Source organism: Cibotium barometz, chromosome 6 (genome assembly GCF_041138505.1).
Source record: "Cibotium barometz isolate CiBa-2024 chromosome 6, ASM4113850v1, whole genome shotgun sequence".
NCBI lineage: Eukaryota > Viridiplantae > Streptophyta > Polypodiopsida > Cyatheales > Cibotiaceae > Cibotium > Cibotium barometz.
In genome coordinates this window covers 16,274,143-16,346,231 of record NC_141051.1, presented here as the reverse complement: position 1 = coordinate 16,346,231, position 72,089 = coordinate 16,274,143, and the positions used below count along the sequence as shown (strand labels likewise).

The following is a 72,089-nucleotide window of genomic DNA, read 5'->3' as shown; positions in this document are numbered from 1 at the left end:
CAAGGGTTGTGGTAAATAATGGGGGAGGCATGGCCGATGTCGAGGGGGTTAGTCTATTATGGATTTGGGTAGGCCTAAGTGGTAGGTGAGGGAGGAGTGGGTGATGCAGGCAGAGTTGGGAGGTGAGTGGGTGCAGAGGACTGTGAGGGGAAGAGAGGGAGTGTGGTGGTGCTGGGTGGGGGTGATTGGGTGCTTGTGTTGAGGTGAGAGGAGCTAGGAGGAGGAGGTTGACGAGGGGGGGGGATAGATGAAGGTGGGGGTTGTTGATGGGGGTGGGTGCCCGGGGCTCCTCCATCACTATTGTCGTTGTCGTTGTCGTTGTTGGCTTCATCACGAGATATAAGATAAAGATCAACTTTGCTTTAGACAATACCAGTTTTGAAACAATATGATATTAATGTTAAACCAATAAGATACCGATTGGTGAACCAACTGCATACACCTAGGAACCTATAACTACAAACCAGTTTCAAACCAAATGTTTAACTTGCTATGATGGTTTTGTATTGCTGGTTGAACTATATTTGTTGCTTAAGGAGATGCATCCACAGGCACCAGTTCATCAACAAGCTTTTGAGAAATTAAAGCCATACTTTGTGCGCAAGCTCAAGGATAGATACACTTGTTCTGCTGCATAACACATGTTTAGATGTCATTCTTAAAAGATGCGTTGAACCAGATTAGAGGATCTACTTTTGGGTTGCATGGCAAGGCATGTCAATGTGATTGTGTCATTTGTAATGTGGGTTCTCAGCAGCCAGGTGGGTGTAAGGCTAAAGAGAAGTCCTACAAGAGCATCACAAGCGCATGGGAGTCCATCCTATGTTCCAAAGTTGAACGTACTATTTTCCATGCTTTGAAGTGTCTGATGGGGAGTTGCACTATCTATGGTCCTCGAAACATAGTAGTTTGTCCAGCTAAATCTGCATATGTTGGTCGACTTGTCATCGTGAAAATCTTTCAGGACATAGATTGTGGAACCACTGATGATGGCAAGACAAAGAAGAGGAAAGAGTTAATACACAAGGAAATGTTATGTAAGGCACTGAATCAAATGTTCAATGACCATCTCGAAAAGTTTATCAAACATAATTTTGTGTACAAGTGGCAAGCTGAGCAATACAAAGATTGCCTGTCCAATTTTCTCGAAGATGTAATATCTGTTGTAGACTTTGCTGAGAATTACTCTTTTAAGGAGCACAATGAGATATAGTCAATGCACTGGTATTCAAGCCAAGTGTCCATATTTGTGCATATTACATACTTTTGTATTGCAGGTGACATCCACAAAATGATTCACTTTTATATCTCTGATGATAAGAAGCATGATACCCATTTTGTGCAACATTGTTTCATGCTACATTATAATTGGCTATTACCCTATGGTATTCCCCTACAACGTTATTGGGTTTGGTCTGATGGTGCTTTGTCTCAATTCAAAGCAAAAAGGCCTTTCTACTTTGTTTCCAGGTACACTGCCATCACAGGTTTGCAAATGACTTGGAATTTCTTTGGCTTTGGTCATGGGGAAAGGGAGAGCACGACGGTGCAGGGGCTGTGGTGGTGAAGAGAGCACTAACTCATGAACAACTCAAGACTAATGGTGCTAAGCTCCAATGTGCAGTTGATGGCGTAAAGTTTTTGCAAGAAACACTCACCACTGGAGCCAAGTCCACATATGAATCGCAAGCTCGGTACACTAGTAGAGTCTTTTGGGAGATAAAGTTGGGTGATATTGATAGAGATGAGGCATGGAATGTCAAGGATGTAACAAACACAAGATTCCTACATTCAGTCTTTGCATACTCTCAGCACAATCCAACATCATTGAGGGTACGTTAGTTATTACATGTTATTGTAGTAATTGTGTGGAAATCTTATGGCATAGGTGCAATAATCCATCTCATATTCATAGCTGGGACTACATTTCCCTTGAACCATTGGTAGCTGGCACTGAAGAAGACAATGTTGGCATTGATGTTAACATTGCAAACATTGATGAGGAGGCCACCTACGAAGGGCACCATGATACCCTTAGTGATGTCCTTCTTGTAGGAGACAATTTTGCGGTAATAGCTGAAAAAAGAAATCTAGAGAATGCGGACTTTTACATTCTAAAATGCACAAAGGAGAAAGATCTTTGCAAAGAGATCTACAAAGGAAGGATGGGAGAATGCCATTGAACGAGGTTGTTTACTGTGAAAGGGTTCTTCTATGCACCTAAAGACAAGCAAACCTACGAGTTGTGGGATTACAAGTCGGAGGCCTTGATAGCGATGCATCTTGAACGAGCAATCAAACTTCCAATTGACCCACACTCATTTAACAAAAAGCTGTTTGTCTTATCCTGAGGTACATTGAAGCTGTGTACAATAGTATGCCATTCAATTTTTAACATACTTGTTAGATAGAAAGCTGTGTAAAATAGTATGCCATCCAATTATGTGCATACTTGACATGTTTCTATCTGTTCTCATGAAATTTAGTGCTTGGGGACTATGTATTATGTAGCTTCGATGATTCAATTCTCATGAATATTTGATTGGATGCATGTAAACCTTGTCAGAATGAAGATTTTGATGATTTGAGGTAGTTATGTATAGAAGCTTTAATGATTCATCTGCCAAAAAGAATTTCGCGCACGTGGGGGTTTGTTTAAAAAAACGTCCTTATTGATCGTGCTAACTCCCTTTTCAACTCGATATTGTTAAAAAATGCAGAAAACACTTGCTTTGCAAATGAGAAAATTAATCCTAAATTGGGGATTCCAATTAATATAACATCAAAACATGGAGACACTCAAGTAGTCAATAACGGTAGTAGAAATAACGCACAAAGAAGAAGAAGAGGAAGAAGACTTAAAAGAATCTCAATACTTCGAGTCTAATTTATACATACATCCGATTTTGTTCTGTTTATGATTGCAGCATATATTGGGTAATCATACACCATACTTTACAGTTGATTTGCATTGGGAGGAAGTGGACTTGATGAGGAGGTGGGCTTCATCTTCTTCAGTGGTCTTCCTTCTCCTTCCTCTTCTTCTTGAACGTCATCTACTGGGAGATATATTCTTGGTAGTTGCACCTTTGGAGGCAACAGTTCTGGAGGAACACACCGGCTCTTTCTTATCCTCATTAAATATCTTTTGCCATAAGGAGGCAATGCGTCTGGTTCATTTATTCCCGCCGCAAGATCTTGGGCTGTGATGACAGGTAGTAGGGGCATCTTAGCGCTTGACACCCATGCCCCTAACCAAACACCCGCAAAAGAAACTATTTCTCCACTAGCACCACGTTCTCAGCATTCAATGGCACACCATATCCACCACAAAACCTGGAAAGGAAATTTCACATTGTCTTTTGAGAATTCTTTATGAAATATAATGATCTGCACATTAAAATTGTAAGAATCATGATTCAAGTCAACTTACTATCAATTATAAGCAAGTGTCATAAAATGTACACATCAACTTACTATCAATTATAAGCAAGTGTCATAAAATGTACGCACCTTTTGATGATTCAAATGTCTTATATATTTAGCGAGACTAGAATCCTTTTGATGACTTGTTGATTTTGAACTCCTAGCACCGGATGATCTTGAGCCTCCTCCTCTCTTCAGGAAACCATCATCATATACAAAAACCTGCAAGTAATGTAATACGTTTAATCGACAAAATACACGTAAAACAAATACTAATAGCTTAAGAAGTTTTTGGTGTTGTTACCTGTTGATTTTCATCACCTTCAAGAATTTTGCTAGTCCACAAAGGGATCGTAGATTTACTGTCTTCATGTACGGTAGCTGCTATATATTTGCCCATATCTACCAAACCAAGACGGTTTGCAATTACTGTAGCCTTCTCCTTGAAAGGCAATTGGCTTTCATATGCCCTAGCTTCATTGAACATGTCCCTTAATGTATCCTTGCCGGGAAGATACTCGGAGTCCTAGACTACAGAATCAACTAGGAGGTGTTTGTCAACTCCTTGCTCTACCCACCCCATGTCTACTTCACTATAATTTGCTAAAACAGCCAAGAAATAGTCTTCGCGAATATTAAAATGATGCATAATGTCTATCAGTAATACATAATCACACTAGTCTACCATAGTAAAGCTAGGAAGCAAAGGATGAAGTGACAAGTCCCCTTGTTCGTTCTCATTAGGTGGACTAGCTTCCAATGGGATTATGCTCATGGGTGCTTCTGCATCGACACTAACAAGGGATGTACTAGTGGGAAAAGTTTCCTTTTCGGCCTCTGTCCTCTCCTTTGTTGGATCAATAGCGTCCTCTTCTTCAACTACATCATCCTTGCTTGGCACTTGACTTCTTGGTTATCTAGGGCTCAGAGTCTTCAATAAGGAGATGCAAAAAATAAAGAAATCCATAACTGTATTGGAGAAGGCAACACTTCTTTAAGTGTAATGGGTATTTCTCCTCTACTCTACTGTCGCAGCTAGGGATCTTTTCAAGACAGCGGTTGAGCCTTCTTTTCATGACTTTGTCAGTTGTAAAATCAAATGGATGAACATGTCGTTCACCATCGGATGTCACGATGTTGCCAGAAACTATCTGTTCATATTATTGCTCCTGGTTACCGAGAACAATCCTAGAAATCTTGATAATGTTCTCAAAAAAAGAAAATTTTGCATTGAACATTATAGACAATTCAAGAGCATGGTGGTGGACATGTGCATTGTATAGGAACATATCCAACTTTTCTGCAGCGCAAGACTCTTTCGCCTTGTCACCAGATTCCAAGAGAATGTCCAACTCAGGAGCCGACATGCCTAAAGAAACATTTCAGTCGATTAGGAAGAGCATGCTTAATATACAAGGGGTCAGTACCAAACGATAAGAGGCGTAAGTGATGCATGAGAGCACCTTGTCGCTTGGTACTGACCATAAATCAAAAGGATACAAAAGGGGTCAGTATCAAGCGATTAGGGGCTGCTACTATGCATGCGAGCTCCCTAGTGCATGGTACTGACCCCTTCTATATAAAAGGATAGACATGGGGGTAAACATGAGGCCATATGGATTATGGGGTCAATACCAAGCGATAGGGGGATTACACGATGTCCGCGAGCCCCTTACCACTGCGTATGGACCTAGATAACAAAATGGAAGATCCCAAAAGAAAACAAAAGAGGGTTAGTATGAAGCAATTAGGGGCTTATGCGGCGATGCCTGCTGCGAGTTCCCTACCGCTTGGTACTTAACCCTTTTGTATAAAAGGATAGACATGGGGGTAAACACGAGGCCATATGGATCATGGAGTTAGTACCAAAGCAATAGGGGGATTGTGCAATGTCAGCAAGCCCCTTACCACTTCGTACTGACCCAAATAACAAAATGGAAGATCCCAAAAGAAAAAAAAACAAAAGAGGATTAGTATCAAGCGATTAAGGGCTTACGTGATGCCTACGAGTTCTCTACCACTTGGTACCGACCCCTTCTGTACAAAAGGTTAAACATGGGGGCAAACACGAGGACATATGGATCATGGGGTCACCAAGCGGTAGGAGGATTACGCGATGTCCACAAGCCCCTTACGCTTCGTGCTGACCCAGATAACAAAATGGAAGATCCCAAAGGAAAAAAACAAAAGAGGGTCAGTATCAAGCGATTAGGGGCTTACGCGATGCCTACGAGTTCCCTATCGCTTGGTACTAACCCCTTCTGTACAAAAGGATAGACATGGAGAGGCAAACACAAGGCCATATGGATCATGGGGTCAATACCAGGCGGTAGGGGGATTACACGATGTCCACGAGCCCTCGCTTCGTGTAATGACCCAGATAACAAAATTAAAGTAAAGGGGGTCAATAAGAACAAGCTATAAGGCACTACAAGGATACCTTCTTTGGTGATGGTGGCGACGAGACGATTGCGGTAGGGGAGCTTGACACCACGGCAATGGCAAGGAATAGGTTAGACAATGGCGATGGTGATGCAGAGGGACGACACGAAGGGCAGAGAGCTCGACACCAAGGGTTTAGAAAGAGTTTAGGATGGGCAGAAAGCTCGATGTCCCCAAGGAGATTCACGCTGTTTTAGACCCACGTGGTGGTCTTAGCACCACGCGTGTGGTGTGTCCTATTCATAAGTGGCATTATAAGGTCTCAAACATTTATAAGCCATTTCACCCTTCATATATAAGGCCACTGAAAAATTTAAGGGTGAATTTTTCAATATCCCCTTATAATGCCTAGGGGAAAAACGGCATAAGAGACCGAGCAGAGTTTTTTCATTTCTGTATGTTGTGTGTGTGTGTGTGTGTGTGTGTGTGTGTGTAGTTGAGGACACCCGTGCTGGTCATGACAGGGACACCCACTCTCGAACTTGGAGAAGAGCAGAAGCATAAGACCAACCACAACAAGATGCCGCACAACCAGAACCTCATGCACAACTAGAACCGGAGGCACAACCATAAGCACAACTGAATGTTGCTGCCGCACAGTCACAACCGTTCGGTTCTGCCACCAGTGATGGTGATATTTTTCATGATGATCAAAAGCAGATGATGATGCATGGCAAGAATCCAACAGGATTCGTATAGAAATCGTCATTGAAGAAGAAAATACTAGACAATTAAGGGAGTTGGAGAATATTGCTCCCGTGAATATAGCATTTACAATTCGGGGAAGTAGGCTTGTTACTAGCTTAGATGCAGCTGACTTACGTGTTTTGCGATGTGGCGAGATACTAGAAATCACAAACATAGTCGTGTATATATCACTATGGTGTGTTGGCATGATTGTGCTGTATTCTATTTTCTAAATCTATTTTTTGCAAATCCTATTTCTATTTTCTCACAAATCCTAATTATATTTTCTATTCATTGTTTCTTGCAGGTATTATCTCTCTCTTCTACCTAAAGAGATACAAAATATTACATATGTTATAGACCCTCTCATATTAGGGAAATTGCAAAATGAGGGGACATCATTTTTGGACCTAATGGCTTGGTTTCAGGGGGTACAAATTATTGTCATGGCTTATAATTGAAAGATCACTATCCCCCTCCTTGATCAGGTGTGCGAATTATTGTCATGGCTTAACTGAAAGATCACTATCCCCCTCCTTGATCAGGTGCGAATTATTGTCATGGCTTATAACTGAAAGATCACTATCCCCCTCCGCGCAACGAATTCAGGGATGCTAGCAGCAGCGGAAGTAGCACTTCTTGCATGCGGCAAGGTCCCTCACTCGGGGCCTCGCCCACGGATATCCGGACAAGAGACTAATCCCTCAGTTCTTCAAAAACCGAACCCGAAAAAACTTCCCTCGCTCGAAAAGCACGGGTGATTCCTCCAGGATATTTTTACTCTAACGTAGTCAAGAGCCTTAACTAACTGAACTGATCTGACCGAACCCGTAAGTATCATAGTTAGATCAAGGAAAAAACGCACTTGGATCATAGAGACCAACACTTTTTTCCTCATTGAGAGGCACACCTGTTGATTCTTTTCCATAGAACATTTTTATCCAGGATTTACTTCATCTATCGTACTATAACAGAATTGAGTCTCATTTTAGGGATCCATCAGGGCAGCCTAACCCCATCTAGTCCCGTGGGTTAGCCAACCGTCCAACCACTGTAGTGATGGAATCCATTTAAGAATTTGGTTCAGTTTTGTCCCGCGTACCAGGGAAAAGAGTTCCCAGGCCCCCTAGCCGGATATTCATGCAAACTTAAAACTAGTCACACCACTTACACACCCAATATGCAATTGCCTTTTTCACAGATTCAACTGTCTTTAAAACAATCATTTAATGAGACTATAGTATCACTGATCATAATCCTCCAAACTTAATCCGGTTGAATTCTAATTTCTAATTTTTCCTTCATCGGTGTACTTATGGCATCATTGGCAAACGAGAACGCTCACCCCTTGTCCACTCAGGGGCCTTTTCAATAGTTCCTAGCTCATAGTACCCACCCGGAAATATATTCACTTATAAAAATAAAAATGGAATCTCCGTGGAAGATCAGCAAGATCAACCACCAACAGATCCATATAAAAGAGCCATGGATTCATCCGTTGAGGACCAACAAGGTCAATCAACCAGATCCATGCCCAAATTCAGAAAACAACTCTTACTCCTTGTTCCAATATCTTCCACGACATACGTGTAGGTATCTTCGGCGTCTCAGAGCCCGAGCACCGTATGGTCAGCACCCTCTAGGATCCTTCGCACGTCACCTAGCGCTTCACTCATAGGCTGCTTCCTTAGTCCCTCATCCACCATACCGGAAGCTCACCATTTAAATCAAACCGAGGTTGGTCAAGACCTCGGCCGACCTTGCTATGCGAGACGTCCTCCGTTGACTCTCCGTCAGCTGTTGCAACTTTATCAGACCTCGGCTGACCTTGCTACGCGAGACGTCCTCCGTTGACTCTCCGTCAGATAGGTCTCCACGACCTCATTCACAAGACGGTCAAAATGCTTCCCCAGCATTTTTGACATAAAACAGTCATTTAAAAATAGGTCATAAATACAGTTTCTATAACGAACTCTCGTCTTTCCACATTGTTTCACATCAATCCTCATTTATTTCATATGTATTCTCATTCTCATCACATCATTTTCCATCTCATCACATCTTTTCTCATTTATCGGCATTAGATATCATCCACTCACATCTACCCATATCCACATCTCATCACAGTCTCCTGGGAGCCCCCTCTGCCCATTTTTTTCACATTCATGAAAGTGTTGCTGCCCAAAACATTGCAAGAGCATGGTCATCTCAAAAGTCCCAATAAAATAGGCAGAGGGGGCTTGTAGGAGGCCGTGATATCGCGGCCTCCTTGGAGCCCCCTCTGCCTTTTTTTTTGCCTTCTTCAAAGCATTTCTAGTGTCATAAGTTGCCTTTACCTTGCCCTTTCATGGGCCAAAAAAATGGGCAGAGAGGGCTCCCAAAAGGTTGCGATATCGCGGCCTCCAAGGAGCCCTCTCTGCCTATTTTTTTGGCCCATTGCAATGTAGAAAAAAAGGTTAGAGAAGACTAATCGGGAAGGGAAGTTGTGCGACCTGCGCCTATGCTGTTGGAGGATGTTGTGCAACCCACGACCCGCTTTGCTCTTGGGCGACCTTGCATTGTCTTCCGAGCTACGACCCCCGAGCGGCGACCCTCGAGCTGCAACCTTCGAGTGGCATTCTAATCTCTGCGTCTTGATCTTCCTGCTACGTAAGGGAGGAGATGGGGAGGAGGAGTAAGGGGAGTGGAGGAGTAAACTAAACGACTAAAGACTAAAGACTAAGGGGAGGGAGGAGTAAGGACTAACTAATAAACTACTAACTAAAGACTAAAGAGTAACTAAACTACTAACCTAGACTACTAAACTAGACTAAAGACTACTACTAAGCTACTAGACTAAAGACTAACTACTAACTACTAACCTAGACTACTAAATACTAAAGACTAGACTAGCTAAACTAAACTAAAGACAGGACTAACTACTAAACTAAAACTAAATACTAACTACTAAACTACTAACCTAGACTACTAAACTAGACTAAAGACTAACTACTAAACTAGAACTACTAACTTCTAACTACTAAAGACTAACTACTAAACTAGAACTACTAACTACTAACTACTAACCTAGACTACTAGAACTACTAACTTCTAACTTCTAACTTCTAACTACTAACTACTAACCTAGACTACTAAACTAGACTAAAGACTAACTACCAAACTAGAACTATTAGCTGAATACTTCCTACTTAACTAGAACTAATTTATAGTAGTAGCTAACTATTTACCATTAGACTAAGCCTTCCCACTTACAACAACTTACTAACTAAGAAGTAACTAGTTAACCAAGACTAACTACTTATGACAGACTAACTACACCAGACTAACTATATATGATAAACTAAGCTAGAAGAGACTAACTGGAAGAGACTAACTAGAAACGGCTAAAATCTAACAAGTAGTAAACTTATGTGATGTATGGTACAACATTATTCACAAAGATCCGATGTGATCTATATTGGGTTAGTGGCAATTAAAGGGCCATAAATGGCAAAGCCGTTCTACAGTCCACATTAATCCATTTAGTATAGCTGCCCCTTGGACATTAAATTATGATCTCTTGGTATCCCTTGTTGAGGGGTTGAGGAAACCCATTCTCATCCACTAAAATATTCCATGACTTGCAGGATCAAAAAACATTATGGAGCACAATCTCCTCACAACCTTCGGTGCATTAGGTGGCGCATACTAAAACATAATTATTTATGCCTGCAAATTCTATGTGAACCAGATAGCTGCCACTTCTTGATTGAGCATTCAATTCAAAATATGGCATTTCTTGTCATTATTTGGCCACCATATCCGTTTGTGACATTCAAGTTGGACTATGCCGTATCAACACTTCTGGATACCACCTCTCTTTCTTCGTTGCTCTTCATTGTGTTTCTTTCTCCTAGCCATCCTCGCCTTAGAACCGAGAGGATTCAAAAGTTTGAATGCTAAAGTAGTGCAAGAGAAGATAATAAGTCCAAATGAAATGCATCTTTTCCATGTGCATACATAAAGTTCTATTACAAAGGTCTGACATACACAGTGACAATATCAAAGTTTCCACACTGCTCCTACAAGGACTTCATGCAACCAGATGCAAAGAAAGGGATGTATATTCCATGCAAGCACATCTACTTTATCTTCATCGGTGTTTTGGGATTGAGTGATAAAGTGGACAAGTTTATGCACCAATCAACTCTTACAAAGGTGGAATTGCTCCAACAAGCACTAGCTTCTCGTAGAAACCAGCCAAGTATTGGTCGGCCACTTGGTTGAATTTTGAGACTGCATAGGATCATTTTGGACCAGCATTATGTATTTGGAATAGGTATGAGGATGCATTAGCTTATTTTGGGAGAAGAATTTGAGAAACGCTTATATATATGTTCTTGATTTACAAAGAAACTTACTTTCTGTTGCATGGCTTGTGGATCTTGGTCTATTTGTTGGATTTGATAATACAAAGTGTCGCATATCGAAAAGGATGGCACCACTATTGCGGTTGCTCCTCGACATGGTAATCTCTTTGAACTTTCATTGAATGAGGATGTTGCAAATGTTGTTATAGCTCTAGGAGATCTGGATTGTAAGCTATGGAATCATCAGTTTGCTCACTCAAATTTCTCAAAGCTTCTTGATATTCATCCTCGTCATGATCTTGTGAGAGGTATGGACCTCAAATCTCACCCGCATATGGGGATATGTGAATATTGTACTCTAGGCAAACATCATCGTAAGCCATTTCCAATGTCTACAAATATTCATTCAAATAATCTTTTGGATCTCATTCATACTGATATTTGTGGACCCTTTCCTCCATCCAAGTCTTACTACTGTTACTTCATTACTTTTATGTATTCATGGTATACAAATGTCTTTTTGCTACGACATAAATTAGAAGCATTGGACACATTTAAGAGGTACCAAATATCTGTGGAGAATCACACTGGTCAAAGAGTCAAAATTCTTCGAAGTGATAATAATGGTGGTGAATATATTTCCAGCTTATTTCATGATCATTGCATCAACCACGGCATCCACCCATGAGTATACCATTCCATATTCTCCCCAACAGAATGGAGTTGCAAAAATCGAGAGCATCTTCTCTAATCTCGTTGTTGCGCGCTCCTCGCGAGGTAATATTCTGACGTTTTTGGGAAGGGGCCATCTTGGACGTCGTCTTGTAGGGCTTGCTGTCGAATTTTTAGACTTCTGAGTCGCTTTTTTCCTAGAAATAGAATTAGAGCACCCTTATCAGTGATGGATCGTGTATATCATAGCATGTATCCATCGCAGTATCGCCTTTTTATGCGTATGCGATTGAGGCAATGACTTTTGGAGCCAAGATGCTCTATGTATATATCAAAAACTTTTGATAATAAATGTCGTTTTACAAAAGATTCTAAATTATTTTCGTGGTTGTGAATTTTGGTTAGTAAAATTATCAGAGTGAATCTTGTTTTTGAGAATTATGATGGAATAATTATTGTTTAAGAAATAAATCTCAAAAATTAAATAATCATAAATCTGATGCCAAAGCTAAGTTGACAAAAATCTCGTTTTATTAGAATCATGAGGCGCGCGGCCCATGCTAGGCAACCGGATCCTCTTACCGATGAGATGAAGAGTTAGATCCGGACATTCGTAAAGCCGTGCACCGATCGTAACCTGGTCCATTTAGGGGGAAAGGGAAACAATTAGGAGAAACAGTGTATCATGTAATTTTGGGAATGTATAGAAGCGTCAAAGCTACCCTTAGCTACCCTTGATGTAATTTTGCTATTTTGATGTTGGGTAACGGTCTAAGAAACCTTGCTTCTAAATGTGTATGGCTTTCTTTGTCTTCAATAAAATCATGTGGACTTTTGAATTTTACATTAATAAATGGGAAACACCTATATTTGGAACATAAATGACTTGAGGATAATGAATTGATTTGTACATATTTACAATGATATAGATGCTCAAGTGGTTTTGGTTTTTCAATCTTTAAGAGACTACTGTTGTTTGAATAAAGGAAAAGTAATCGCTAAAATTTTAATCCTTGAAGTTCTTGACATTAAAAATAACGCGGGCGCAAAACATCAACCATAAATAAAGCAGAGGGCTATATTTAGAGATTTTCAATAAATAAATTTTAACTAGGGATATATCTACAATGTAATTTTTTAGAACATATAGGTGCAATTAGAGCTAACCACAAATTATAGTTTTGATATTGGATATATGTTCTAAAGACCGTTGCTCTCATATTTTTATGGATTTTTCATATAAAAAAAAACTCATGTACATAAGCTCTTTTCCAAAAATGAATGAGAGATACCTCTATTTGGAACATAAATGACTTGCACTTTGTTGTGAAAAAAAATCAACAACACCGCCACCTCGCTTGAACACAATCGCTCGAATTCTAGTAATCCTCACACAAGTGTACGCTTCCAGGAAGACATAGGTGTGGCTATAGGAAGGAACAAACGTGCACTTGTGGAAAATGAAGGAATGGACGTATGCTCTAGATGGTACGGGCGTACACTTACAGAAATGGAAGACGCGACCATGGCAAAGAAAAGGAACAAGCGTGGCAAAGAAGACACGAGCATACGCTTTTCAACAAGGGAATGGAACAGACATGGCTTCAGGGAAGGAATAGATATACACACTAGATGGTACGGGCATACGCTTTTAATGGTACGGCCATACGCTTTTAGTTTAGAGAGATCTTTAATGGTGCAGGTGCTGACAGCTACCCATTGAAATTCCCTAACATTACAGTTATACCCCTTTTTAAATGCTCTTTATGCTTAATTAATGTAATTTATTCCTTTTTAGATGCCCTCTACCCAATTTAATGTAAGAGATACTGGAAGATATGCTCTGGGGAATGGAATGGGTGTGGCAAAGTTGACACGGCCATGGCACTGAGAAAGGTACAGCCATATGCTTCTTAAAAACTAGACAAAAGTGAAACTTTTGCCTCTTCTCCTGAGATTTTTGATGATTCAAGTACTTCCTAGATGTTTTTTTGAGTTTTTCTTTTTGTAGGAGGCTAGAGCTAGTCTCTAGCTACCCAATGATGCCTAGAATGCCTAAGAAAACCTAATTACCTGAGATTAATTAGAGGATTAAGCTAATTATGAAAAACTTAACAAATGTTTAACAAAACAAAAAATTGCATGAATCTCAAGAGCAAAGTTCAAGCACCTACTTGTGTCTCCTGTATCCGATGAAGACTTCAACACTGATGCTCCATTAATCTCCATTGTAAGAGTAAACAAAATCAAGCAAGCAAACAAACACATCCAACATGCAACCACCGATGGATTTGCACTCCAACTGGGCAATGTGATGGCTCTAGCAAGTAAAATGTATGGAGGACCGACCCTACGCTAAATGCTCATCCCCGGCAGTGGCACCAAAGATGTTAACCAAAACATACTACCTTGCACAAGAGGGAGAGAAGAAGAGAATGATGTCATGCAAGGGTCAATTCGGAGACTTGCATTTAGCCAACCCTAATGATGGTTAACTCCCCTATGTGAGGTTGCTAGGGGCTCACTCCACCTCCACTTGTGTACTCAAATCGAGATCCACAAGCTAGGTAACAAGCAAGGAAGAAGGGAGCTATGGAAAGCTCTACCTCCACTTGATGCTAATGTGCAGCAAGAAGGATCTTGAGAGGAAGACAAGAGAAGGGAGAAGAGAAGAGAAGCTAGACTAGCACCATCCACTCCATGCATACACCACAATCAAGCAAGCAAGCATTCACAAACACGAGAGAGAGAGAGAGAGAGAGAGAGAGAGAGAGAGAGAGCAAGACTCAATTGTGATAAATGGGATTGTCCCTTTTCATATTCCATAAAATAATTTATATACATGAGCTCACTTTTTACAATGGCCGGCCACCCATTTACAATTGGGGGCCCAAAATTGGCTTCTTAGCTCTATGTACATGTTAGATATCCGTAACACCACTACGGGCGTTACCACGAGAGGGGACGGCCTCTGGCTCACCACCCAGCCATAGAGGAAGAATGAGGATTGCCCCTCATTCCCCAGGCTATATAGTGTGTGGCCTGCCGTCCACACTAGCCTGGCCGCCCATGACTCCGCATGGGCGTCCTCTCCCACTGAACCCCGGATATGGCCATCCGGTCTGCCGTCGGTCACACAGGCATTACAGCCTACGTGACATTACCCCCCCCTTAAGAAGAGTTTTCGTCCTCGAAAACAAACTAGGGAAACCTTTTGGAAATTGCACTACGGCGTTCCCAGGTTGCTACCTCCTCATCCCTATCTGTCCATTTAACAAGTACCTCCTGGTACACTTTATGTCGGGTTTGTCTATCACGATACTGTAGAATCTTTTCAGGTTCATGTGGTATCTTTGGTGGCTCTATCAAGTCCACCAAAATTTCTGGAGAAATTGCGTTCTCTAACCCGTGAACTGATTTCTTCAGTTTACTGACATGGAAGACAGGATGGACTTGAGAACTCTCCGGTAACTCAAGTTTATATGCTACGTCCCCAATCTTCTTAAGGATTTTAAAAGGACCACAATATCTCGGAGAAAGTTTATCACACTTTCCCATTTTCATGGTTTCTGACTGCGCAGGAACCTTGAGGAATACAAAGTCACCTTCTGCAAAGGTCACCTTTCTTCGTCCTTTATCCGCATAAGTTTTAGCGCGATCCTGAGCGCTACGAATGCTCTCACGTGCAGCTCTGAGCATATCATTCATATCTTCAAGGAAATCCTTGACAGATTGAATCTTCTCCTTTTCTAGGCCTACAGCCATCAGAGATCTCGGCTGGAATCCATACATTAAGATGAATGGTGTAAAGTCGCTGAGTGTTTGGAGCTGTTATTTTATAGGCAAACTCCAATAAGGGCAAGTACTCTTCCCAATTAGATTGCTTCTTACTAACATAAGAACGCAACATATCCTCTAGAATTTGGTTAACTCTTTCAGTTTGACCATCAGACTCCGGATGATCTGCCGTACTCATACTCAGAGTAGTATCCAACTTTTTGAAGACTTCCCTCCAAAAATGACTGTTGAACTTTCTATCTCTATCCAACACTATATCTGCGGGCAGGCCATATAGCTTGTAGAGATGTTCAATAAAGAGTTTTGCCAACTCTGGCGTTTTTACAGTTTTTTTCGTGGCAATAAACTTTGCCATTTTAGTTAACCTATCCACTACCACCCACACCGAGTCATTCCCTCGACTCGTCTTGGGTAAACCGGTAATGAAATCCATGGAAATGCTTTCCCATTTCCCTTGAGGAATCTCCAGCGGATGGAGTAGTCCTCCAACCTTAAGACGTTCATGTTTATTGACCTGGCACTTATTGCATTTCAGCACATAAGTCTGGATGTCCTTAAACAAACTAGGCCAATAAAACTGTCTTTTTACTAGTGCATAGGTCTTCTGAATCCCAGGATGACCCGCACTTGGACTATCATGACTTTCTTTAAGAATTTGGGCCCGAAAGTCACCAATAGTTGGTACACATATTCTACCCTTGTAGAGTAAGTACCCGTCGTCAATGGAGTAATTAGCATATTTCTCCCCCCGATGAAGTTTATCACTCCCCTTTGAAGCCGTGGCAGTCAAAGGTGATGAAGGGCCTACGTCAGAACTCTCCGGTTCCAAACTATACCCAGAAGACACGGCTAGTCTCTCCGGACTAACTCTCGCTTCCCTTCTCGTTGCACCTTCGGCCAGTCTCTCCGGACTAGCAATACGTGCCAACGAGGGAGGTGGTCGCGTCTGTGAAGAAGTGCGTACGCGTACAGCGCGCCAGACCTCTGTAAAAGATGGATCGTGCTCACATAAACCACGTAGGGACTCCAAGAAATCATTCTTGAAGACTATGAAACTAAGTTCATTTATCTGTGGCATACGACTAAGTGCATCTGCCACCACATTATACTTACCTTTCTGGTAACGTATCTGAAGGTCAAACTCCTGTAGAATCTCCGCCCACCGAGCTTTTCTACCCTTCAGTTCATTTTGACTTGAAAGCCATTTCAGACTTTCATGGTCCGTCCGGACCTCAAAAGTGGCACCATATAAATAGTGTCTCCACTTTTTCAGTGCATGAACTATCGCTAGTAACTCTCGCTCGTAAGCCGAGTAGTTACGCTGCGCACGATCTAACTTTTTACTTTCAAATGCAATTGGGCGTCCCCTTTGCATTAGTACGGTCCCAATGGCCTCATTACTAGCGTCTGTTTCCAAAACAAACGGCTCATTTGGATCGACAATTGTCAAAACAGGTGCAGCTGCTACGGTCACCTTGAGCTTGTCAAAGCTCTTCTGTTGGGCGTCCCCCCAACTAATGTTTTTTGTTTTTGACCGTAACTGGTCAGTCAACGGGACTGCGATCTTCGCGTAGTCCTTCACATACTGTCGGTAGAACCCCGACATGCCAAGAAAAATCTGCAGTTCCTCGAGATTTTTCGACGCTGGCCATTTAAGAATAGCCTCTACTTTTTCTGGCTCCATCCGCGTACCATCGACGGATATAATATGGCCAAGGTAGTGAATTTCTGTTTCAAAAAATTCACATTTGCTTTTCTTTGCAAATAATTTGTGCTCTCGCAACAACTTGAACACTAGACGCAAATGCTCTATGTGTTCTTTCTGTGTCTTACTGTACACAAGAATATCATCTAGGAAAACTACTACGAATTTTCCCAGATATGGACGTAAAATACTGTCCATCAGCGTCATAAACGTCGCTGGAGCATTGGTTAGCCCAAATGGCATAACCAAAAACTCAAAATGCCCGAAACGGGTCCTAAATGTTGTCTTCGCAACATCTTCTGCTTTTATTCTAACCTGATGATACCCAGATCTCAGGTCTATTTTTGTGAAGTATCTCGATCCATAGAGTTGATCAAACAACTCATCCATGCGTGGCATCGGATACTTGTTCTTAATCGTTATCTGATTAAGAGCCCTATAGTCTATGCACATCCGCATAGATCCGTCTTTCTTCTTTACCAGAAGAATAGGCGATGCCCACGGACTTGAACTAGGCCGAATAAAGCCTTTGTTCAAATATTTCGTTAATTGTTTTTCCACCTTCTGTGCCTCGGAGTGGCTTAATCTATAAGCAGGTTTGCTTATAGGTTTTGATCCTGGCATAACTTCGATGCCATGGTCTACTTCTCTAGATGGTGGTAAACCATCTGGTAAATCATCAGGAAAAACATCCCGAAATTCCTCTAATAAATTCATTAAAGTATCTACGTACTTTTTTTTTAATGTCTCATTCACCTTGGATTTTTTCTTGTTTGAATCACATGCATGCCAAACAGGGTTTTCAAACAGTGGGTCTCGTCCAAGGTTATTTTGTTTTTCTTGTTTGTCTACGCAAACATCATTTATCGTTTCATCTACGGAAACAGAATTCAAAAGAGGGTAACAAGCATATACCTCTGCTATCTGGTCTCTGCGGACCGCTGTACACAGCTCCATGGAGGAAATAAGTGGTGTGGCAGGGACAGTACGGTCGCCCTGCAGGGTGATGACTCTACCTCCATGCTCAAAACATAGCGTATTATGTAAGTAATTCCGAGCTAGACTAGGGCCCAAGCCATACAGCCACTCCCTGCCTAGATATACGTCTGCTCTGGCTAAGTGCATGACCTGAAAGTCAAGCGGAGCCTCGTAGTCCTGCATAGATAATGGGACCCCCAATACTACGGTATTCCATACCGTTTTGTTATATCCGTTGGCTAGGCCAACAGTATACTCATGATCACTCCGGGTCTCAGTCAATCCCAACTTCTTGACTAACGAGTAGTTCAAGAAGTTGTGGCTAGCTCCATCATCAATAAAAACTGTGACTCTACGGCCACCTATGGTGCCATACATGCGCACCATGTCATGCGGACCTACAGTAGGCTGCCACATCGCTGGTGTCACTGAACAAGCGTGATGCTCATCACAATGACACACTGTCACCTCTCTGAACTCTGCGGAACTGAGAGGGAGTCTCTGCACTGTATGCAACTGCCTAGAAGATTTACCATCTTTTTTGGGCTCGTTGCCACTCATGCTGGCTTTAGGCTTTGGACACTCAGCCTTCGTGTGCCCTACTTCATTGCAATTAAAGCAGCGATTTTCCTTACGCGCTTTAATATACTGTTCTTTCTTTTGGATTTCGGTGTCTCTTTTTTTCCTGGATGGTCGCGGTTTTTTAGACCAATGACCACCCTGTCCTTCCTGGTCCGTCCTATCCCCTTGTTTCTCACTGCGGAACCCTTTTCTTTTGAGGCCTGACCTCCTCTTTTCACTACCCTCGGCCCTGCTAGAACCACCACGCGCACTACGGCGCTTGATGTCATCGAATATCTGTGCATATTGAATTGCCTCTGCTAAGTCTTTAGGCTGTAGGGGTTCTACGTACTCAAGGTAATCATCTTTGAGGCCTCTCTTAAAGCCTCGCAATGTCTGGAATGCATCGATTCCCTTTAGCTTGAGTACTATCTCCCTGTAGTTTGAGATGTACTGAGTTAGGGATTTGTTCTCCATCGAGCACTTGTCCCATAACTCTCAGCTTCTCTCTGCCTCATTAACAGGCAAAAATTCTTTTCGAAACATTGTTTCAAATTCCGTCCAAGTGGCAGGGCGAGTTGTCAAACTCATCCACCACTTGTACGCTTTGCCGGTTAATGAGAGGCTAGCCTCTACGGGCTGTATACGGCTAGGCTGCTGTCGCAGCGCGTGCAAATCTGACCACTTCGCTAGAAACATATTGACTGAGTCCTTGTTTCTCTCCTTTTCCTCGCCACCAAAACTAGGCGGCTTTAAGTGTTTTAACAACGACGAAGCTGTCGCTACGGACGGCCCCGCAGGCGCATCGGCCTGTACTCCTGCAATTACTGGCGAGGCTACGCTCACCCGTGCCGCAGGAGCTCGGCTACCACGAGGAGTCGGAGTACTAGCCGAGGCGGCTGTCAGTGCATCTAACCGTGTGGAGATGCTCTGTAGCATCGTGACTAAATCAGCCTGGACTTTACCCATAGTGTTCAATTTGGCATTAAGATATTTAAACAGTCCACTAGAGAGCTCCGTCTCTGTCAGGACATCAGCAGGGTCCAATAGGTCATAGTCGTCGTCGTCATAATCCAAGAGGTCTTCCTCGGTCCCTTCGGCGACGTCAGTATTCATGTCCTCTGGCTCATCGGCCAGAAAGGGGTCATCAGCCAATGCGGCCGCTGCAGGCTCGCTGGGTCCTAAGACGGGGTCAATAGACGAGGAGGGCGCTGGCGGATCACGAGTGATCGATAAGCGCGCTCCGGACCGAACAACGGTCGGGCGTGTACGGCCTGACAATTCAGTCGGGGTCAAACCCGCGACCGAGGACAAGAGACTGGAAAAACCTAGAGAAGTAGAAGGCGGTGGGGACACACTACGCCTGGCAGACATTTTTAATTCTTGCAAAAAATAATGCGAGAACTCGAAAATTACTAAAAAAAAACGCTAATAAAAATGAGCAGTGGTGGAGAGAGAATAATAGTCACCCCCCTTTACGGTCGCCTGTCGAATTGTTGTGCGTTGCGGGCCTCTACAAGGATGCTTCCGGGATGCTCCGATCCACGAGAAAAATGCCTGCAACTCATAACAAGAATTTAAATGATCGAGAGGTGCCTTGTCGGGATTATTTCTTGCGGGAATTATTCTCCTCCCCAGCCGAGAGAGAGGGTTTCCTTGAATTTTCTGAGTTTTAATTTCCAAGAAATGAATAATGAAAATTAAATTTTAAAAAAATAATTTTTTTTGATTTTTCATCCTCATTTTTTTGTCTCTGGCCGCTGGTGGGTTGGCTGGCGTGTGCTGGCCATTGTGGCCCTTGGCCGCCACCGCCGTTGGCTGGCCGGCGCTGCCGCTGCTGGCCATCCATGGCTGGCCTGGCTAGCTGGCCGTCGCCGCTGCTGGCCGGCCTGGCTGGCTGGCCTCCACCGGCGATGCTGCCAACTAATTGTGCTACACTCCCAGCATCGCCATGCCCACCATTTCTTCATCTGTTACCATGCAGGTCTTCTTCATGCTCGAAGCTCTTTATTCTCCAGCAGCGCAAGCTGCCCTCCTCAAGGCGCGCATGCTCTTCCATTCAAGCTGCATTGCTTACACAGACGACAAAACAGCAGGCATTGAGGACAAGCGCTGCGCACAAGAAGACCCCAAAGACCATGAACTCTCAGAAAAGCTCCCTACCATCAGAGACATCTGCAGCGGCATGATCCCTAATGAGTTCCTACAAAGGTAGGCTGGCCGTGGTCCTGGCTGCCTCCTCCTCTTACATCGCTGGTTTTCGCTGGATATTCCTTCGTTTTTTGCAAGGCAAGCCCCCCCCTTCGCACAACAACGCCACACCGTATACAGTGAGGTCGTGGGGCTGGCTGGTCTTCGCCCCCCCACCCCACGCGTTTCAGCAGTGCGTTTCAGCCGTCGTTTTGCATTTCAGCTACGACGTTTACAACTTAAGACATGGGTTTTGCCGCCCCACCCCCACACACAGCGTGTGTTTCCAAGGTTTTCGTGGGGCTGGTCGGGCTGGTTTTCGCCCCCCCCATCCCACACAGTGTTAACGATTAGTGTATTTCGTGGGGTTGGTCTGCGCCCCCCCACCTCGAATACAGGTTTCAATCCTTTGAAAGCCTTTCAACGCAGAGTTTTTGCAGCATTTGTAGCCATTCAACGCAGAAAACAAAAAGAAAACAAACAAAAATTTTGCTTACCTGCGATGCTGTGTGTGACGGGGAGAGAGAGTGAGAGAGAGAGAGAAAGAGTTCTTCCCTTCAAAAAATCTTGGCCCCCCTCCCTCCACACATTCCCTTGTGGAGATAAGGGTGAGAAGATTGTGGATGAAAACCATCGAGTGGGCTCCGGTCCCCCGTTCGCGCGCGGACTCTCACGATCCCCTCGAGCCACGCTCTGATACCAGTGTTAGATATCCGTAACACCACTACGGGCGTTACCACAAGAGGGGACGGCCTCTGGCTCACCACCCAGCCATAGAGGAAGAATGAGGATTGCCCCTCATTCCCCAGGCTATATAGTGTGTGGCCTGCCGTCCACACTAGCCTGGCCGCCCATGACTCGCATGGGCGTCCTCTCCCACTGAACCCCGGATATGGCCATCCGGTCTGCCGTCGGTCACAGGCATTACAGCCTACGTGACATTCAAAAAATCTTGGCCCCCCTCCCTCCACACATTCCCTTGTGGAGATAAGGGTGAGAAGATTGTGGATGAAAACCATCGAGTGGGCTCCGGTCCCCCATTTGCGCGCGGACTCTCACGATCCCCTCGAACCACGCTCTGATACCAGTGTTAGATATCCGTAACACCACTACGGGCGTTACCACGAGAGGGGACGGCCTCTGGCTCACCACCCAGCCATAGAGGAAGAATGAGGATTGCCCCTCATTCCCCAGGCTATATAGTGTGTGGCCTACCGTCCACACTAGCCTGGCCGCCCATGACTCCGCATGGGCGTTCTCTCCCACTGAACCCCGGATATGGCCATCCGGTCTGCCCGTCGGTCACAGGCATTACAGCTACGTGACAGTACATCTAGCTCATTCCTACAACCGGCATTACATAAGCCGTAAGCTCGGTCATCCCATATATCTTTTCTCAATAAGCGCTTTGCGCGGTTACATAATGATAGATTACAAGAAGCGTAACCATGCTTGAAAAATGATGTTAACCAAAGTGGTTAACATCAACATGCAAAGATGTGAGATCAGATCCATGTTATTGTGGCCTGCCTTGTTTCATCCACCAACTCACATTACACCTATACTAACCTGCATGGTATCAACCATAATCCACAACCAACTCATCCTAAAGTTATAGCATACATACTACTACGCAAAGACATGATATCAAGTCCATGACTAGAGTCTAGGATTCACCACTTATGTATGTGCTCTCTAAATCTCTTTTGGCAATGTATGCATTTGTTATCCTTGTTTTTATGCCTAAATAGATTTTTTTAAACAATATCCTTCTATTAGTTAACAAAAAATAGCCTCAAAGGCTAGATACAAAATCGCCTCCATGTATAAGACAAGGACTAAAGAACAAGAGAAGAGGAAGGTTGCATTTCTCCTCCGGTTGGCTGCTCTATGAGGAGAAGGCTATCTTATACAAGGGGTGGGGGAGGGACTAACCACACATGTGGTCTGTAGTGCAAGTGGGCTCACCACCTCTATCTGTGAGAAAAGAACCAGGTCATCAAAGCCTCAAGAAGGCTTCCCGATGCTTCCGCATATCACCCTATTTCTTTCCCCACACTAACCACAGAGAGTATGAATGATGTCGAGCCAGATGCTCCTGATGGACTCCACAAGCGGAGTGTGGGTGCCTTCAATGACTTCACTGCATCAAGCTCTCCAGATATGTCATGCTACAATGCTACTACAAATCTCCCATCCTTGGCAGGAACCCATAGTCTAGTGATGGTCCCATCTCTAGCTACTAGAATTACTTGCTGAAGGGTTGGCCTAAGATGATCCCAATCTTGTAGTAGGTCGGTACCAAATCTGTCCTCAAAAGCTAGGCTAAAGCCATGGGTTTACATCTCCATAATATCCATCTGGTGCTCTGTGGCGTCGCCAAGTGCTCCCCCAGGCTCAGAGTACGGGCTGAAATCTTGGCCAAGAGGAAATCGTGTGAATTTGGGTCAACGAGATCAAAAAACATGGCCATGCTAAGTTTCCTTTTTTAGGGTTTCTTCAGCCCCCCTTGTTGGGTGTCAATTCAAGGTTGCCAACAATATCAAGGTGCCTAATGCATGTGTCTACGTAATATTGGCACACCTAGGGATGCACACTTAGGGATGTATTTGAATGCATGTGTCTATGTAATATAGGCACACCTACTAGTGATGTATTTGAATGCATAAAACATGCGGTGCAAGAACACTCAGCAAGGGTCCATGGGCTATTCAACAGCGATGTTTTTACCCTGGAAATTCCTTTACTATGGAAGATAGTATTTTATCAAGGGATTCTTAGGCGATGGGTCAATTGTACACTAGGCTGAGAAAGGTTTCCCCTCCATCCTCTCACTAGTGCCCCCTCATCCATGCATGTACTTGAGTGGCTCTTAGAGTCAAGGTTTTACTTAAGTGTTGTCTATGATCAGTGCATGAGTGGGACTTATGTCTTCGCTCCTTGAATCTTGACTTGGACTTAACCCTTTATGTCTACCACATCCCACATAGGCGACTCAACTTGACAATTATGCTTGCCTCTCCACCACAAAACGACTTGACTATAAAGATATTGTGAATGAAAAATCATGCTGTGCATTAGATTTACACTTGGGCCCTTATTGGCTTTTCACAAATTGTGCATAGGATCTACACTTGGGCCATTATTGGCCTTTTGCAAACTTACTATTGACTCTTATGCCCTTGGCACCTTTTGGCTTTTGGTGACTTGTGACAGTCCAGTGGGTTATCCATCAGTCTTTCCTTTCTACTTTGAGTACGAAACAACTTCTCAACAATATCATCTTTTATCAGCAATGTTTTTGCCCATGTAAGAATTGAAGACTTAAGGGTCTTGGAGCCATTATGAGGTGAGGTAAGTTTTGCTTGTCATTTGACACCTTTTTTGGGATTTGAGGAATCTTCTTCAAGTTGGAGACCAAGGGATTTCTTGAATTTTTCTTTGGAGTTGTTCCCTTTCTATGTCAGCCCATAATTCCTCTACCTTGGCCTTGCCTTTGTTGGTCTGTTTAGGTACCCATACATGCTTTGGCTTATCTAGTTAGTGTTGAGCATGATGATGATTTTTTATGTACTCTAGATCCTTTGATTTGTTATTGGTGGTAGCCTTGAGTTGGTAACAAAATTAAGCTTTGTCCTTGATAGTATCCTTGGGCTTTTAAGGAGCCTTCTATAGTTATCCATCCTTGTGTGGTTGGATAATTCTTCAGTTTGGTGTTTGTCTCTCTCTTTGAGATCCATTCAAGTATGTCACATGTGGTCTTTGGTGTAATGGCTTTTGGGATCCACACCTATTTTGTTCTCTTGACCTTGGTTTTAGGAGAAGTATAGGGTATAATAGTTGGTATAAGTGAGACTTTTGGTACCCATACTTGTCAAATTTACCTTTGGGTATTGATGGTGAAGTGGAGGTAGGATGGATTAGAGTATCCTTGGATTTTTTATGTTTCTTCTATTGTTTCTCCTTAGTTTTGGTTGTTAAGGCTTCACCTCCTTAGGTTCAACATTTGGCTTGAAGGCCCCTACCATAGATAGAGTTGGGAAGACTTGTGGTTATTTTGATGAAGCTTGGAGTTTGCAAACATAACTTACTAACTCCATGAAACATGTTTGTATTAAGATGAGAAATTTTTGGATATCTAAGGAGCCCTGTCGTGGTTCTCCTTCGGCAAGAAGAATGTTAATGGTTTGTTGCTCAATTTTGATGGTGGTTGCGATCCTTGTCGAGAGATCTCAAAATCATAGTTTTGTCGAGTGGCTACCCATATTTTTTGCTTAGGAGAAAAATAATGTTGAGATGAGAAGTATTAGAGAACTCTATGATCATTTTTCTCAAAGAAAACATGGGAACTTGCTATAATTTTTGCCACATTGGTGTTACTTCCTCATCCAAAAGATACTCTTCTTGAATATCCATAATCCAATCCTTTTGTACCTTCAATATTGCCATGCGTGAACATGCCCACATACATGATAATGCATCCGCACATTACATTATCCTTTTCTTTCATGTAAGAGATCTCAAAATCATAGTCTTGTAGAGCAACCATCCACCTTCTTTTCTTAGGAGAAAGATTAAATTGAGACAAGAACTATTGGAGTACTCTGATCACTTTTCACAAAGAAATAACTCCCATTCAAGTAATGATGCCATTTTTTAATTGTATGAAGTGTTGCCAACATCTCTTGATCATAGACATGCATCACCATCTCTTTTTCATTTAGCTTCTAACTCTCAAATGCAATGACTCCATGTTTTTGAAACAAAACAATCATAATGCCTCTTCCACATGCATCGGCTTGTACCATGAATGGCTTTGTGAAATCCAAGCATACATGTATAGGGGCTGATGTGAGAATTCCCTCGAGCTCCTCAAAGCTCTTATCAGCAATGGAATCCCAAAAGAAAATCTATTTCTTAAGCTTGTCAATAAGAGGATCGGTAATGTGAGCATGTCGCTTGATTAACCTCCTATAAAATGAAGATAAGCCCAAGAAACCCCTCAATTGAGTAGTATTTGTAGGTGTAGCCCAATTCTAGACACACTAAGCCTTCTTAGGATCCACCATAATGAATATCATTGCTCACTATGTGTCCAACATATTCAACCCTTTGTGCCATAAAATTGCACTTTCTCTCCTTTGTAAACAATTTTTTGGCCCCCCTCAAAGCATCCAAAACAACCCTTACATAATGAATGTCCTTTCTCACTATGTGTCCAACATGCTTAACCCTTTGTGCTGTTACCATATTATAGTAGTGATGTGTGTGAACACACTTAGGACCGCCGGGGCACTTTTTCCCTCACTAGGAGGTTTTTTCCCCCGTGCATTGTATATACGCCCATTATCTTCTAGGGCTTGTTATCTTTCATTTTTGGCACTCATAATACACTACTGTGTTGTGCTCAAGCTTCCTCATCTTCTTGAAGTTGTGTGTGCATTCCTGCAACCCTAATTCCAACAATTGGTATCAGAGCAGGCTTCCTTCTCCCGGGCAGCATCACCGGCACCTGCCGCTTCATCTCCTCCGATTGCAACGAGGTTTCACGAGCGTCTGCAGGTTAGTATATGCCGTGGGAAAGCCCGTAGGGCTGGGTCGTTTCAGAATTTTGATCTGAAGTCATTTCGCCCTCCGTTTTTGCATTCCAAGTACTGCGCAGGCAAAATCGTCCTACTGTGCAGATTTTCTGTCAAGATTAAAATCTGCAGGACAGGTGCCCATTCGTCTGTTTTGGGCTGTGCTATATAGCACAGGTCGATTTTATACAGGTTTACCTCTTGCAGACAGCATTTACATCTAGTAGTACAGTCATTGGCCATGGCTGACAACAATGATGTATTCCGCATGTTGGCTGCTGAGGATAAGTTGGATGGCACCAACTATCCATTGTGGGCATATATGATGCGACATGTATTGGTAGCAAAGGGGTTATGGAATATTGTGCAGGGTATTGATGCACGTCCTATTGTGGCTGGAAATGCTGCAAACACATCAGAAACAGGTACTGTTGATGATGGTGCAGGCACAAGTGCTGTAGCAGCTGTTCGGGAACCACCACTTTCAGCAGAGCAGATTCGTTGGGATGGTAGAGATGCGCAGGCTCATGCCTTGATTGCGCTGTCTGTCAAACGTACCATTATCCCACATATTCGCTCCTGCAGGACTTCTAAGGATGCTTGGGATGTACTTGCCACATTGTATCAGGCAAGAAATGAGGCTCGTGTTGCTTACCTCCGAAAACAGTTGGAGAATGAGCATATGAACGAAGGTGATTCTATGGATAGCTTTTTGACAAAGATCAAGGATTTCAAAGAGCAGCTCATTTCTGCAGATGAAATCCTGTCAGACAGTTCACTTGTGCAGACTGTTTTGAATGGTCTACCAGATTCTTATCAGGGTTTTGCTTCCACTCTTCGCTTGATGATGAAAGGCAATCCCAATGCCTTATCATTTGAGGAGTTAGTTTCTGTTTTGCTGCAAGAAGACCAGTCAAGGCAAAACAGGAATAATATGCGTGTCGCAGATCAAGCTTTCGGTGCTAGTCAGAGAAGCGGGAAAGGTAAAGCTGGCTTTTCTTCTAGTAAGCAGAAATCTGCAAATGCTGCGCAACCAAAGAAGGAAGACAAAGATGAGAAGAAGGGTGACAAACAGAAGACATTTTGCAAGTACTGTAAGGGAAATGATCATGTCATCAAAGCGTGTCCTAAGCTGGCTGCGAAAGAGGCTAAGAAGAAAGAGGCTGGTATGGCTGTTGCAGATGCCTCTCCTTCTAACAATGAATCTGCTAATGTTGTGCTAGATACAGAATGGGCATTCAATGCGCAGTGCAGTTATGACCCATCTTTGCATGACACATGTATGTCTGCAGTAGATTCAGATGTATGGTACTTTGACAGTGGTGCCACTAAGCATATCACCTCGCAGCGCAGTTTATTCACTTTCCTTGAGTCTGCTCCCACAGGGAATACTGTCACTTGTGCCAATAACTCCTCTTATCCCGTTAAAGGAGTTGGACAGATTGTGCTGAATGTTGCAAATGGCAACACCTTTACACTTTTTGATGCATTGTATGTGCCAGGGATCAAAAAGAATCTGCTGTCAGTCTCCGCATTTGCCAAAACAGGTTTGGTTGTAAAATTTGTGGATGACAGATGTACTGTTCATGATCTCTCTTGTGGTGACATCATTGTAGCATCTGGTTCACTATGTCGAGGGCTGTATAAGCTCAATATGGATGGCAAATGTGTAGAGGATTCAGCATGTGCTATTATGGATACGCAGGCTATTTCAAATGCAAAACTGTGGCATGCACGTTTTGGTCATCTGAATTTTGCAAGTTTGCTGCGCCTGCAGAAATCTGAAATGGTGTCTTCTTTGCCTAAGCTTGAAGCACCTGTCAAGCATGTTTGTGAGGGCTGCATATTGGGTAAAATGCAGCGTGCTTCCTTTCCCAAAGATGGATCAGTGAGAGCTGAACGCAGATTGCAGCTTGTTCACAGTGATGTTTGTGGACCCATGCAAACTCCATCATTTGGAAACTACCTTTACTTCGTGACTTTCATTGATGATTTTACCAGGCATGCATGGGTATATCCTTTGAAGGCAAAGTCCGAAGTGTTTTTGTGCTTCAAACAGTTTTTGGTTATGGCTGAAAATGTGTCAGAAAGTAAGATGGGCACCCTCCGTTCAGATCGAGGGGGGGAGTATATGTCTTCAGAATTTAATGCATTTCTGGCTGAGCGTGGGATAAAACACCAATGTACAGTGCCGTATACACCACAGCAAAATGGTGTGGCTGAGAGAAAAAACAGGTCTCTCATGGAAATGGCAAGATGTATGGTTAAGAGTCAAAGTCTACCACATGGTTTTTGGCTTGAGGCTGTCATGTGTGCCACTTATGTACTAAACAGGTGTCCCACCAAAGCATTACAGGTTGTCACTCCATATGAGGCTTGGCATGGCCGCAAGCCATCTGTTGGCCATTTACGTGTTTTTGGTTGCCTGGCATATGCATTAGTGCCTGTGCAACATCGCAGAAAATTGGATGACAAAGCTGTCAAATGTATTTTTGTTGGATATAGTGCTGAGAGCAAAGGCTATCGTTTGTATCATCCACAGACAAAGCGCATTTTGGTTAGCCGTGATGTTGTATTTGTGGAAGATGCAGTTCAGCCCTTGGTTTCATGTACTAAGGAGACAGATATCAGCTCACGTGATGTCTATGATACATTGTTGCCTCTTTTCAGTGGTGCACAGTCAAGTGCAATACCTCATGAGGCAGTTTTTCAGCCTATGCAGGTTTTAAATGATGGCACAGATCAGCCTATATCTGATGCAGATGTGCATGATGCACTTGAGGATGAGAGACAAGAGATTGAGGGCTCTAGGAATATGCCTAGATGGCTGGTGCAGACTTTGCGTGACAGCAAGTTGGATGCCCCTTTGTCTAGTCGCACTCGTTCTGGCTCTCATGGTGCCTCTTATGCGTCAGATTGTTATGCATTGGCTGTTTCTAGTATGTGCGATGAAAGTGAGCCTGTTTCATTTGATGAGGCACAAAGTTCAGAAAATTGGATGGCTGCTATGCAAGCAGAATACGATGCTATTATGAAGAATAGTACATGGTCTTTATGTGACTTGCCCCCTGGCAAGAAGGCCATTGGCACTAAGTGGGTATACAAATTGAAGCGTAAGCCTGATGGCACAGTGGATCGCCATAAGGCTAGGCTTGTTGCAAAAGGTTATGCTCAAGAGAAGGGCATTGATTTTGATGAGACTTTTGCTCCCACATGTCGTATGACCACTGTTCGTAGCATCTGTGCATTAGCAGCTCATAATGGTTGGAATGTACATCAGCTGGACATAAAGACTGCGTTCTTAAATGGAGATTTGCATGAGGAGGTGTATGTATCGCAGCCTCGTGGTTTTGTTCAAAGAGGGCAGGAAAACAAAGTGTGCAGGTTAAAAAAGGCTTTATATGGTTTAAAGCAAGCTCCACGAGCTTGGTATGAAAAAATACATGCATATTTGACTGCACATGGGTTTCAGAATAGTCCAACAGAAAGCACTTTGTATGTTAAACGTGTGGATGGTGTACATCTAATCATTGCTCTCTATGTCGATGACATGCTGCTCACAGGACCAAATGAGAGTCATATTGCTGATTTTAAGGCTGATTTGAATGCCTCTTTTGAGATGTCAGATTTGGGGCATTTGCATCATTATTTGGGGATACAATTTAAGCAGTGTGATGGAGGAATTGCTTTGTGTCAGACAAAGTATATTGAAACATTGTTGCGGAGATTTGGCCTTGAAGACTGCAAGCCTATTGCTACTCCAATGGAGACAGGTTTGAAGTTGAGTCTTCATGATGCTGGAGATCACTTTGATGTCACACTCTATCAGACAGCTGTTGGTTGCCTCATTTATGTATGCATTACGAGGCCAGACATTCAGTTTGCAGTCTCACAGGTGAGCAGATTTATGCATAGCCCAGGCATTAAGCATTGGCAGGCAGTGAAGCGTATCTTTCGCTATTTGAGTGGTACTCGGCATCTTGGGTTGTTTTATCCCAAGGGGGGATCATTGCCGCCAGATTTACATGTTTTTTCAGATTCTGACTGGGCTGGTTGTTATGACACACGCGTGTCCACGAGTGGTTTTTGCTTCATGCTTGGAAGCTCATGCATATCATGGTTGAGCAAGAAGCAGCCTACTGTGGCCACTTCTAGTTGTGAAGCTGAGTACAGGGCAGCTTTCACAGCTACGGTTGAGTGTGTGTGGCTCAGACGCCTTATGGCTGATTTGGGTGTTGGGCAGCCATCTGCCACCACCATCTTCACTGACAGTCAGAGCGCATTGGCAGTTGCGCGGAACCCAGTGTTCCATGCTCGTACGAAGCACATTGAGGTGCACTACCATTATGTCAGGGAGAGACTCTCTGCAGGAGAGATCAGTTTGGCTTATGTGCCAACGCAGGATAACCTTGCAGACCTTTTCACAAAGGCTCTGCCTCGTGAGAAGTTCGAAGCTTTTCGCAAAGCTTTGGGCTTACTCCCTTTTGTGGATTCGTCCACATAGCTAGACACTTCCCTATACATGAGTGCTAGCTCTTGTTCACCGCATCACTCCAGGGGGGATTTGTTACCATATTATAGTAGTGATGTGTGTGAACACACTTAGGACCGCCGGGGCACTTTTTCCCTCACTAGGAGGTTTTTTCCCCCGTGCATTGTATATACGCCCATTATCTTCTAGGGCTTGTTATCTTTCATTTTTGGCACTCATAATACACTACTGTGTTGTGCTCAAGCTTCCTCATCTTCTTGAAGTTGTGTGTGCATTCCTGCAACCCTAATTCCAACATGTGCCATAAAATTGAACTTTCTCTCCTTTGTAAACAATTTTTTGGCCCTCAAAGCATCCAAAACAACCCTTACATAATGAATGTCTTTGCTCACTATGTGTCCAACATACTCAACCCTTTGTGCCATAAAATTGCACTTGCTCTCCTTTGCATACAAGTTGTTAGCCTAATTCTTGACACACTCAACCTTCGTAGGATCCACCATAATGAATGTCCTTGCTCACTATGTGTCCAACATACTCAACCCTTTGTGCCATAAATTTGCACTTGCTCTCCTTTGCATATAATTTGATGGCCCTCAAAGCATCCAAAACAACCCTTACATGCATCAATTTCTCTTGCTCACTCTTTCTATAAATCAAGATATCATCAAAGAACATAAACATCCATTTGTAAAGGAAAGGTTGAAGCACTTTGTTCATCAAAGCTTGGAAAGTGGCTGGTGTATTTTATAGAACCCAAATGGCATAACGAAGCAGTGGTAGATCCCTCTCTTGGCTCAGAAAACCTTTTTATACTTATCACACTCTTGAATCCCTAGTTGGTGATATCCCAATATCAAGTCAATGTTTGAGAAGAAACATGCACCCTTCAGCTCATCAAGTCATCAATTTGTGGAATAGGGAATCTATTCTTAATTATTGACTTGTTTAAATCCCTGTAGTCCACACACATGTAAAAAGTGTCATTCTTCTTCTTGACCAAGAGTACGGGTGATTGGCTAGGAGTAGCCCATCCCATATAAATAAGCTCTTGTACTTGCTTTGCCACTTCATCCTTTTATATCCCATGATCCATCTCCCTGTTTTGGTGACAAGCATTTTTGCATTTGAAACAATGGCTCAAAGGCTTAATAAGCATGGTCTTTGTGAAAGACTCAGAGGTCAAGTCCTGCCTCAGGAGACATAGACAACCTATATCGAAAGGAGCCTTTTATATACAAACAAGGCATTACAAAATCCAAAAGGATCCAAAATATATAACTCAAATTTTGGGATATTACCTGGGCAGAGAACCCATGACTCATCATAAAATAGAAACTAAAAATTGAGGAAGATTCCCCCTCGATGCCGATGAAGATCCTTTTTCAATGTTGTTTCCAAAGCAATGGATGCTTTTATCATCCTTTTAGGCAGATGGGCCAAGGCAAAGTACCTAGAACAAGTTGCGTTCGATGAAGATGTCAATGTCGATGCCAAACATATATGCCTTAAGATAGGCATCAATGCAAAAGATCCCAGACGCCATAGAAGAAGAATAAGATGTAGATCATGTGATGGTCATATAACAAACGAAGACCAAACATCTTTCTTGGCCTTTGTGAATGCCATGGTTAAGTAGAAAACTTTATATCACATCAAACACACTGATGGTATAGTCATAGCATCTAATGCATAGAATATATCCTCTTCTATGACCAAGTTACCACATAGTGATATTAGGTGAAGCACGTCTTTGTGCTAATTGTGTGTCCCCCTTGAATCAAGGAAAACACTAGAAAAATTTTGATCCATTGAACTACTTACCACATAATTATTTGAGAGTTAACACATAGTTGATGACTGTGTAGAGAAGCCATGCATCTACTATGGCCGGGCAGTCACACAACACAAGTAGTGTAGATGATGTTGATGTTGTTGATGGGTTGCCTGCTAGTCAGCACATGAAGTGGAGTAGATGGCTACGTGGTGGTATAGACACTACACTATTGCCTTGCAAGGAGATATATGGGTGGTACAAGATGGGTGGTACAAGGTACATCAAAGGAGGCAAAGATGGCAACAAAGAAAACACATCATGATGGCATAGGTTGGCATGATGAGGAAAAAATGATGTGTTGAATGGATGAACGTTGGGCTTTGATGAGGAAAAAACGTTCAAACCCTAAAAATATATAAACCCTAAAGGTGCAAAGATCCTAAAATCATAGAAACCCTAGAAGTGCAAAAACCCTAGATACGCAGAGATGCCAACATGAGGAGGAGAAAAATGCATAGCTTGCCTAAGCTCTGATACCTCTAATATCATATTGGATATCACGTGAGATCACACATGGAGCTATGGAGGATGAAATATCATCATCATGGTAGAGTGTGTGGAAGAGAGAGAGAGAGAGAGAGAGAGAGAGAGAGAGAGAGAGAGAGAAGCAATAGAGCTCAAGTAAGTATGAGAGAGATTATATAACTTGAGTGGTACTCATAATATGAGAATAAAGTACCCAAGTACATAATTTTATAGGCACCAAGGCCTTATCTTTTGACTCGAGTACATGCTTTTATAGGCACCAAGGCCTTAATCTTTTGACCCTAAATAAGAGGCTCTTCACACCTAATGTGTTCATACCACTCAAGATACTTGACTAAACTCGAGACTAACTCTAAAATACCCAAAAATTGCATCAATTTCACATTGACATTTCTCCTTTGATCTTGGTTCCAAATGCACTTGACCTTTCGGCTACCATAGTTACGACATTCCAATAGAAGAAGATTGTCGATGATGAGCTTGCTTGCCGATCTCCCGGCCAAGACTTCTCACCCTCTTTCCAAAGTTTGAAATCCAATGGCAAGAGTTGCGGCCAAGTCTTCACCACCAAGTACCTAATCCTCTTCCTTACCACTTTATCATAGTACCCATGGCAAGGAAGATTCAAGAAAACTTTCCCCCTTGGCCTCTCATCTGATATGCCAAGGATACCTTCACGCCATTCTAGATTCTAGTGAAGGAAAGAATGTGGTGTAAGGGAAGTAAACATGAGCGATCACTTACAATGGTTGCATGCACTAGTGCTTTTCATTACAACATTCATGTCAACCATATTCAATGATCTCCTTGCTTTCAATAGCTTGCCAGTTACAAAACCTCTTACCAAGAGACAATAATGACAACACCAAAATCCATGTATAGCAATAGCCACCAATACTTTTTCATCAATCAATCTCCAAATTGCTTTGGCAATGTCAAATCAATGACAAACACATGAATGGCATGGGCAAAGCCATATGAATGTGAAGCAATCAATGCCAAGATGCAAGAAGCGTCAAGAAAACTTCCAATATGTAAATCTTGTAAAGATTCAAGTAAATGCTTCAAGAAAACATGGAAAAGAATCCATATGCTTCAAGAAATCCATTCCATACATGTAGAATCACTCAAAAGAAACAAAATTTTTCATAATCTTGCCAAATGCTTCCATCATGCCTCCAATGTTGCATTAGAGTGCTCTAATCAAGCATTGGAAACACCAATGGCATGTAGAAGAAGCAAATGGTTCAAAACTTAAAAGCCTCAAGCTATGGAAGCTAGGGTTTCAAGATCCATGAAAATCTAGCAAAGAAACACATGGAATGGCAAGATATCACCAAGAATCGTGAATAGCTGAAGAAACTCACCATTGACCAACTCTTGAAGTTATGCACCGTCTCTTGCTCCCCACAAAGTAGGCCCCAATGTTCAAAATTTTCAACTTTTCTTGGAGGTGAAAAAAATACTTGGAAGCTTCAATCCATGAGCATAGAGTGTTGTTTGCCGTTGATAAATCCATATCGGTCAAAAGAACTCAGCCAAATCTTTTCCAAGCTTTAATGGCAATCTTGCAAGGGTTAGATGAAGGAGATGCCATTTTAAAGCGAAAAGGGGAGAAAAAAGTGAGGGTTCGCTCAAGAAGAAGGTATAGATCTACTCCAAACTAATCCTACTGTTCCCCTAATTCTCCCTAATGAAATCTCAAGCTATGGACGCTTGGTGACAAGAAGAAGCTTCGGGTTTGGAGAAAAAATCAAGAAAATGCAAAAATTTCTCAAAATTTTCACTCTTTTTTTGAGAAAATAGGATAATGCAAAGCTCTAATACCACTGAAATAAACGACAACACTGATGAACCGGAGTTTGCATTCAATAGAGGAGGGCACAGTCTCCTTCTTAGGTGGGAGAAGTCACCATAGCCAAGATTAGAGAGAAAATTGTACATTGTGATTAGCGTATTGATTAGTCCTATCATTAGCCTAATTTTCACTTATATACATGAGTGCCTTTTCACACTACACTGAAAAGTGTCCATAGGCATGGCCAACCTACTTCCTAGCCTTTGGCCCCTTTCACATACACTTAATCCCTTGGCCTTATGTCCAAAATGGACATACACACTTTCCTCTTGGGCTTTATCTTAGCTCAGTGGTAGCGCCCATCACACCTCTGGAAGTGGAGGTTGTAGGTTCGAATCTACTCTTATGGCATATTCAATACCGACTCTCACATCAAAAAACTAAAAAAGAGACACTTTGGCATTGCGCGGCGTCAAATCAATTTTGGTGTTTCAAACCTAATGCAAAAGTCCATAGAAGTTTCAAACCAAATATGTACATGAAATCACACATCCAAAAAATATATATAGATTAACTAATCATGGCCATCGCTTGTGATTGACATCAAGTCAAACAATTAGTGGCCTTCAGAGACTGATAAAGCGCACCTCCACCTCCCTATTTCACAAATCATCTCATACCTCCATCATGCATTGTGGCACATCTAGAAAACCCTTTATTCTTCACTACCTCTTCTTTCAAAGTGGTTAAGTAGCCATTTAAGCTTCCATCATGAAACACATAGTGTAGAACTTGCAAGCCATTTGCTGTATGAGTTGGGATATTCAATTGGAGCCATTGGTTTATTCTCCAATCTCTTCAATTTTGTGAACTTATGCATAATTTGCACACGGAGTGATCTTGCATTTGATTATATCCAAGTGCAGCTGGTCTCACACCACATAGTCGTGTTTTCTTACAATTTTCATGATGGCTTGATGGAGGGTGTGCTCATACTATAACATTTCTGTGTTGCCGATGTGCAGACTTCAAAGATCTCTGGCTTTAGAGCTTCACTAACATAGCTTTCAAATTGGAACATTTCAAACAAGAACATGTCACAAGGACTTGAAGATCCCTCAGGAGACCCAAAGAAGACAATTGGTCTGCAAAAGATATTACATTTCAAGAAAGGAACAATGTTCATAGATATAGTAGATGGACTTCTCAATGGAGCACGTGGACTATAGAACTTAGGTTATTATGTTGCTTTAACCGCGATGTAATTTATGATAATGGTAATGATCTTGATGAAATATCTTTAGTATTTAATGGATTAAGCAATTTACTTCATCGTACCACGAGATTACGTACCAGTCGAATGATGGAATGACTTAGGAATTTCGTATAAATGAAATAAACAAGATTAGGACAACAATTTCAAGAAATCCAAGTACGGGACTCTCGACTTCCGGGCTCAATTCCACCGTGTAAGCGGTGGCATGCATGGGGATGTGTTGATGTTGTTCTTTCAAATTTCCAGCTAATTCAACTCTTTTTTTTTTTTATAAAGTACGGCATGAGCCAATGACACACAAGTAGCACAATCTCAATTCCCAATCTACCTTGCAGTAGTTGGGAACAAAACAAACTTACCAACAAGTAACTGTCTAAACATCTGTATAAGTGCTTATTAAAAGGGATGGAAAGTATAAGATTACCAAATATCATAGTTTAGAAAAGAATCCCTATTTACATCAAATTAGCCACAGCTCTACTATGGAAGGAAAAGTAGATGTAGTCCACTTAGCCATCTTCTTCTAACTCCTATCATATAACCACTTGACCTTAGATAATGTCCTTGCACAGCCAAGGGACACCCAAAATGTCTGAAAATGGCCCCTCAGTCTACCAACTGTAGACCCTTATAGCTATATCAAAGATAGGAATGTAATCGTTGCTCAAGAGAAAAACCAAACATTAAGCATGCAGCCTAAGAAAGCCTGATGAAGGTGGCACTCCACCATTGTCATAAATCTGCGGATAGGCTTACAACTCAGCAACAAAGCTACACAAAAGTGCCACCCTTCACACCGATGCATGCGAACAGATGATACAAGTACCATTTGAGTGCCATTTGAAGAAGATAAGCTTACCACTCGGTGACAGCTAAACAAAAGAAGACACACACAGCGCCATCCTTCACACATGTACACATGATACTAGCATCATAGCAGTAACCTTTTGACACTTATAACCTTTGTCCATACTTTAGTAGGCTCAATGATGTAATAGTTAGAAATAGGAGTAAGATAACTCACTTCCTTCACCCAACACACCGTAGTGGTGTCACTTACTTTGTAAGACGATGACTCACTGTAGGAACCTGCTATAAAGACTTTCATTCCAAGATGGCAATCAATGGCTCGCTTTAACAAGGCTACAATGGAAGTGATGAATTGATTAAACTTCAGAGAAACCCGCATCACTATCCATGCCTAGTGCAAAGCCAGGTCTTCAGAAAAACATCATGTTAATGCATGTGATAAATGGATTCTCTAGTGTCATTTTTTCTTACAAAACACCCTTCCTGATGATGCTTATGAATGTTTCCACATAAAATACACAAACTCTTGGGAGGCCCCTTTTGACAGCCATGTAAATGTATAATGACTCACTTCAAATACCCCTTCTGAATAGCAGATCCTTGCTGTCACGCTTGCCATTAGTTTACAAAAATAAATTTTATGTAACAGCCTCAGGTGCCGAATTGCAATAAGGAGTATGTAAGCAAACCAATCTTGTACTTGCCAAGCAAATATTTGCAAAACCGAGCCCCATAAACAGCCCATACATGGCACTTGCTGAGTGAAGCTTCAACGCACGGCGGAAAAGGTCGCCAGCAAATGCTGGAAGTAGAGCTCCACATGCAATCACCATCCAGTAATCCAGTCCATTGTAGTCTATTCCAGTAATAATGGATCCAATGGCTGCAAGTGGCCCAGCAAACCCAGTAATTGCAGCCGCCAGTAGTGCAGTACGCCATGACCCCATGGCACCATAAGTTGCACTTGCAACAGCTGCACCCCTTGGTAGTCCATGCAAGGACACAGGAAGTAACATGTGTCTGCCTAGCCCATAAGCTTTCGGGGCAGCTACACCCAAAGCAAGGCCTTCTGCAAAGGCGTGAAGACCCACAGCTCCACATGCAAGAAAAGCTTTCGATGAGATAGGGCTTACCAATCGGAGTGGTGCAGGACAAATAAGATCCTTGTCAAGCACTTTGCATGACGTGATTTTCTGGAGTGTGGTTTCAATGATATGGTATACGAAAGACCCAGCAAAGAAGAGGCCGATGACCAAAAATACACTCATCTTGCCTCCCCACCAGAGCTGCAGTGGGCGCCAAGACAACAAAACGAGGCTTATACCAGTTGACGTTCCAGTAAGAAATGATTGTGACAGTTTAATAGAGCCTGACACTGTCACGAGCACTATCCCACCAAGAAAAGGTCCCAGTCCAAATAGAAGAGAAATTACAAAAGCTGTCATGCTCTCCCACCTACACAACACCAATTGGACAAAAAAAACAATTATTTCTAATTTGAGACATTTATAAGTGAAAAACAAGGTAGGACAAGCTTAATAACTCAAATTTGAACCCACCTTGGTGCTTCATCAAAATTCTCCATGGCAGTACTCAGAGACTCCATAAACGCAACCGAGAGGGTCGCTGCAGAAGCTACTTGTTGGGGTTGCGCTTCCTGTGAAAATGATCACACTGCGAACTTTGTAAAAAAGATGGAAAACCTTTTAATTTTCAAGCTTTTTCTGTCCATTCAGAACTCACCTTGAAGCTGTCGGGTACAACTTCTGCAAGAACCATCCAAATCATGCAGCCTGCTGCAAAACCCATACAAGATGGCAGGAACTTTTGAAAGGCTTCTGCACATACAAAGGCAGGGACTGCCACCAGAGGCTGTAGTAACAGGGGAAAAAAAACTATTAGACTCTTCACTAAGAGGTTGATGCAACATCCAGCAGCAAAGAGAGTATGGTTTCACTTAGGAAGCCCAATCAACAAGCTTCAACACACGAAATTAAATAACTATCACAACCTTGGGATCTATATCAATATGCCTAATGATAGTATCATGCACCTGTAACTTCTAATACACTTCAACACAGTAGCTTTGAAACGCGTTTCATACTGAACGTAATGGACCAAAACGTTTCATTTATTGAAAGGCGTTTTTTATCAAAAAAAATTCCCCCAAAAAAAATCCGTCTTATCGTTGCGCCGATTTTCCGTTTTGTGGCACACATTTCGAGGCGCTGCTTTTGCATTTGTGCACATCTGTCCCGACTCCCGCTGCTGTGTGTGTGACAACCAGCCCTAAAAGGGGTTTTTTATTTGATATTTTGTCTTCTGCTGCTGGGCGACAGCCTACTCTGGGCCGACCAGCAGCCCAACCCCATATATATAAGCATCGCTTCATCAGCATAAAGCAACACATCATAAAACAACATTCACCATCTGCTGTTGCCTGCCTGCCATCATTAGCAACAACATGGGAAGGCACATGGCGCTTGTCGACTGGCAGCAAACCTGTTGGCTTGTTCCTTGCAGCCTACAGCTCCAGTACCTGTACCTGTACCTACAGCACACCTTGGGACAGCAACCCTCTCTGCTCATCATCACCGATCGACTTGGGACAGCAGCCCTCTCTGCTCATCATCACCCATTGACTTGGGACAGCCGCCCTCTCTACTCATCATCACTTGACGACATCGAGATAGTAGCCCTCTCTGCTCTGAACCACGTACCTCATGATGCCAGCACACCATCTACCCGGGACAGCAGCCCTCTCTGCTCCTCAGATCTGCGTTTCTCCTACAGTCAACTCATCTGCAGGTTTGTGTTTGTCTGCATCAGCTCACCGTTGGAGAGCCATTGCCTCATCGACGCGTGCCTTCGACATCCAGCCCTGCACCCCTCCAGGTGCTGCAGCACCCTCATCACCAGAGTCTGCACCCCTCAAGTACCACAACACCCCTTGTCACCGGAGCCTGCACCACTACATTTCCACTGCCCACTACAAACATCTACTGTCAGAATATGCAGCGGAGATGAAGACAAAATCTGAGAGCACAAGAGCAACTGCACTGCAGAAAAAAACAGCAATAGAGAAGGAGAGAGAGAGGCGTGTAACTCTGCTCTATATACACAAGAAAATCCTGAATACCAAATACAATGAGTGGGGGCCCAAGGGGCCATTTTAGATGACCCCACATGAGCAGTCAGCCAGCAGTAAGGACAGCCGACAGCCTACTAATGGCCCACGACCTGCACCAGCTCCAGTCGGCCAGCCCCAGTGAGTCGGCCCTCACACGTGTGGAGTCGGCCAGCATCTAGACCAAGTCGGCCTGCTACAAAAGACTACCTGGGGGAAGCAGACTCTGTCGGCCACCATCTAGATCAGCCAAAGAACAGCCTCCCACACCTGGAAAAAATAGGGAAAAATATGGAGAGTGGGGAAAAATGAGAAAACACCTAAATCGGGCAGGCACAGCCACAACAGAGGCCCTGGTGTAAATATACAGACAGGAGATGACTGCTAACACCCCCTCTCAGCTCCTGGATGTGGAACCAACCCCAGTGAGCTGGAGTGCCGCCAGAGCAGAGCTTGAGATAGAGACTTCGTGAAGAGGTCCACCGCACTGTCCTCCGTTGAACAGAACTCTAGCAAGATGTCATCAGCAACAATCTTTTCACGAACAAAATGCCTCTGGATTACCGTGGGTTCCACCAGTGGAAGCCCAATCCTGCCGAGTAACCTCTGCAACCTCACCACCTCACCACCAGCAGCACAAGCAGCCCGGTACTCTGCCTCTGTCGATGACAAGGCAAAAGATGGCTGCCCCTCACTGCTCCATAAAACTACTCCTGAGCCAAGGGAAAAAACTGTAGCCTAATGTCAAGGTCCTCGTGTTTGGCTCTCCTCCCCAATCTGAGTCACTCCATCCGTGGAGTCTGACTCCATCCATCAATCCCCCTCCTGTGTAAAAGAGTCCAAGATCCTTTGCATGCTGCAGAAACTACAAGATACGCAATCCTGCCCAAAGAGTCCTCTGCGAACATGAGCTCAACAGCCTCATCAAGAAGCTCCCGTCCAATCTAGTATTCATCAACCAAATCAATGAACCATTCTGCTTCCCAGTCAAGGAGGCATCATACTGCTCACAAGGATCAACACCTATTACGGTGGGATGGATGCCAAGTCCTAGAAACTTGCTGAAGACCACTCAAGGCCTTCAGAAACCTGTAACCAACCCCCTCTGAATCCGGAACCACAAAGCCTAGAGAATGTGCAACATCCACCTCCACCTGCAAGAAAAAACTGCCACCTGCCTGGCCTTTTTATAGGTCCCCGTGGAAAGAACTGCCTCATCTATAGGAGTTTCTTTGTCCCGAATGCTACGAGACATTAGAGCATAGGTTACCTATAAAGTTTCCTTTGACTGACGAAAAAAGAACTAACAACATCTGTACTGGAAAGTTCCTGCCATCATCTGTACTGGAAAGTTCCTGCCAACTGCTGCCGTCATCTGGCAAGCTATCCACCATCTGGTCCCAAGAAGCCTGCACCTGCAGCGTATCCACACTTAAGTGGCCATTACCAAGCTGCCACTAATCACAAAACTGAGGACCTGGGAGAGTGTTGGGGTAAAGGCATTATGCCCACCCTTATAGTGTGTACAAGCCCATAAGTTATAGTACATAGTACACTTAGTACTTTTAATGTACTAAGTGCACTATGTGTACTAGTGCAATATACATGTGTGATAGGGGAGTCACACACTCATTCCCATGAGTTGACTTATCCCCACAACTCTCTCTCTCTCTCTCTCTCCCTTGTTCTCTCTGTGTGTATGTCTCCCACATGAATCTCTAACCCTAATTAACTCTCCCATTCAGAGAGCGAGTGCTAAAAGTTTGCAAACTCCATTCTCCACTCCGCCTTCCCAAACTACCTAGTATATTGCCTTGTCCCAGAGAGCAACAAAATGCTCATCAAACTCCACCCGTACGCCAGTCTTGCAAACCTGATGCATTGACAATAGATGAAAACCAAGTGAAGGAACATACAACACCTGGGAGAAATGCTTCCTCCCTCTGCCATAGGGAACTATCTCCAACCTGCCCTCACTATGAACTGGGATAGTGGATGTATCCCCAGTAAGAATGTGACCGGAATACCTTCAGAGATCCTGTAAAGCCGAACGGGAAGGACTCATGTGCCTGGAAGCACCACTGTCAAGAATCCACTCTCGAGTATCTGTAGCAGAGAGTCCTCCAACCACCTCCCTGTACGAGGAAAATGAAACACCGGTGTCCATAACCTCCATGTGCACAAAAGCTAGAGTCTTCACGGTTGCTGCTGAGGATTCGGCACCCTTCTCGGTGCTCCGCTTGAGACACTGTCTCCAATAGTGGCCTTTCTCGCCACAATCATTACATGTCCTCTCTGCCTTGAGTTTCTCGTAGTCTGCGTCGAACATCTTCTCAGAAGACTTCTCCCATGAAGCCTTCCCTTTGCCCTTGTTGTTACGGCCTTTCGACCGTTGGCCAATTAAGGCCTCCGAACCTCCGCCCTGTGGAGGGTTCATGAATCTTTCCTCCTGGACCAAGACCATGGGCACAAGCTCCTCCCATGTGATGGTGCTGAGCCTGCCACTGGTAATCAAAGAAGAGTAGAATGCTGAGTACTAGAAAGGGCAAATACGACAGCAACCTGATGGCCATATCCTCCGATGATCTCTCTTTCTCAGCCTGGCGAACTTCCTGCTGAAGAGCCTGCAACTTGTTGATGTGCTCCCACATCGTCGACGACTTTGCAAGATTCATCATCCGCATCTGTACTTCCAAGGAGATCCTCTTCATGGGCGATAGAGAGAAGCCAAATGCTGCCATATACCTCTAGCCAGCGTCATATGCTTGATATGATTGATTACCTGCGGTGTGTAGTTGAGGAAAATGAAAGAACGGACCTGGCGTTGACACGATCCCACAACTGTGCCTGTGCCTCGCGTTCCTTCCGAATCGAGGGTAACTCCCCTTCAACTAACTCCGGCCGTGGAACCCCAACAACAATGAAATCAGCAAGGTCGTAAGACTCCAAAACAGATTCCATCATTACCTTCCATATGCCGTAGTTGTTCCCGTCCAACTGACAGTCCACTGGGAACGTGGGGAGTGTCGGGATCTTCACATGCTTCTCAACCATCTCAAGGAAAAAAAGAACTTAAACCTGCAAGTGGCTGTCTAGCAAATCCGCCCACCTTCCTCTTGCTTCTCCTCTTCCCGAACAGTCCAAAACAGTCCACCAATCAGCAACAAAACAGCCCCCCTCTTGCTCACAGAGTTCCCAAGATTTATCAAGAGCCTAGAGCTCTGATACCATGTCAGAATATGCAGCAGAGATGAAGACAAAATCTAAGAACACGAGCAAGTGCACTGCAGAAAAAAACAGCAATAGAGAAGGAGAGAGAGAGGCGTGTAACTCTGCTCTATATACACAAGAAAATCCCAAATACCGAATACAATGAGTGGGGGGACAAGGGGCCATTTTATATGGCCCCACATGAGCAGTCGGCCAGCAGTAAGGACAGCCGACAGCCTACTGATGGCCCACGACCTACACCAACTCCAGTCGGCCAGCCCCAATGAGTCCGCCCTCACACGTGTGGAGTCGGCCAGCATCTGGACCAAGTCGACCTGCTATAGAAGACTACCTGGGGACAGCAGACTCAGTCGGCCACCATCTGGATCAGCCAGGAGCCAAAGAACAGCCTCCCACCTGGTAAAAATAGGGAAAAATATGGAGAGTGGAGAAAAATGAGAAAACACCTAAATCCGGCGGCACAGCCACAACAAAGGCCCTGGTGTAAATATACAGACAGGAGATGACTGCTAACATCTACCACCTTTGAGTGCCACCGCATCCACCGACGCGAGCCTTCGACACCGACCACCTCTCAAAGTGCCACCGCTGTCCTCCACGCGAGCCCATAGTTGCCAGGCGTTTCATGAAACATGTTTCATAAACGTTTCTTTCATTTCCCAGAAGTTTCAAAAACATTTCATACAAAAAGGGGGGGTACACACCCCAAAATTTATATACAAGTTTATAATATGTTAAAAATATGTTGCCTTTCCTGCAAAACAATATTAAACATGCATCATTTACAAATTAAAACTTGTTTGCAAGCTAAAACTAAGCAATCTGGGTGACCCAGTGGGCATCGGGCACCCAACTGACTAATTGGCATAAATAAACTGGCAACATCAAGAATCGAGATCTGGATTCCATCATCAATAATGGCAACTACTCAATAATGGCACTCAAAGTAATCACAAAAAGTCTGACCCCTGTGCTGATTTTTTAAAAAAAAAGAAATTTGAAATCTGAAATACACAGTAAAGCATGCTGATAGATGCAATCATGCATAACAAGCAATAAAGTAGAGGAGCTTGATAGCCCCAAAGACTATGGTCCTCAATCTGGAGTTTGGGCACACAATCCTCAACATCCTCAATGTCCTCATCAATAGCCTCCTCGGTAGACTCAGCGTCACTCTCAGAAGAGGACAAAGCTGCCGAAGCTGCCTCACTCATCTCAGCTGCTGCACTGGTACTGGCACCTCCTGATAATGATGTTGTACATGCTCGTGTGCCATGAGCAGGTGCCATCAACTCCTCATACAACATGGCATATATGTTGCACTCCTCTTGAGGAATCTCTGGGACATCTTTCATCTTCTCAATGTCGATTTTATCGACATTGACCTGGCGAGGCTCTATCGGATTGCCTGACTGCTCAATTAGGCGGAGATTGCAATGGCAATACACCAACCGCTCCAACTTAGCAATAGACAACCTGTTCCTCTTCTTTGTATGGAAGAGGAACCATGTGCTCCAGTTCCTCTCAGCAAGACCCGAACTGCAATCTTGTGAGAGGACTCGAATGGCAAGGCATTTCTGCCATTAAAATACAAAAACTTTGTAAGTACTAAGTATAATCATCATTGATCAATGTATTATGTAAATAACAGACTTGTCTTTTAGAGTTGTACTCACCAAGTGAGGGCTACTGATCCCATACTTCTCCCACCATGAGACTGGCTGCAGCTGTCTCTCTCGCATGCATGCATTCTCTCTACCAAATGCGTGGCTGGTATTCCGATACACTAGCTGCTCATCCTCCAAGCATCTCATGAGCTCCACGTCTCCTCCTGTCTATTTCTGAATGTAATATTGCCATACATCTTCCAACTCTTCATTAACATACAGTATACTACGCCTCACTACGCCAGAGAGGGTGCAATATGTGGGCAACTGCGTGGATTGGTCTATGGAACAAATCCTACCGGTTGTTCCAAACCCGTCAAATGTCTTGAACCCTGAAAATTAGTCATGAATGATCAAAGCTCTTAGATAAAGCCTACAATACAAGTTACAACAAGAAGGCAGCTAGTTGGAAGTTCAGTATCTCTCATCTGTCAAGAGAGTGCATCGGTCAAGAGCCTCTCCAATCCGGTCCATGAACTCGTACAAGAGTCCAAGAGTGCTACCTCCATATCAGTGATGCGAAGAACACTATAGATTGGTTGAAGAGCGCTCAACAAAGCCTTTGCCTCCTTCCACCAACCTTCTTGCATCACTCTACGTGCAAAAGCAACTGCCTTCGAGTGCTCATGGTCCTCCCAACTCATCCACTATCGGCAGACCACTGTGCACATGAGTCCCTGTCGGACTCTCACTACCCCCTCAACCACAATGAACATATATGCAAACCTGGTTTGTGAGGGCTTCAAAAGCTCGAGGTCACTATTGGCACGAAACATTGCCAAGACCTTGGGCCTCTTGGTAACAAACTTCACCAAGCTACGCGCAGTGTCAAAGATGTCAGCAATCCACCTAATCTTGGCAAGATCTTCAATGAGAAAGTCTAGGCTATGGGATAGCAAGATCTTCAATAAGCAAGTCTGGTAAGTCTAGGCTATGGGATACACATGGAGTCCATACAATCTGTGGGAACTCATCCTCTAGCATCCGTCCCATAGAGAGACAGTTGCAACCATTGTCAGTGACCACCTGCACTATGTTTTGTGGGCATATCACCATGATAGCCTCGCGGAGGGGGAGCCATATAAACTCTCCTGTCACCACTGTCCTAGGCACAAATGCATCAATGGCATGCAAAAACATAGTGCCAAAATACACATTCCTCTTGCGTATATCTCATCACCCATCACATAACGATCTGCAACCATACTTGCTCGAAGTGGCTTTTAATGGCTCCATCTCCACCTCCGCTGCTTGTTGCTCTCTTCTGAGCTCTTTAGTGCGCTCCCACTCACATCCAATGCGGCTAATTGCCCTCATGGCCTTTTTTCCATCGTGGTGTATGCACAATGTGAAAAGACAACGCATTGGATGAAAAGCCTAGTGAGTCCCTAGTTGCATCGTTAATTGTCTGCTTTTGCATGCTTGCTTGAATGCTTGCTCTCTTTAGAGAGGCTCTAGGTGCTGCGGGCAAAGGGATTCCTGTTGCTGTGGGAGTGGAATTACTAGCACCCCCGAATCCCGCTTGGCTCTGTGCATCTTGCTCTGAACCCAACCGTGTTCTCTTTGATGCATCACATGTATCCTCGGGCAAAGGCCCTGCCAGTTGCTGTCTTTTCTATTCTTGAAGCTCGGCTTTGATGTTTACAGGTACAAGTTTGCATGCACCAATGCATTCCTCGCTTAAACCTGTGAAATGGGCCTTAACACGGATTATGGACCCTCCTGAGCAAATCCCGCAAAAATTGCATTTCCACTTTTGTGTGCCTGAACCACCATATTTAGATCCAGAAGTGACATGGGCCCACATGGCATTAGTGCAAGGTATGTTGACAGAGGCAAGGCTGGATTGGCACCTTGACATGAAAACCCCCAAATTTCAAAATCTGTGTGTTTTGTGCAAAATCGAAGAAAAAAAGCACAAATCAGCACAACCAACCTGAGAGATGGCGAGCATGGAACCTGGGAAGTGCGGGAGGAGCTCGTAGGGGCTGATTTGTCCAAGGCAAGAGCTCCTTCAATCTGTTTCACATGCGCTTGTAGACGTTTTTTCAAAAATTATGCTCTTTGGATAAAAAACGTTGAATTCGTAGGTTTTTCCCAGTTGGCATGAAAGAAACGTGTTTCATTGCAATGAAACATTTATGAAACATTTCGTTTCATTCAATTGCAATGAAACGCGTTTCATTGCAACTATGCACAAGCCTTCGTCACCAACTGTGCTTAAGCTCCGACCTCGTCTTTGCTTCTTCAACGGTCTACTACTCAGAGTCACCACACATCAAAGGGCCTCTTGTACAAGATTTCATTCATCATTGTACATACACACATTCACCCATTTCTTGCTATGTTGCCTCTGATCTCTCGTACATCTGGTCCTTTCATCCTTTTGCCCTCACACTATGTACAGTGTACCCTGTACCGGCCGACTGTGAAGCTGTCGGGTCACGGGTGAAAATGCCAAGGTAAGCCTACCTTGAGTCAGGGTATTTTTATCTTCTTTGTGGATGGTGATGTGCAACTTATGAGAAAGCTAGAGAATGAGCTTCTCATATATCAGAACAATAGCCACATGTTCCTAATCAGGTGTTTCTGAAACTTCTGGTAACTATGCTTCAGCAGGATATGTACGTGCACTATAAGAAGCAAAATGGCCAAGATTGATCTATGAGGCTCCCCAAAAATTGAATCCTCCAAGGGACCAGATGTCACAACACTAAAGAAAGAAAATTACTTTAATATCTACAAAAGGCCAAAACGACTTATGAGACCAAATACATAACATGAAGACCATTAAGGTCTTGAGCCAAAAAAAGATGACATTCAAAAAAAGGAAGAAAAGTACTAATCAACTAGTAAAGCTGTGATGCCAAGCTTCAGATACATTCACCTCAAAAACAATCTAGTCTTGTTTTGGGTTTTTCAATTTGGGTTTTGTTTTGAGTTTGTGGAAATCCTCAATAAGGGCTAAACCCTCCCAATAGACTGCCCATTTGCTTTCTTTGTAAGCTCCTCCAACTTGGGCTAAAGAAGCTAGAACACAAGGAGGGCAAAATGGAGCTAAAACTCCATGGCCCTCACTTTTCCTGTCATGTGCAAGACATGCACCGGCTGAGCTCAGAGGCTAGCCCTAAGGAGGCAACAAGATGAAGAAGAAAAGATCAGAACAGAACTTGGTTTTTGGAGCTATACTGTGGAGTATCTTGTGGAAGGACACAGGGGCTGTCGGCCAGGGAATATCCCTGTCGACTACAGCATATGTGAATTTATTGTCCAGGAGCTGGCCAACCAGCAGTCGGCCAGTCCATGAGACATTCTCAAGCCTATATAAGGCTTATGTGCTCATTGTTGTGACTCATTCAACTCCTTTTGAGTTGGGTCATAGAACTAGGACTTGTTTAGGTATTTTACCTTTTCATGGGATGCCGCCTATGGCTGCAAGGATTTATGTACCTTTTTGTACCATATGAAATACAGAATTTCCAGCTATCTCTCTCTCTCTACTCTCCCTTTTGTCTGCGTTTTTGCATCAGCATGTTCTAGAGGGTGTTTAGGGCTGAAAGAAGCATCTCAGAGCTTCCGCATGTAACATTGGTATTAGAGCATTACGCTCAGCAAGGCTAAACCCTGATTCAGTCCCATATGAAGGTGTACAGGTCCAAGGTACAGGAAAGTGCACAGGTACGAGGCCCAAGGCAAGGAACACAAGACCGGGAAGAGCTCCCAGGAGGTTGGTTGGTGGTGTTCCACAAAGCCCAAAGGGGATGGTAGTCCTATGAGTCAGGAAAGGCTTTCAGGCAACGGTTCCAAGGGAGGATGATCCTCCAAGGGGTGGAGTGAGAGTGCCAAACTCATTTCTCAGGAATGAAGACCAAGACAGTGTTTAGAGACAGGGCAGGAACGGAATGGGGACTGGATGGAACAGATGCATAGATCTTCTTCAAAGTTAAAGTGGATTTGGAGACCGGGCCAAGTTGTCATGTGCACGACATGCTCATGTATATTCTCCGGGCTAGTCTAGAGGAAGGCAACCATAAAAAGGAGCATAAGAACCAGATAAGGCTAGGATTTTGAGCACAAGAGGACAAGGGTGGACTCAGAGCAAGGCCTGGAGGGCTTCTTGACAGTGCGTTAGAAGCAAGGACAGCTGGTCGGCTGAACCAAAAGACAAGGCAGCAGCCGGCATGTCACATGCGGAAGCTTCTATGGCCAAATCATTACTCAACGGAAACACACAGCACTCCCACTGGATGCTTATCAAAGAACTGGAGAAAACGCAAGAGAGAAAGCAGTTTCCTAAACTACTCAAAATCTTATTTGTATGCTTGTCTATTACAATGCCATGATGGAAGCTGAGCTTCCCTTGAAAAGGTAACTTGTCTTGTACTTCTACATGATTGACTACTAATGACCCAAGTCCCAAGTGGGCACTTGAATGAATGACTAAGAGACCTGGCCCTCTTTATATAGGCCCTCATAATCTGGCCAACTCCCTTGTCCTCTGCCGACCAGCATTTAATGCTGCCGACCAGCACTTCCTGGCATTTTCCTCCTATCGGGCTGCTGCTGGTCACTGGCTACAGTCCTCTTGGTCCCACTCAGCCCTAAAAAGGTGTCTGACCCTGTCCTACTGCCTATCCAGATCAGAAGAAGCATGTCCACGTGACATCCCCTCCTGCTAAACTTGATGACGGGGATCCAACCTGCCTCTTTGGATGACTGTCATCATCCCTCATTCCCTGCCGTGTCTCCTCACTGTCATCCTTGGACATCTGGCAACTTGACTTGACCTGGAAACATTGCTATCCTCCGCAACTGCTCCACTTGAAGAACTTGCATCCTGATCCACTGAGTCCCCCTGCCTTCATGCCCTGTCCCTTGAACACGGGGTCTTGGTGTCCTTCCCTGAGGCTGATCACCGGCATCTTCGCTCCACCCTTGGATGACTACCATCCCTTGGAACCAGTATTCCTATGGGCTCACCCGTCTGCCCTTTGGCATCCACCCACGGACTGCCTTTTCCCTATGGCTTTGCTGAACACCGACCATCCTCCTTGGGAGATCTACCTTTAGCTGTGTTCCTTGCCTCAGACTGTGCACCTTCTCTTGGGACTGCTCTTGGAGCACAGGAAATCCTGCTGAGTGCTGGCGCTCTGATACCAATGTCACATGCGAAAGCTTCTATGGCCAAAACATTACTCAACGGAAACACACAGCACTCCCACTGGATGCTTATGCACAAAGAACTAGAGAAAACGCAAGAGAGAAAGCAGTTTCCTAAACTACTCAAAATCTTATTTATACGCTTGTCTATTACAATGCCATGATGGAAGCTGAGCTTCCCTTGAAAAGGTAACTTGTCTTGTACTTCTACATGACTGACTACTAATGACCCATGCCGACCAGCATTTAATGCTGCCGACCAGCACTTCCTGGCATTTTCCTCCTATCGGGCTACTGCTGGTCACTGGCTACAGTCCTCTTGGTCCCACTCAGCCCTAAAAAGGTGTCTGACCCTGTCCTACTGCCTATCCAGATCAGAAGAAGCATGTCCACGTGGCATGCACGTGACACGGCACATCATGTTCAAGGGGAAATGTTTAGGTCGGGCAGCGCTGAAGGGGTTTTTGTGGAATGTGGACTGGCCGACCAGCAATCGGCCAATTGGCCAAGCCTTGTGAAGTCCTATAAAAGGGACCATGAGCTCATCTTTGTACTCATTCAATCCTTTAGGGATTGGATCCCTAGGGTCCTATAGTAGGACCTGATTTTGGGTGTTTACCACCTTTTATGAAGACAGCCTAGAGCAGGAATGGATTGTGGACTAGATGGAACAGATGCATAGATCTTATTCTGAGATAGAGTGGTTTTGGAGAACGGGCCGGGCTTTCAAAGAAAAGGGTTTTGCCAGGACTTCAGGAAAAGATTGGGATGATGACAGTCATCCAAGAACAGGTTGGAATCCCGTCATCAAGTTTAGCAGAGGGGGATGTCATGTGCATTAAAGATGCCATGGACATTCTCAGGTACTGGTCCAGAAGAGGCAGCCAGATAAAGAGTATGAGAACCAGATAGAACCAGGACCAGGATTTATGGAGTACATAATGCTATTTGGCAGTGTGAGACTAGGATCAAGGCATGGAAGAGATGGAAGGACAGTCGGCTGAGAACATAAGCTGTCGACTGTACCAGTTTAGTGTCGGCTGCATGGAGAACTGCGCCTGGGCATCTAATGCACAGTCGGACAGCGTTTAAAGAGTGGTATGCGTTGAAGGCTGGCCGACCAGCAGTCGGCCAGTCGCCCAAGTCTTCAAAAGGGTCTATAAAAGGGCAGAGGTGCTCCTCAATGTAATCATTCAATCCTCTAGGGATTGGGTCCTTAGGGTCCTAGAGTAGGACAAGATTTTGGGTGTTCCCCACCTTTTGTACAAGGCAGCCTATGGCTGTAGTAGAGGTACCTTTTTGTACCATATCAATATACTGAATTTCCAGCACATCCCTCTCTCTACTCTTTATCTGGCTGCCTCTTCTGGACCAGTACCTGAGAATGTCCATGGCATCTTTCATGCACATGACACAGGTATTCAATGAAAAGGTTGCCAGAGTAGGAAGGATGATAGAGGGACTCAAGGAATAGAATGGGATGATGACAGTCATCCAAGCAGCAGATTGGAATCCCGTCATCAAGTTTAGCAAAGGGGGATGTCATGTGCAAGACATGCACCGGCTGAGCTCAGAGGCTAACCCTAAGGAGGCAACAAGATAAAGAAGAAAAGATCAGAACAGAACCAGATTTTTGGAGCATATACTGTGGAGTATCTTGTGGAAGGACACAGGGGCTGTCGACCAGGGAATGTCCCTGTCGGCTACAGCATATATGTGAATTTATTGTCCAGGAGCTGGCCGACCAGCAGTCGGCCAATCCATGAGATGTTCTCAAGCCTATACAAGGCTTATGTACTCATTGTTGTGACTCATTCAACTCCTTTTGAGTTGGGTCATAGAACTAGGACTTGTTTAGGTATTTTACCTTTTCATGGGAGGCAGCCTATGGCTGCAAGGTTATGTACCTTTTTGTACCATATGAAATACTGAATTTCCAGTTCTCTCTCTCTCTCTACTCTCCCTTCTGTCTGCGTTTTTGCATCAGCATGTTCTAGAGGGTGTTTAGGGCTGAAAGAAGCATCTCAGAGCTTCCGCATGTGACATTTCCATCCTTTGTGGCTATGATTAAACTCTGACAAGACACCCAATTAGGCTCAATTAGGCTAGAATTTTGAAACTGATGTAGTTTTAATTTTGAATTTGTCAAGAAAACAATTTTTTTTTCTCAAACATAAGGAAGAAAAAAGGCTAGTATTTGTACAGAGCTATTACAATCGACCACCCTGAGGCAGATGAGCGTTCACCATTGGCATCAGCAAAGACAACATCTGGAGGTAAAAAACAACTACAAAATTTTGGGAATGGAAAAAGAGCTCTAGGATAAAAATGGCAAGACAAAAGCAATGACCCTCTTTCACAAAGGCAAAGTTGTATCTCGTGCAGCACGGACCAAATAATTGTCCACCACAACAGAAGTGCCCTGTAAATACAAGGGGCATGATGCATCATTTATGCAGTCATGAGTGTGTCCTCTACTGGCTGACAGCATTAGCATAAGCTGACTGGGCATGAGCCCACCTATATAAGCATGTGTGGTTACTCAACATTCCCAAGTCATTTTCTATCAAGCGGTTGGGTGTCTGGAGAGCGTTTCCACTGGATTGGGCTGATCAAAGGTGATCTACAGCCATGTGTGGGCTGAGATCTGGGATCAACATCTTCAGTACATTTGTACATGGAATATTGTTGTAAATAATTTCATTGTACATAATATAATACAATAGTTTTATGGCTACTTGTGTGCGCTTGTGTTTGAGTCCCACTGAAACTCTAGCACATAGGCACAAGTACTCTACACATTAACATTTTCTGAATGAACAGTAGTGCAGAAAGTCAGATCCAATGAACAAAATCACAAAGCATTTCATTTGTTTAACAGAATAAACCTGAGGCAAAGAAGTGAAAACACTCCACAACATAGCATTTTGGGCAGATACTCCACGAGATGCTAGCACCATACTAACAGCCAAGCCTTCCGGAATGTTATGCACTGCAATAGCCAGGGTCACCATAACACCTTGTGGAAGCCCTCTCGGACCTGCAAATGAAACTCCTACCCCTGAACCCTCACCAAATGAGTGAAGTGTCATGATGCCAATGACCAGCATCATCTTCTTTGCATCGGCTCCTTTGAGGTCCAGCATGCTAACCTCGCCATATCTTTCCAAAAACTGTTGAAAAAATAGTGTATAATGATTGAGGAACCAGGATTATAGCCCCATAAATTAGCATTACAAAAGCACAACAGAAAAACTGCACCAACACTTGAATGCAATCCAAAAAATTTTCAGCATTCTTAAGCAATATGCTACAAAAAATCTAAGCATTGGAAGCAAACAAAAATTGAGACCTTAGACTCCTTATAAACCCTCTAATCATTGAATTACACAGAAATTGAGACCTTAGGCTCCTTACAGACGAGCCCCCAACCCTGTCAAGGGATGGGGGAGGTCCTCCATTCAAGACTAACGGCCAAGTAAACCTCTTGTTGATGAGGTTGTGTCTGTCTTCAGGGTCACATGAGAATGACGGAATGGACACACAGTGGTGTGGGAGTGGAGTTGAATACTTGCCCCAAGGTTAGACTAAACTTTTAGTTTGTCAAATTTTTGCTCTTGTGAGAATTTGAACCTATCTCACAAAATCCTTTGTGGATGAGAAAGGTCTTATGTAGTCCCATAGATTCAATCAGTTCGCCCTCATAGGACTGTCAGAATATGCAGCGGAGATGATGACCAAATCTGGGAACACAAGAGCAAAAACGCAGGCAGAAAAAACAGCACAAGAGAGAGACAGATGTAGGCGTGTAACTCTGCTCTATATACACAAGAAGATCCCGAGGAATGATACAAATGAGGTATGGGGGCTGAGGACCTATATATACCCCCCTAGAGGGCAGTCGGCCAGCATCAGGAGTGCCCACGACTGATAAAAAAGACCCACGACTGCATAAATGCAGTCGGCCAGCTATCTGATGCCCACGACTGGTAAAAGGCAGTCGGCCAGCAGCCCTGAAGCCCACGACTGATGAAGATCCAATCGGCCAGCACTGGGGTGCTCCTGGCATCATCTGGCAGCCCTCCCAAGCCTCAGAAAAATGGGAAAAAATAGGGGAAAAATACGGAGAGTGGGGAAAAATGGGAAAACACCTCATAAGGGCGGGCACACCCACAACAAAGGCCCTGGTGTATAAAACTAGACAGGAGATGACTTCTAACACCCCCTCTCAGCTCCTGGCTGTGTGACCAACCACTGGGAGCTGGGGTGCTGCCTGAGCAAGTCCTGAGAGAGCGACTTCGTGAAGAGGTCCACCGTACTGTCCTCCGTCGAACAGAACTCCAGCAAGATGTCATCAGCAACGATCTGTTCACGAACAAAGTGCCTCGGGATGACCATGGGTTCCTCCAGTGGAAGCCCAAACCTGCAATGTAACCTCCTCCTGCTCCGTAAAACTGCTCCTAGGCCATAAGTAGATCTCCTCGTGTCCGGATCTCCTCCCCAAACCGAGTCACTCCAACCGTGGAGTCGGACTCCATCCAACAATCCCCCTCCTGTGTACAAGAGTCCATGATCCTTCGCATGTCGCAGAAACCACAGGAAACGCAATCCTGCCTCACAAAGAGACATCTGCAACCATGAGCTCAACTGTCTCATCAGGAAGCTCCCGTCCAATCCGGTGTCCATCAACCAGATCAATGAACCATACAGCTTCTGAGTCACAGAGACATCACACTGCTCACAAGGATCAACACCTGTTACGGTGCACAAGCAAGTCCTGGAAACCTGATGAAACCTGTCAACCACCCCCTCTAAATCCGAAACCACAAAGACTGGAGAAACCACCTCCTTCTGCAAGTAAGCACCTGCCACCTGCCTGGCTTTCCGAAAGGTCCCCCTGGAAAGAACATCCTCAACTACTGGAAGTTCTATGTCCCAAACACTACGAGACATCAGAGCATAAGTGACCTGTTCAGCTTCCTCTGACTCACGAACACAAGAACTACCAACCTCAGTACTGGAAAGTTCCTGCCATCTACTGGCAAGCTATCCACCATTTGGTCCCGGAAAGCCCGCACCTGCAGCGTATCCACACCTGAGTAGCTATTACCACACTGCCACTCATCACAATCTTGAGGACCTGGGAGAGAGAGTGCTGAAAGCCTGTAAACTCCATTCTCCACTCCACCTTCCCAAACCACTTGGCCTGTTGCTTTGTCCCGGAGAGCAACAAAATGCTCATCAAACTCCACCCGTACGCCAGTCTTGCAAACCTGATGCACTGACAACAGATGAAAACCAAGTGCCGGAACATACAACACCTGGGAGGAATGCTTCCCTCCTCTGCCATCGGGAACTATCTCCATCCTGCCCTCACTGTGAACTGGGATAGTGGACGTATCCCCAGTAAGAATATGACCAGAAAGCCTGCAGAGATCCTGTAAACCGGAACGGGAAGGAGTCATGTGCCTGGAAGCACCACTATCGAGAATCCACTCCCGAGTATCCGTTGCGGAGAATCCTCCAATCTCCTCCCTGCCTGAAGAAAATGAAGCATCGGTGTCCATCACCTCCAGGTGCACAAAAGCCGGAGTCTTCATGATTGCTGAGGAGTCTTCACCCTTCTCGGTCTTCCGCTTGGGACACTGCCTCCAGTAGTGGCCTTTCTCGCCACAATCATTACAGGTCCTCTCTGCCTTCAGTTTCTCGCGGTCACTAACGGACATCTTCTCAGAAGACTTCTCCGACGAAGCCTTCCCCTTGCCCGTGTTACGGCCTTTCGACCGTTGGCCAGTAAAGGCCTCCGAACCTCCATCCTGAGGAGGGTTCGTAAATCGTTCCTCCTGGTCCAAGACCATGGGCACAAGCTCCTCCCACGTGATGGTGCTGAGCCTGCCACACTGGTAATCAACGACGAGTAGAATGCTGAGTACGAAGAGGGCAAATGTGACAGCAACGTTATGGCCATGTCCTCTGACGATATCTCCTTCCCAGCCTGAAGAACTTCCTGCTGAAGAGCCTGCAGCTTGTTAATATGCTCCCGCATCGTCGACGACTTTGCAGGGCTCATAACCCGCATCTGTACTTCCAAGGAAATCCTCTTCATGGGCGATACCCTGTTGTAAAGTGAGGCCAAATGCTGCCATATACCTCTGGCCAGCGTCATGTGCTTTACATGATTAATTACCTGTGGTGTGCAGTTGAGGAAAATAAACGAATGGACCCTGGCGTTGACACGATCCCACATCTGTGTCTGGGCCTCCCGGTCCTTTCGGGTTGACGGTAACTCCCCTTCCTCTACTTCCGGCCGTGGAACACCAACAACGACAAAATCGGCGAGGTCGTAAGACTCCAGAACGGATTCCATCATCACCTTCCATATGCCGTAGTTGCTCCCGTCCAACTGACGGTCCACCGGGAACGTGGGGAGTGTCGGGATCTTCACATGTCTCTCGGCCATCTCAAACAGATCTGCCATAGCGGGGATGTACTCTGAAAAGGGTGGCTGGGTGGGAACAAAGAAGAACTAAAACCTGCAAGTGGCTGTCCAGTAAATCAGCCCACCTTCCTCTTGCTTCTCCTCTTCCCGATCAGCCCAAAACAGTCCACCAATCAGCCACAAAACAGTCCCCCTCTTGCTCACACAAATCCCAAGACCTATCTAGAGCCTAGGGCTCTGACACCATGTCAGAATATGCAGCGGAGATGATGACCAAATCTGGGAAACAAGAGCAAAGACGCAGGCAGAAAAAACAGCACAAGAGAGAGACAGATGTAGGCGTGTAACTCTGCTCTATATACACAAGAAGATCCCGAGGAATGATACAAATGAGGTATGGGGGCTGAGGACCTATATATACCCCCCTAGAGGGCAGTCGGCCAGCATCAGGAGTGCCCACGACTGATAAAAAAGACCCACGACTGCATAAATGCAGTCGGCCAGCTATCTGATGCCCACGACTGGTAAAAGGCAGTCGGCCAGCAGCCCTGAAGCCCACGACTGATGAAGATCCAGTCGGCCAGCACTGGGGTGCTCCTGGCATCATCTGGCAGCCCTCCCAAGCCTCAGAAAAATGGAAAAAAATAGGGAAAAAATACGAAGAGTGGGAAAAAATGGGAAAACACCTCATAAGGGTGGGCACACCCACAACAAAGGCCCTGGTGTATAAAACTAGACAGGAGATGACTTCTAACAAGGACAACTGTGAGAATTGGTTAATAGAATCTCTCTTTGTTGTATTGTCTTGGGGAGTTGTGAGAATTGGTTAATAGAATCTCTCTTTGTTGTATTGTTGAGATTCTAGTAACCACTGACATGCAGAAGCCATTGTGTAAAGCTTGCTTTGAGTTCACACCCAATTTGGTGTGGTGAAGAGTAGCTTGCACCAGTTTGTCTGAGTTGAGACAGGCTACTTATAGTTTGCGTTTATATGCACTAATGCTCCTAGTTGGCTAGTAGTATTGTTTTCGGCCACCTGCGCGGCCCTACTCTGCTTGTCAGCTGCTGTCTGATGTCAGGCATACTTGTAGGTGTGTCACAATTCCCACCTACTGTTTCCACCATTTCCAAACAAAACCCCAATTTTAGGCCAATATTAGCTTCTCTTTTGTTCCTTCTCCTTACTAACCTCCATTCCCCCAATCTCCAATCATACACTCTCAAATCTCCCTTTTCTTCTCCCCTTCTACATCTCCTTTGCCCCTCGTCTCTGAAGCATATACTCTCGTAATATCATACATCTCCATGTTTCTTGTCTCTCCCTCTTCTTCTCACCCCACATCATGCTTTGCTTGTGCAACTAAAAGGTTAATCACTTCCATTAGAGAATTTGACACACTCGCTCCCAGCTACTCTGTTTTTTCCAGCAAGCTGGATAATTTTAACAGGCACTTCCAATAAAGTAATCATTCCCATTTAACCTCCACCAAACCAGCTCAATTCCATGTGACTATGCCTTGTAAACAAAACCCACCACACCTCATCGCTCACCTAGTCATTCAGGTCAACTCTTCCCTTTTAACATCTGGTTATGCTTCCCTACATGCCCACTCTTCCCCTTTTGGATTTTGGTTCCATATGATTATGCTTTCCAGCATGACCACTATTCCCCTTTTGTATCCCAGTTCTATGTGAGTATGCTTTGCTGTATGCTCACCCTTTCCCTTTTGCATTCCGGTTCCTTGTGATCATGCTTTGCTGCATGCCCGCTCTTCCCCTTTCACATCCAGGTTCGATGTGATCATGCTTCCCTGCACGCCCACTCTTCCCCTTTCACCCAGGTTTGATGTGATCGTACTTCCCTGCTCGCCCACTTTTCCCCTTCACATCCGAGTCCCATGTGGTTATGCTTCCCTGCATGCCCTATGTTCCAAGTTCCATGTGACTACTTCCCTGTACACCCTCCTTTTCAATGACACATGCCAAATCCATGTGAGCAGACATGTAAGTCTGCAATTGGAACAGCATAAAGTATAGCGTCATACCTTTTGACAGCAAAGGATGAAGAAGCCTCCAGCAACAATGCCCAAAACTACCCATGTACCACCACCATACTTCTGGCCTTCTTGGACGAGATCAAAGCTAGCAGCGAGCATCACACCTGCGGCAATGCCATTACATATGCCAGCCCACTGAGCCTGCAAGTCCATAAAGAAGAAAGGAACTGCACCCAAGCCGGTGGCAGCCGCCATGGCAAGGGTAAGCATGGCTACTGTAGAAACTGAAACCCTCCTGGACACTTGCTTGCTGTCGGGATTATTATTGATCTTCTGCAACAACTCTGTCTTCAGGGTTCTTTCCCCATAGTTGATTTTTAACCCTGGCCTGTTGCCTGCACCCACCGAAGCCAACTGGGTGACCTCAGAAGAGAAGGAATTCTCGTTTGCCATGGCCTGGGGGCTTGCCAGCAAGATGAAACAGAACATGGCCATCAGGCTGCATCCGGCGCTGCTGATGATGGTGATGTCGGCCATGGCGCAGGTGAGATCCTTTGATGTATCTGGAAAGGAGCAGCATACCTCGCTAGGTATAAAGCTTTGTGTTTGCTCGTCCTCCCTCTGCGATCGGTATAGCCTTCGATTGTGTCGAAAGACCGACCGAATCAGAGTCAGAAGTGGGTAGACCACCACAATGACCACAGTTGACTCACCATTGTCAACCAAGTTTTAACTAAGTGCACTAGTGTGCTCCAACAAACATGAAGTAGAATTCATACTAGCACAGAACATTCAAAGATAAAAGCATTGTTCAAAATCAATAAATCTTTTCTCCAATTTCGAGATGTCAAGGTATCATGTAAAACAAAAGATGTAAACGAACGTTCCATTTGTTGTTGATTAAGCATATTGCAAAGACAAACTTACGTATAAGTATTCAAGAAAGATCTGAGTATATACAGGAATTTGAATTCTATATTTTTCTATGATACTTTAAATAATAGCATTTGGTACAGTGTGTCAAATGTCCTTTCAAGTTGTTATACCCTTTGTTAGTTGTTGTTTCTTCTAATGCTATCTATTGTTGCTCTAATGCTCTAGCTATAACTATGCTACCTATAGCAAATGTTTGGCAGTTTTGATTGGCATATCTTGAAGGCAAAGTTCAAAATTAACAAACATACAATCGTGTAGTTTTACTTATAAATATCTTGAACTGATCGAACAAACATGAATCTGTAAACATACTTGGAAAGGGTGCTAAAGGCACATCCACTAACCGCACGCCTACACTTATGATCAATGGAGATCTTGAAGTACCTCGCAAAAAGGATAATTACAAATCAGTTAGCACATCTGAATTTAAGCTACACATCGTAGTTAAAGTCATACGAATTTTGTGTTTGTTTGTGCGAGTGAAAAAAAACCATACATAAAGTATGACGGGGAGTTGGCACAGTCCTTCCCAAAATTTTATAAACATAAGGGAACGTGCCCTTCCCCCATTTTCCAAATAACACTCTCGGTATCAAAAGTAAACCAAAGATACACCTTCAATGTTGAAAGTAGCTTAGTTTGTTCAAATATAAAAGAGAGAAAAATAGGATTACCTTTGTCAGTCTATGATATTGAAGTTGATGATGCGACAAGTCTCGTGTGATATTATTTCGCAATCAGTGATTGATATAGAGCTATAACTGTTGTCGGTGCACATGAGTTATCTCCGACTTCATAACCAAAGCCGTAATCTGCAAAAAAACATCCAAATCAGGTACCAACAAAGCTTCTCGTGCAAGTGGCTATCGAGGCAGCTTAATCAAATAGCTAAGCCTAAAGAGGACATACATGAGGAGCTTCTTTCTCACAATGTGGTCTTGGAGTACACTGGTTATAAGATATGTACAACATCGCCAAGTGTGGTGCTTTAGCTACGAGAGCACCACACTTGGCATACATATCAAGCACAGTCCTACCAACCAAGCACCACATCATTTCCAAACAACCCTTGTCTAGCAATCTTATCATGAATTTTTTTCTCTTTAATTGTCCTTATGCTGCCACCCACAAGCTTTCTTGATGCAAGCAAAGGTCATTGCATCCGGAGAGTGGCCCTTATGCTACATTTGTTCAAAATAATTTAGCGCATACTGAACATGCCCCTTCTGAGCATATCCTACAATCTACTATTTAGGTTCAGGCTTTATAAATTTCACCTAGGACTCCTTTGCATATGTTAAATGAACTTAGACACAAAATAGAACATGTGTACCTAAGTGCTACCTTCTCACGAACTCACGTAGTAAAGCTAGCTTTCTTGAATCTTTAGACACGGTGAGGAGGAGTATCTTACTAGGGGTCCCAACTAACCTTGGAGTCAACAGCTACTTAAGCACCTTGAGCTCCTCCTGTCAATTGAAAAAGCTTGGCTGAAAGAGGTCTGACAGTAGTGATATACATCACTAACTGTCCAGTCAAGGCCGCAACATCATCCTTCACTTAGTGCTATGTGCAAGGCCTTGCACGTCTGTCTTCCTCTCAACCACTTCCTCTCTGTCTCTCTTTCTCTCATGAAGCCCAGGGTCCTAGTCTCTACCCTCCCCTCAGAATATGCTTTTCTGAGTACACCTTCCTCTCTCCCTCTCTCTTACATTTTGTTTAAACCTTGGGTAATACTGTTGGAATTAGGGTTGCAGGAAAGCACACAAAGCTTGGAGAAGAAGAAGCAAGAATGCACACAACACAAAGTGTATTAGATTGTGTCAATGTACAAAGATAAGTTAGCCCTAGAAGGATGGGCGTATATACAAGCCGGGGGAAAAAAACTCCTAAAGAGGGAAAAAGTGCCCCGGCGGTCCTAAGTGTGTTCACACACATCACTGCCTATATATATGGCAACAAATCCCCCCTGGGAGTGATGGTGTGAACGAGAGCTGGCACTCATGTATAGGGGAGTGCCATGCCCGAAGTAGATCAATCCACAAAGGGGAGCAAGCCCAAAGCTTTGCGGAAAGCTTCGAACTTCTCACGAGGAAGCGCCTTTGTGAAAAGATCGGCGAGGTTGTCCTGTGTTGGCACATAGGCCAAGCTGATCTCTCCTGCTGAGAGTCTCTCCCTGACGTAGTGATAATGCACCTCAATGTGCTTTGTGCGAGCATGAAAAACTGAGGTGGCAGACTCCTGTCCAACACCCAAGTCAGCCATAAGCCGTCTGAGCCACACACACTCAACCATAGCTGTGAAAGCTGCCCTGTACTCAGCTTCACAACTAGAAGTGGCCACAGTAGGTTGCTTCTTGCTCAACCAAGATATGCATGAGCTACCGAGCATGAAACAAAAACCACTTGTGGACACTCTTGTGTCATAGCAACCAGCCCAATCTGAGTCCGAAAAAGCATGTAAATCTGGCGGCAACGATCCCCCCTTGGGATAAAACAACCCAAGATGTATGGTGCCACTCAAGTAGCGAAAGATGCGTTTAACTGCCTTCCAATGCTGAGACCCTGGGCTATGCATAAACCTGCTCACCTGTGAGACTGCAAACTGAATGTCCGGCCTCGTAATGCATACATAAATGAGGCAACCAACAGCTGTCTGATAGAGTGTGACATCAAAGTGATCTCCAGCATCATGAAGACTCAACTTCAAACCTGTCTCCATTGGAGTAGCAATAGGCTTGCAGTCTTCAAGGCCAAATCTCCGCAACAATGTCTCAATATACTTTGTCTGACACAAAGCAATACCTCCATCACACTGCTTAAATTGTATCCCCAAATAATGATGCAAATGCCCCAAATTTGACATCTCAAAAGAGGCATTCAAATCAGCCTTAAAATCAGCAATATGACTCTCATTTGGTCCTGTGAGCAGCATGTCATCGACATAGAGAGCAATGATTAGATGTACACCATCCACACGTTTAACATACAAAGTGCTTTCTGTTGGACTATTCTGAAACCCATGTGCAGTCAAATATGCATGTATCTTTTCATACCAAGCTCGTGGAGCTTGCTTTAAACCATATAAAGCCTTTTTCAACCTGCACACTTTGTTTTCCTGCCCTCTTTGAACAAAACCACGAGGCTGCGATACATACACCTCCTCATGCAAATCTCCATTCAAGAACGCAGTCTTTATGTCCAACTGATGTACATTCCAACCATTATGAGCTGCCAATGCACAAATGCTACGAATGGTAGTCATACGACAAGTGGGAGCAAAGGTCTCATCAAAATCAATGCCCTTTTCTTGAGCATAACCCTTTGCAACAAGTCTAGCCTTATAGTGATCAACACTACCATCTGGCTTTCGTTTCAATTTAAAAACCCACTTACATCCAATGGCCTTTTTACCAATAGGCAAATCACACAAAGACCATGTACCATTCTTCATTATAGCATCATATTCACTTTGCATTGCAGCCAACCAATTTTCTGAATTTTGTGCCTCATCAAATGAAAGAGGTTCTTCCTCTTCACACATACTAGACACAGCCAAAGCATAACAATCTGATGCATAAGAGGCATGCTGAAAACCTGAACGAGTACGACTAGTAATAGGTGCATCAATCTTACTATCACGCAAGGTTTGCACCAGCCATTTAGGCATACCTCTAGCCTGCTCATTTTCAGCCCTATCCTCATGAATTACATCCTGTAAATCTGCATCAGAAATAGGCTGATCTATGATGTCGTTTGAAATCTGCATAGGCTGAATATTTGCCTCATTAGGACTTACATTTGAATCCCCACCTGTAAAGAGAGGCAACAACGTATCAAATACATCCCGTGAGCTTACACCTGTCTCTTTGGTACATGATAACAAGGACTGCACAGCATCTTCCACAAAAACAACATCTCGACTAATCAAGATACGCTTTGACTGCGGATGATACAATCTGTAACCCTTGCTCTCAGCACTGTAACCAACAAAAATGCATTTGACAGCCTTATCATCCAATTTTCTGCGTTGTTGCACAGGCACTAAAGCATAGGCCAAGCAACCAAAGACACGCAAGTGACCAATAGAAGGCTTCCTGCCATGCCAAGCTTCGTATGGAGTAATAGACTGCAAGGCCTTAGTGGGACACCTGTTGAGTACATATGCAGCACACATGACAGCCTCAAGCCAAAACGTATGTGGCAAAGCTTGGCTCTTGACCATACATCGTGCCATCTCCATAAGTGACCTGTTCTTCCTCTCAGCAACACCATTTTGCTGAGGGGTATACGGCACTGTACATTGGTGTTTTATCCCACGACTAGCCAGAAATGCATCAAACTCTTTAGACATGTACTCCCCCCCTCGATCAGTACGGAGGGTGCCCACATTACAATTGGATACATTTTCAACCATAAGAAAAAACTGTTTGAAGCACAAAAACACTTCGGACTTTGCCTTCAGTGGATACACCCATGCATGCCTTGAGTAATCATCAATGAAAGTCACGAAGTACAAGTGTTTACCAAATGACGGAGTTTGCATAGGCCCACATACATCACTATGTACAAGCTGCAATTTGCGAGTGGCCCGCACAGAACCATCCTTTGGAAACGCAGAACGCTGCATTTTGCCCAAAATACAGCCTTCACAAATATGTTTCAATGGTGCCTCAAGAGGGGGCAATGAAGCAACCATATCAAATTTCTGCAAACGCAGCAAACTAGCAAAGTTCAGATGACCAAAACGAGCATGCCATAGTTTTGCATCTGAAACTGCCTTTTCATCAGAAACTGCATTTGCTGAATCTTCCACACACTTGTCATAAGAATTGAGCCTATACAGCCCACGAAACAAGGTGCCAGATACAATAATCGTATCACCAGAAGTCAAATCATGAACAGTACATCTGTCATCCACAAATTTGATTACAAATCCAAGTCTAGCAAGCGCAGAGACAGACAATAGATTCTTCTTTATCCCTGGCACATACAAAGCATCTGAAAGTGTGAAAGCGCTGCCATTTGCAGCAGTAAGCATAATTTTACCAATGCCCTTCACTGGGTAAGAAGCATTATTGGCACATGTGACAGTATTCCCATTAGGGACAGCCTCAAGAGAAGTGAACATATCACGATGCGAGGTAATGTGCTTTGTAGCACCACTGTCAAAATACCAAACATGAGAGTCAACAGAAACTGCCAAACATGCATCATGTACAGATGGGTCATACTGGCAATACACGCTAAACGCCCATTCTGTATCCTGCACAACATTTGCAAAATCTGCATTTGTAGAAGCATCCGCTATTGTGGCTGCATTTGACTCTTTCTTCTTTGCCTCTTTAGCCTTTAGCTTAGGGCAATTCTTAATGACATGATCATTTGCCTTACAATAGTTGCACCTGGTCTTTTTCTTGCCTTTATCAAGAGCCTTCTCAGACTTATTGTTGCTACCTGTGGAAGGAGAAGAAGTTGCAGACCTACTAATAGGAGAAGAAACAGTGGAAGGGGCTGCCTTACCACTTCTTCTCTGTTGCTGGGCAGCAATAAATGCTTGATCAACTGCACGCTGCCTGGCCCTATTTTTCCTGGACTGCGCTTCTTGCAAGAGCTTGTTGACTAAAGTATCATACTTGACAGCATCAGGTCTGTCCTCATTAAGAAGTCTCCACGTGGAAGCAAAAGTCTGATATGTCTCAGGTAAAGCATCAAGAACAGTCTGCACAAGAGAATGATCAGGAATAATCTCACCTGCAGAAATCAACTGTTCTTTGAGATCTTTAATCTCAGCAAGAAAAACATTCATGTCATCATCTTCTTGCATAATCTTCAATTCTAGCTCTTTACGCAGGTAAGCGATTTTTGCCTCGTTATACGACCTGCATACAAACCAGCTAGAATATCCCAAGCCTGTTTTGCTGTTTTAGCTGAACGAATATGTGGGGTGATGTTACGTTTGACAGAAAGTGCAATCAAGGCATGAGCCTGCGCATCTTTCATCCCAACGAGCTTGTTCAGCAGTGGGTAAAACAGCAGCAACAGTAGAGCTGCTAGAACCTGCAACATCCTCAACAGATCCTACATCCACAGAACCTGGACGTACATCTGTACCCTGCACAATGTTCCACACTCCTTTTGCAACCAAAACATGCTGCATCATGTATGCCCAAAGTGGGTAGTTGCTATCTCCATCCAGTTTGTCTTCAGCAGACAACATGCGAAATACATCATTGCTGTTATCAGCCATGGCCACTGACTGAAACTGATGCAAAAGCTGCCTGTAATGAAGCAAAGACTGAACAGAAAACAACTCCTGCTATGTAGCACGGTCCACAATAGAGTACGTATGTCTATTTTGCAGAAAACTGCACTGTCGAAATTTCTGCTGAAAATGACGAAAACACCTGTGCAGAACTTGAAATGCAAAAACGGAGCCCGAAACGACCTCAGATGCAAATTCTGAGAACGCAAAGCCCTACGGGTTTTTTTGCAGAGTATAGGGACCTGCAAGCGCTCGTGAAAACTCACCTCAATCGGAGAACGTGAGTCGGAGGGTGCTGGCGATGTTGCCCTGGGAGCCGATGCCTGCTCTGATACCAATTGTTGGAATTAGGGTTGCAGGAAAGCACACAAAGCTTGGAGAAGAAGAAGCAAGAATGCACACAACACAAAGTGTATTAGATTGTGTCAATGTACAAAGATAAGTTAGCCCTAGAAGGATGGGCGTATATACAAGCCGGGGGAAAAAACCTCCTAAAGAGGGAAAAAGTGCCCCGGCGGTCCTAAGTGTGTTCACACACATCACTGCCTATATATATGGCAACAAATACACTTTTTTAAACCTTGGGTAGCCATGTGGTCTTCGATGCTTGCTTTTGTAGTCTTCGATGCTTGCTTTTGTGCAAGCATCTTAGGCTACCCAAGGTAATGACAAATAGCCATGTCTTTCTCTCTCCCTCTCTGTTACACCTTGGGTAATACACTTTTTTAAACCTTGGGTAGCCTAAGCTTTGTGCAAGCATCTTAGGCTACCCAAGGTAATGACAAATAGCCATGTGGTCTTCGATGCTTGCTTTTGTGCAAGCATCTTAGGCTACCCAAGGTAATGACAAATAGCCAAAAATTTACAATTTGCTTCTTCTTTTTATTAAACAGGTATTTGACTTTGGGGACAATGTATTTGACGTACTATTGAAGTTAAGGTTTTGAACTTTAAAGCCTTTATTCGTGAGGTGCATGGAGCATGCATGCCCACTTAGCAGAGTTGAGCTTGTTGTCAGGGTCAATGTAGAGGATGGAGTCGACCATTAATGGCATTGATGGTGGCATCGAAGCCTTGGTCGTTCACCAAGGCATTGTGGCACGTGGGAAACTGCTAGGTCATCCAGAACCACATCACCATCTCGAAGGAGGTGGTGTTGATCCTGTCAAAATCAATGGCCTACTCGACGACGTGGTAGTTGAAGTTCCTGTACAATAGAGATCAAACAATGATGATGAGCACTGGACATAAGGAATAGCACAGGCACATTTAATAGGATGGTTGAAATGGGAGCGGCTACATTACCATGTAAGTTGAAAGGGTCCGCATCCATAGTATTGCTAGCCTAATGCACAGGTCGCTAAGGAGTTAAAGAAGGTGTATGTTGATCTCCTCCATAAAGCAAATGCATGTGGGAGTTTAGTTGAGATGATCATTAGAGATACTAAGATAATCAATCATCAGGGATGTTACGAGTGTATACTAAGTAGCTAGCGCATGGCCAGCATGGCTGGCTACCATCTAGTACTACTATACTTACTTTGTGTCTCATGGTCATGTTCGTGAGAAAGCTGACAGCTCTCGCTTTTGGACGTCAAAGCTACCGGTGTTGCCGAAGCATTGTAAGCATTCACTCCAAAAGGTGTGGTAAGCATAGAAGCCATTGGAAGGGTAGCCTGAACCATTGTTTTCTGAGAGAAACTAGGCAAACACGCTGCTAAAATAACTGTGCCGGAGATGCTAGATCTGCTACTGCTTGCAAGGCCCACTCTGGTAGCCATATTTGCAGTAGTCGTCAGTGCTACCGTAGCCAGTGGCTTGCAAAAAAGGTTGTTGTTGGCACCCACTATGCCCCCGCCTTAACTACCACGTTGCTATGTTGCAATGTAAGTCGGAGCACAACAGAGCCAGCACCAGTACCATGCTAGGAGCACCTATCACTAAAGCCGCTTGCGAGAGGAGTTGATCTCTCGAGTAGAGAGCACGCTCAAAATTAAAACAAAACTTCTTGGGTGTGAGCAAGAGTTCAAAACTATGAGGGGAAACTTTTTTAGCGTGCATCATGCTTTTTAGTGTCCAGCACATCTATTTAAGCCACGTGGCCTCACACCCTTGTTTGCTTTTGTGCAAGGGTGTTATGCTACCCAAGGTAAAAATCTCTCTCTCTCTCTCTCTTTCTCTCTCTCTCTCTCTCTCTCTCTCTCTCTCTCTCGCCTTAAGATCAATGGTGGCTGATACCTTCATGACCAGATAAACCATTGTAAATATGATGAGGGATTTAGGGTGGTATGAAGAATTAAATGGTTCATCTCATTAAAAAGTAAGGAAATAAGCCATCGATAAGGTGTTGAAGTCCCATGTAGGAGGTGCTGGGTTCAAAACCTGTTAGCTCTGTTGATAGTGGCATGAAGCACACACGCACACAAGCACAAAGAAGTTTCCAGGAAAAAAGTAAGGAAATAAGGTACAGGCTTTTAAAAAACACTAAGTAGCATAGTTAAAAAAAGAAATATTTTCTAAGAAGTATCAACAAATATAGAGGAGATTACTCTATAAATCGTTCTCTCTCTCTCTCTCAACACACACATGAGATCTCTCTCTCTCTCTCTCTCTCTCTCTCTCTCTCTCTCTCTCTCCTCTCTTCTTTGTATAATCCTCCTAGTCTATAACTAATTTAAAACCATAGGATTTGTTTTTATAATGATGATAATAAGTTATGTTCCAAGCACATGCTTTATGAACAATATGCGCATTCTTGTATCTTTGATGTAAAGAAAAATATGACATAAATCACCTACCACACCAATTGAAATGGAGAATCAATAATGCAAGATTAAGAAGCTAAGATATGGGACAAATCATCCTGTAGATTGACATTATGCAATTAGCAAGAATCACATACATATCACACATAATGCCTAAGTGGTTTAATCTCCCACCATGAGAATGGAAATAGCCTTTCTGTTACATAATGTCTACCCTTTAGCTAAACGGGGACGCCCGGACGCTAGTGTGCCATCCTAGTGAATTGGTATCGTGGGTGACCCCACATAGTTACCTAGTGTTACTAGTGTTACCTAGTGTTACTACTAGTTACCTAGTGTTACTAGTATAGCTTGAGACTATGCTTGATGGGTGTATGTTGTTGAGGTGTAAGTAGTGCCATGCTTGACGGTTGTATGTGGTCAAAGTGAACCAATTGGACTATGCTAGACAACTGTAAACAATCGAAGCATAATAAATGGTTTATGCAATTGATGTGCCATGCTAATTGAAGTGTAACAAGTGGTAATACATGCCATGCTAGATGATGTGTACAATGATACTCTCATTGTAGTGTAACAAGTGGTGAGTGTATGTTAGGTTTGTGTCTATCAACATTTCATATTAGGATTAATTGTGGATACAATAATTAATTGGAACAACTAATGTGTTTGCATTTGTGAGATAGGTGATGAGCAGTGCATGTGTCACACATGGAGGATCTTGTCTATATCATCTCAAAATATTATTATTTCGTATGAGTTATTTTTTTGGCCATGTGCCAAATGATTGTATATATTATTTATGCACGCTTGTGTGTAGCGTTGCTATATTATTAACACATATGTTAAAAGAGTTTTGGTTATTTTACACTTAGTGTGTGAACAAGCTCCTGTGCTTGAGCTATTTTTGTAAAAGTGGAAAAGCAAGCCCAATTTTGTACGCACAACTACTATTAGCTCCTTGGGCTATATATTGAATACAATTCTCAAAATATTGATGTCGTGGAAGTGGGAGCTACACGCATGAGGGGGGGAGATTGAACCCCTAATAGTGTGTTAATGGTGATGTTTACTTTATCTCATGTTTTATTTTATGTTCAATCTTGTCAATCTGATTCAAGTCTATAGTTTATTCCTTGATGTATATGTGAGTTTGATTAATTTATTGAAGAAGTACATGAGGTCCCATGATAGTGGTATTAGAGCTATGGATACTTGAACTTGAAGAATAGGAAAAAGCTCACAAAAATCCAAAATATAAAGAAGACAAAAGCTCAAGGACTCTTGGATAAAGCTTGGAAGGTTTATGGGAATTTTATGAGCCATAAGATGGAGAACAAGATTAAGGGTTAGAGATTAATGTCACCATTTCTTTAAAAACCACCTTTATTCAAACCAAAACCACTCTCTCATGAAAAGTGGTTTTTCTTAATTCTTAGCCTCTCCCAGATCCAACTGTATGGATGGAATCAGCAATTGAAGGAGGCCTAAGCTCAATTGTCAGATTGCTAAATCCCTGCTTATGACAGAAATCCATAATATAGAAGGTGGAGAGTTGCCCATATATCAATTTGAAGAAAAAGTGCTTATTGGCTTAGTACAGCAGAAAAATCGTTGGATTAGTGAACCGCGTGAAGGTCTGGTGATTTTCTTCTCTTTTTCATTGGCATGCTATCGGCAGTTTACTCCAGTCGGGCTGCCTCGCTGGGTATTATGGTCTTTCTTTTAAGCTTAAGCCATTAAGCTTTGTACACTTTTAAAGCTTACTGCCATAAGCTTTTAAAAATTAAAAAGTTTATGTCTTACCTATTACTTAAGCTTTAAAAACCTTATATTGATACAAGCTTAAAGCCTTTTTTAACCTACAAAGGGGGGGAGGGGGGGGGAAGAGAGGGAGTTTACAAAAGCAATCATTCAGCAAGTGGACAAAACTTTACAGTGGTTCTTCTACAAAATTTCACGACTCCTTTGAAGACTTCTTCAGCGTGTATTTACTTGGTTTATTTCGGCGTTAGAGAATCATTATGCCAGTTATCTTCTACGTTGGTCTTGTTTCTTGGGAAATATTCCCAAGTTTTTGAAGATTTTCAGAATCATGGCTCATCGTTGACATCAACAAATTATTTCTACCACTTATCTTTCGACATACGATCTCTACTTTGAATATTTTGCCAACTCCTGAAATTCAAGCACATCGGCGACACTTTATTACTCAACCACACATCAGATGAGCTAAGTATTATTATTTCAAAAAAAATTCATTTCTACATTTAAAATTGACAGCCCGATAGTGAATTGGTATCGTGGGTGACCCCACATTAAATACTAGTTACCTAGTGTTATTGGTATAGCTTGAGCTTTACGGGTGTATGTTATTGAGGTGTAACAAGCACAGATAGGACCAAGTCCCAACTAAATCAAGTGCTACAGAAGCACCAAAGTTGGTATGGAGAAAGAAACAAGTTCAACCAAGTAAACAAGGGAGTGTGACACCACCAATGTCATCCACGAATGAGGAAAAGCTGAACCAAGCTATGGACCAGGGTAACAAAGACGTGCACCACATGCAGAGGAAGTAAAACAGGTTCACCAAGATTTGGTGGATGTACTACTCCACTGGATGGAAGGAAAAATCAAAAGTTCTCACTCAAAACTTAAGTGGTTGCAATAACACATGCCCACAGGCTTCAAAGTACCACATTGGTTCCCGTGGGAATAAAAGGAAGGAGGATGACCAGGGGTACCCAACTCCAAGCAATTGGGTACAAGGTAAATGGGTATGCTTTTCATGTCGTGAAACATGTTCATTCGTTTCGCGTGCACACTTCTACTCCTTAGAATGCATAACATGTGGCCTTGGAGTGTTTAAGCATATAGGAAACCATAGGGTATCAATATTTTCATGCATAAGGGTACAAGCTATTTAACGTCATGAACCGGTTTGGGCTAGTTCACATCGTGAACGTTAAACACTGTTTCACATCATGAAACACTTCAAAATAGTTCACGTTGTGAACTGACTAATGCAAGTTGACACCGTGAAATGGTCAAAAAAACTCCATGAATCGCAGATGAACACCGCCCCGTACCCAATTAAGATGGCCACCGCCCCGGGGTTGATGGGGTAGATCATAAATGCATCCTTTTTGTTGAAATTTGAGCATTGTGATGAGCTATGGTGGATCAAACACTAGAATCAACATCATTAACAAAGTGATTAGTAAATAATTAAGATGTAATTAGTGGGTAATTAGCAAATAGATTAATGTAGGCATGGATACTCAAAAACCAGCAAATTCTCATTAGGGCTATGCCTCAATTTATAGAGTTTACATCAAGCATCTAATCCCATTGATTTCTCCATGATTCACTCCCAGAATATCTCCACCTCTTGCCTGATTCTCTCCACCTCTTCTC

At 43.7% G+C, this 72,089-nt stretch overlaps 1 protein-coding gene and 1 pseudogene across 1 annotated transcript; one reads left to right on the top strand and one right to left on the bottom strand.

Annotated features, from left to right (window-relative positions):
• Positions 1-704: 704 nt before the first annotated feature.
• Positions 705-2,183, top strand: LOC147637453 (uncharacterized; annotated as a pseudogene).
• A 35,241-nt stretch (positions 2,184-37,424) lies between these two features.
• Positions 37,425-59,613, bottom strand: LOC147637452 (putative zinc transporter At3g08650). The gene is made up of 5 exons (XM_086799241.1): positions 58,756-59,613; positions 53,160-53,444; positions 38,830-38,958; positions 38,646-38,743; positions 37,425-38,541 (listed from the first exon to the last, which is right to left on the bottom strand). Exons 1-5 carry the CDS (start codon positions 59,242-59,244, stop codon positions 37,725-37,727), a joined length of 1,818 nt encoding a protein of 605 aa, XP_086655367.1. The 5' UTR covers positions 59,245-59,613; the 3' UTR covers positions 37,425-37,724.
• Between the last annotated feature and the right edge of the window lie 12,476 nt (positions 59,614-72,089).

Coding starts and splice junctions, on each gene's coding strand:
- LOC147637452 (XM_086799241.1), bottom strand. CDS start 59,244: ATGGCCGACATCACCATCATCAGCAGCGCCGGATGCAGCCTGATGGCC. Junction 53,445..58,755: donor TCATCCTTTGCTGTCAAAAG/GTATGACGCTAT, acceptor TTTTTTCAACAG/TTTTTGGAAAGATATGGCGA. Junction 38,959..53,159: donor TTTTCACTTCTTTGCCTCAG/GTTTATTCTGTT, acceptor CTGTTACTACAG/CCTCTGGTGGCAGTCCCTGC.